This window comes from Vipera berus (assembly GCF_964194415.1).
Source record: "Vipera berus genome assembly, chromosome: 1".
In the NCBI taxonomy this organism is placed as follows: domain Eukaryota; kingdom Metazoa; phylum Chordata; class Lepidosauria; order Squamata; family Viperidae; genus Vipera; species Vipera berus.
The window spans coordinates 115010611-115082699 of NC_138202.1; the positions used below are offsets into that span (position 1 = coordinate 115010611).

Here is a 72089-nt window from a genome sequence, read left to right on the forward strand (position 1 = left end):
TGCGCGCGCACCTCTCCGAACGACCAGAGTTGCGCGCGCACCTCCCCAAACCTTTGGGAAGGTGCGCGCGTACCTCCGCGCGAAGGGGCAGCGGTGCCGCTCTTTGAGGAAGCTGCCGCGGCCCGTCTCTGAAGCTGCCGAAAGCGGCAGCTTAGCAGACGGGCCGCGGCAGCTTCCTCAAAGAGCGGCGCCCCTGCCCATTTCGAGAGGTGCGCGCGCACCTCTCCGAACGACCGGAGTTGCGCGCGCACCTCCCCAAACCTTTGGGGAGGTGCGCGCGTACCTCCGCGCGAAGGGGCAGCGGTGCCGCTCTTTCGGCAGCTTCCTCAAAGAGCGGCGCCGCTGCCCCTTCGCACGGAGGTACGCGCGCACCTCCCCAAAGGTTTGGGGAGGTGCGCGCGCAACTCCGGTCGTTCGGAGAGGTGCGCGCGCACCTCTCGGAATGGGCAGGGGCGCCTCTCTTTTTGAGGAAGCTGAGACGGGCCGCGGCAGCTTCCTCAAAGAGCGGCACCGCTGCCCATTCGCGCGGAGGTACGCGCGCACCTCCGGTCGTTCGGAGAGGTGCGCGCGCACCTCTCGGAATGGGCAGGGGCGCCGCTCTTTGAGGAAGCTGCCACGGCCCGTCTGCAAAGCTGCCGAAAGCGGCAGCTTTGCAGACGGGCCGTCGCCGTCGGGCAACCGGGAACCGGTTCCATCTCATTTTTAAAAAAATGGCAGCCGCGTGCGTCCGCGCATGCGCAAAAAACCTTTTTGCGCATGCGCGTGCATGGACACACGCACGCGGCTCCCTCTTTTTTTAATTTGTGATGGAACCGGTTCCCAGTGGCTCTTTTTCTTTTTTAGGTTGCCGACCCCTGGGCTAGACCTTCCCAAGTCCAGATGGGAGATTCTCCAGAATGTTTTAGAGATTAAGAAGGTAATAATACTGTGGAATTTTCAGATCCAGACAGATAGGCAAGCAGGTCCCTGGTAGAAGACCCAAGACTGAGGAAGACACATACCACTTATGCATGTGTGCATCTGTGTCTGTGTGTGTCCGTATATCTGTATATATGTGCATGTATGTATGTCTCTCTCTCTCTCTCTCTCTCTCTCTCTCTCTCTCTCTGTGTGTGTGTGTGTGTGTGTGTGTGTAAATTTTTTCTGGTCAGACCAGTTTGATCGATGCACCTTAGGTTGTTTTTTTTTGAACTTGCTATATTGCAGTTATATTATGTTAGAAATAGCTATTCTAGTCTCCCATTTAACTCTTTAACTCTTTGTCAGCAAAAAGAAATTTGAATGTATATATATATATATGTGTGTGTGTGTGTGTGTGTGTGTGTGTGTGTGTTTTAAGCTGTTGTACAAAAATGCTGTAAATTAAGAATGCTTTTAGAAATATGTGTTAATAGTTTATTTTTATCAATTAACAAAGTGGAAAGTAAATGCACACAAGACAAATACAAATCAAATCAAATTTGAGGTGATCATCCTTTGCCTTCAAAACAGCATCAATTCTTACACTTGCACAAAGTCAGGGATTTTGTAGGATTAGTGTCAGGTATATAATTAACCAGTTATACCAAGCAGAGGCTAATGATCATCAATTTCATATGTAGATTAAAACATAGTCATTAACTGAAACAAAAACAGGTGTGTAGGAGGCTTAAAACTGCATGAGGAACAGCTAATAACTTTGCTATTAAGGTGAGGTTGTAGAAGACAATTTCATGTCACAGATCATACACCATGGCAAAATTAAGCATAGAAACAACACAAAAGTTCTCTCCCAGACAAGGATTGCAAAGCAGATTGGTGTTTCAAGACGTGCTGTTCAAGCTCTTTTGAACAAGCACAAAGAAATGGGCAACATTGAGGACCATAGATACAGTGGTTAGCCAAGGAAACTTAATTCAGCAGTTGGAAGACACATCATACTTACTTTCCTTTGACAGTGGAAAATGTCCAGTGCCATCAGCACAGAACTGGCAGAAACCAGTGGGTCCCAGGTACACCCATCTACTGTCCAGAGAAGTCGTGAAAACAAGGCTAAGAGACTCAACTATGCATGAAAACATCAGAACTGGGATGTAGAAAAATGGCAGCAGGTGCTTTCGATTGATGATTCAAAATGTGAAATATTTGGCTGTATCAGGAGGCAGTTTGTTCACTGAAGGGCTGGAGAGCATATAATTATGACTGGCTGCAGGCAACAGTGAAGCCTCGTGGAGTGTTCCTGCAAGTTTGGGGCTGCATTTCCGCAAATGAAGTTGGAGATTTGGTCAGGATTAATATCATCAATCCTGAGAAATACAGGCAAATACTTACCCATCATGCCATATCATAAAGGAGGCGAGTGATTGGTCCCCATTTTTTTCTGCAGCAGGACAATGGCCCCAAACATACAGCCGATGTCATTCAGAACTATGTTCAGTGTAAAGGAGAATAATGGAAGTGATGGTTGGCCCCTACAGAGCCCTGATCTCCATCATCGATTCTGTTTGGGATTACATGAAGAGTTAGAAGGATTTGAGGCAACCTATATCCACAGAAGATCTATGGTTAGTTCTCCAAGATGTTTGGAATAACCTTGAAGGAACCTTGCCAAGTTCCTTCAAAAACGGTGTGCAAGTGTACCTAGAAGAATTGATAAGATAACCTTTATTGTCATTTTTTTACTGTTAGCACAATGGCACATATCAAAAATGAAATTTAGTTGCCCACTCTCAAAGTGAAACACATACATGACACATACCTAGCCATACTATATACAGCATATGTATAGACCCAGACCCCTACATTACATAACAAATAAATATTAAATACTCTCCATCTTGAATATATAACGGAAGGAGGAAGCTTGAGAGTTTATTTATTTTATTTATTTTATTGCATTTATATACCGCCCTTTCCCTGAGGACTCAGGGCGGTTTACAGGGAGTTAAAAATCAACATACAAAAGTTAAAAACCAAGTTAAAAAATATTAAATCAACCCTGTCCTATTAAAAACCCCAATTAAAATAATTTTCTCCTCAGCCTGGGCCCGAGAGCTCAAAGAGCCAGGTCTTCAGGCCCCGGCGGAAGTTCACAAGGTTAATGCTGTATGGAATGAAACTATGGCTGAATCTGGATGTTCTGCTACGGATACCACAAAGCCTCTTCCCAGAAGGTAACAAGAAAAACAGGTTGTGAAGAGGATGTGTAGTGTCCCAGATAATCTTACGGACCCTGCTCAAGCAACGCTTCTGTACTATGTCCTACCTAGATGGAGGAAAGAGAACTACCAATGATCTTTTCGGCCATCCTCACCACTCTCTGCACCGCAATGATACTTCCAAACCAGACTGTGATGCTGTATGACAGGATGCTCTTGATCATCCCCCTTTAGAAGGTGGTCAGGACAGGGGAAGGAAGATGTGCTTTTCTCATGCGATGCGGAAAATGCAGGCGCTGCTGCATTTGGTGCTATTTTGAAGGCAAAGTGTGGTCACTCCAAATATTGATTTGTTTTGGATTTCTCTTCTGTTTATTTATTTTCCATTTTGTTAATTGATAAAAATAAAGTATTAACTTCTATTTCTGAAAGCATATTTAATTTACAGCATTTTTGCACAATTGCCTAAAACCTTTGGGCAACAGTTTAACAAAGGATTTAAGTAAAATACTAGAAATAAAAGAGCAACACAAATTTATTATATCATAAGTCTTATGGTTAGCACTTTACTTGATTAGATGTATAAAATATGCTTGTGGGAGAAAACAGTATAAAGCTAGGGAGTAGAGACATCCACAAGGGTGATCAAACTGCAATATAAGCTTCACCCCTTTTGCTCATATTGCGTTTCCTTACATGCATATTGTTCAAAACACAAACTCTTCCTGAATCTCAGTATTAGAATTGGTCCTTCCTTAGTGAAAATATTAAGAAGGAATCTTCTCTCCATCACATTTTGTTCTTATAAGGACAAGAGCCAGTTTGTTGTAAGTGGTGAAGGTGCTGGCCTAAGAATCAGGAGACAGTGAGTTCTAGTCACATAATAGGTATGCAAGCCAACTGGGGGACTTTGGGATAGTCAGTCTCTGTCAACCTAACCCACCTCACAAAGTTGCTGTTGCGGGGAAAATAGGAGGCAAGGAGCATTAGTTATGTTCGCCACCTTGAGTTTTATATAAAAATATAGTAATAATATAAAATCTCATTAGAACTCATATCAGACCTCAAATGTTTAGAAATTCAGCTGTCCTGTGAGGTTCAGTCATTACTCATCTTTAAAAATGGAAGTTCTCATAGGATGTATCTTGTAAACCATGCTGACCATAGGAATCATCTTGTTCATTCCCAATATATACTGCATATGGCACGGTTTTTACCTCAGCTTTTTACATTATGGTTTAAATATTAATATATTTGTATTTTAAAACAGAAAAAGAGAGATAGTCCAGATAAATACTTTCAGTGGCCCAGAAAATACTTATTAATGTTGTCTATTTTAAACTGTGAGTGCTGTATTAAATTAGCCTTAAGCAGGGACTTTAGCAAACACACTACAGGCACTAATGTGCAAACAGACATCTCCTTCGTACCCACCCACCCCCCCCAATCTCTGTCATATTCTACATTTTTAACCGCCTCCAAAGTTATCTATTTTTCAGAGGCCTTGGATACCACATAGAGCAACTAAATAAGCGCTGAGAAAAGAAAAATGGAAACTGGGTATAAGCAAATGTTTTTGAAATACACTCATCAGTTCAGAGAAAAAAGCAAAAGGAAAGCTGGAGGAGGAGCAGGAGCGAGTAATCTCATCACTTACCATTCGGTATTGTAGAGTACACATTGGAGAGATGTTTGATGAAAGGCCACACCTTTTGTGACAGCCATTTTGCAAATGGGCAAGCCAGCAGTGGCAGCCATTTTCTCTAAGCAGTTACATGATCTCAAAATGTCAGTGTACTTGCTGACCCCAAAAGATTGAGTGTTCTTGGATTGAAAGTTTCCAAAGTATGCTTCAATAAATACTTATTTTTTGGAAATTAGTTTCCTGGAAAAACATAGAAATGGCAATGAGTTTAATGGCTGAGGTTTTTTAAAAAAGAGTTTACCCATATTAATCTTTGAGGCCTAATCAGTTTGAGTTATATTCTCCCTGTGAATTAGCACCTCTAGGACTATGCAACCATACTGGCAGATCTGCTAATACATGTATTTGGAAGGGGATAACTCTTCATTCTGTGGTTTAAAAACTGCTTTTTTTCTATTTCATTCAGTGAAACTTTTTAAGAGGAGGCACTTCAGGATAACACATATTTAAGTTATCTTAAATATTACTTCTTCCCCCGCATGAATAACATCATCTGGGCAGAGCCTCCTCATTCCCTACCTGCAGGCAAAAACACATCTCCGTCTGGGCACATCTATGGGACAATGAACTGGATTTATTACATCTAACTCTTGTTCCCAGAATCATGGAAGATAAATTGGGCATGGCAACCCTTAATGAATTCTTCACTTCTCAAAATAATGGTGGAGAAATCTCATCTTTTTTTTATTATAAACGACAGGGCTACGTTTCATCCAGTCTAAAGACAATAAATAGGGGCATTGGAGACTTATTAACCCTAAGCCTATTACCCTACGACATGTATTTTTCACACCAAAATATATTTGACCTAAGGTGCCAGCCTGATGAAATAAACCATTCAGAGAAGATTACTAGACAGTATTTAAAGACTGTTAATGAATCATGAAATAAATGCTGCACCATGCGGGGGGGGGGGGGAGAGATGATTCTTCCAAAGGTTCTGGAAAGGAAAAGAAGTGCTGAGTCTGATAGCTGAGGCGGAAGAAACCCAGGAGGACTCGCATGGTGGAACGCACGCCAGGGGCGGGAGTGTTAATCAAATGTACGGAGGCGGCTCGGTTACATTGTGGTATAAAGTAAGAAGCCAGCGCTAATTAAGAGTGGCGCCGGAGAGCCAACGGTGTATTCTCGCAGCTTGACGGACCAATCAAGTGGCGAAGAGAGAGTTCCAGAACGAGGGGGGGGGGCTTGATTGAGCGCGCTCTGTCTTTCTGTTGCTGAGCTGCTCGAGCTGCCTTGTCTGGGAATTGTGGTTTCGTCTAGGAGCTCCCCGTTGGAGAAGCACGGAATTTAACCCTCTGGGATAAATGGCTCCTCCGCTGCAGGATACCGGGGTGGAGGTTGGAGGGGGAGAGAAAAAGGCGAACGGGAGCGAAATCTGTTCCCGCCGTTTTTTCACGTGGGAAGAAATCGGTCTGCGCACGGGACGGATTCAGCCTCATCTTAAGGAGAAGTGGCTTGTGATTGACAGGAAGGTCTACGATATCAGCAGCTTCTACAATCGGCACCCGGGGGGCTCCAGGGTGATTTCCCACTACGCTGGGCAGGATGCCACGGTGAGTACAGCTACGTCTCAGAGTGCTAGTTGAGCAGGGGGAGATCTGAATTGCCAAAAGCGTCACCTATCCCGAAAGAATACAGAATAACAGAGTTGGAAAAGACCTTGGAGGTCTTGTAGTCCAACCCCTGCCCGAACAGGAAAGCCATTCTGGACAAATGGCTGGCCAGTCTCAGAAACCTCCGGTGATGGAGCATCCACAACTTCTGAAGGCAAGCTGTTCCGTTGCTTTTCACTGTCAGGAAATTTCTCATTGATTCTCGGTTAGATCTCTCATAAGTTTCCGTTTATTACTTCTTGTCTAGGCTGGTTCTCTCCTTGATTACTTTCCATCTATTGCTGCTGCTTCTGCCTTCACGTGCTTGGGAAAATAGGTTGTTTCCCCCCCCACACACACTTTCTGACAGCCTCTCAAATATTGGAAGACTGCTGTCGTGTCAACCCCTCATCCTTCTCTTTGTTAGATTAATTCCTGCAACTGTTCATCCTATGCTTTATCCTCCAGCCCCCTACTTATCTTCGTTGCTCTTCCCTGCACTTTTTAAAGCCTCAGCATTTTTTCTGTATGGTGGTGATCAGAACTGGATGCTGTATTCCAAGTGTGGTCTTACTAATAAAGCAGTATTATCACTTTGTGGGATCTCGATACAATCTTTTTGGACCTTGAGCCTATCTTCTAAAGAAATTTACAGATTTCTTTCAATTTCTAAATTAAACTTAAATTTGAAAGAGAAATTTTGATTATCTCCCTATCCTCCTTAAAACAGAGCTCATTGGGAAATTCAAGGATTCATAAGGTTGCTCCCTTTAGGAATGGTTCCTCACTGAGGAATAGTGCCCAGAAATATTCCTTGAAGATACAGATGGTTTTGCTTTCATAACCAGGACTTTTCATACCAGCATTCCCCCCTTGTTGCAAATTTGAGTGGTTTCTATACTATCTCTCCCTTCTCAGTATAATCTTTTTAAAGGTTTATTTAAATGGTCTCCCAGCCAGGATTAGTGTCATCTTGGCAAAATTTGTTTCATATAAACTAATTACTTTTGATACCATCGACCATGGTATCCTGCTGCGATGGCTCAAGGGGTTGGGAGTGGGAGGCATCTGGCTGCTCACAGTTTGTATTGGCAGGGGGACAGAGATCTACCCTGAGGCCCCTCACTTGTGGGGTGCCTCAGGGGTCGGTTCTCTCCCCCCTCCTGTTTAACATCTATATGAAGCTGCTGGGTGAGATCATCCTTGGGTCTATACCTATCGCCCTCGCTCACAGCCCAGCTGATGCCTTGGTGGATGCCTGGGAAAGGGCGGCCACTGAGGCACTCAACTGTGTTGTACCCTTGCGACCTCTGACCCAGCGCAGATCCTGTTGGGCTCCATGGTTCTCTGTGGAGCTCCGGGAGATGAAACGTCGGAGACGGGGTCTAGAGAGCGGTTGGAGGTCCAGCCGTTCCGAATCTGACCGATTGCAGTTAAGAACCTTTATAAGGTCTTATCTTGCTGCGATGAGGACGGCGAGGGCTAATTACTTCGCCGCCCTCATCGCGTCCACAGATAATCGCCCGGCTGCCCTGTATAGGGTGACTCGCTCCCTTCTTAACCAGGAGGTGAGGGAGGATCCCTTGCAGGGACGGGCCGAAGAGTTTAGTCATCATCTGACGGACAAAATCGCTCAGATCCGGGCCGGTTTGGACTCTGACTGGGCGGAGTCTGACGTGGAGGAATCGGACGGTCTTGAGCATGTTATCTGGACTGAGTTCGATCCTGTTTCCCCTGATGATGTGGACAGGATCATGGGGAGGCTGAGCTCCACCACTTGTTTGTTGGATCCGTGCCCCTCCTGGCTGGTTTATGCGGCTCGGGAGGGGACACGAGGCTGGTTCCAGGCAGTAATAACTGCTTCTTTGAAGGAGGGTGTCTTCCCCGCCGCCTTGAAGGAGGCGGTAGTGAGACCCCTCCTCAAAAAGCCTGCCCTGGACCCGGCTGTTTTAAATAACTATTGTCCAGTCTCCAACCTTCGCTTTCTGGCGAAGGTTGTTGAGAGTGTGGTGGCGCATCAGCTTCCTCTGTTCCTGGAGGAAACTGATTATCTGGACCAATACCAATCGGGTTTCAGGCCCGGGCACAGCACGGAGACGGCATTGGTCGCGCTGGTGAATGATCTCTGGCGGGCTCAGGACAGGGGTTGCTCCTCTGTCCTAGTCCTATTAGATCTCTCAGCGGCTTTCGATACCATCAACCATGGTATCCTACTGCGGCGTCTCAGGGGGCTGGGAGTGGGAGGCACCGTTTTACGGTGGTTCTCCTCCTATCTCCTGGGCCGCTCGCAGTCGGTGTTGACGGGAGGGCAGAGATCCACCCCGAGGCCTCTCGTTTGTGGAGTTCCTCAGGGGTCGGTTCTCTCGCCCCTCCTGTTCAACATCTATATGAAGCCGCTGGGCGAGGTCATTCGTGGTTTCTTGGTGGGGTATCATCAGTACGCTGATGATACCCAACTTTTTTTCTCCACCCCGAACCAACCCAGCGATGCCCTCGCCGTGATGTCCCGTTGCCTGGAGGCGGTCCAGGTCTGGATGGGGAGAAACAGGCTTCGTCTCAATCCTGCCAAGTCTGAGTGGCTGTGCATATCAGCATCTCGGGCTAACCAAACTATTCCACCTTTAACGATGGGGGGTGAGGTGTTACCCCCCCCCCGTTGATAGGGCTCGCAACTTGGGCGTCCTCCTGGACTCACGGCTCAATTTTGAAGATCATATAGGAGCCGTGACCAGGGGGGCTTTTGCCCAGGTTCACCTGGTGCTCCAGCTGTGACCCTACCTGGACCGAGATGCCCTACGCACAGTCACTCATGCGCTCGTGACCTCCCGTTTAGACTACTGCAACGCTGTCTACATGGGGCTGCCCTTGAGGACCACTCGGAGGCTTCAACTGGTGCAGAATGCAGCCACGCGAGTTGTGATGGGGGTTTCCTGATACTCCCATGTAACACCTCTACTCCGCGAGCTGCATTGGCTTCCGGTTGCCCTCCGGGTGAGATTCAAGGTGCTGGTGATGACCTATAAAGCCCTGAGTGGCTTGGGTCCGGGATATTTGAGGGAACACCTGCTGCCAGCATCAAGTTCCCTTCGTCCAGTGCACTCGCACAGGGAGGGTCTTCTCAGGGTGCCGCCGGTAAAAGATTGCCGGCGGATAACACCCTGGGGGAGGGCCTTCTCTGTGGCTGCGCCTGCCCTCTGGAACCAGCTACCCGTGGAGCTCAGGACTGCCCCTGACCTTCGTTCATTCCACTGGGACCTGAACACTTGGCTCTTTGAGCTCTCTGGCCCAGGCTGAGAATTTTTAACTGGGGTTTTTATTTTCAGGGATAATTTAATCTTTTTAATTGTCTTTTAACTTTTGTATTTTGTATTGGTGTGATTTTAAAATGCCCTGTAAACCGCCCTGAGTCCTTCGGGAAAGGGCGGTATATAAATCTAATAAAATAAAATTAAATTAAAAATTAAAATTAACCCCTCCAAGACCGAGTGGCTGTGGATACCGGCATCTCGTATTGTCCAACAAGTTCCATCTCTTTTGATGGGGGGGAGGTATTGCCCCCCTCAGAAAGGGCTTGCAACTTGGGTGTCCTCCTGGATTCACGGCTTAATTTAGAAGATCATCTAATGGCGATGACCAGGGGGGGCCTTCGCACAGGTTCGCCTAGTGCGCCAGTTGCGCCCTTTTTTGGACCAAGATGCCCTGTGCACAGTTACCCATGCCCTTGTCACTTCTCACCTGGATGACTGCAATGCTCTTTACATGGGGCTGCCCTTGAAGAGCACCCGGAGGCTTCAACTGGTGCAAAATTTTATTTTTTATTTTATTTTAATTCCATTTATATCCCGCCCTTCTCCAAAGACTCAGGGCGGCTTACAAGCTTAGCAGTAGCCTTCATTCTATGTACAGTATATGCCTGCTTATTAGGGCTTTCACACACACCCCAAGTGGCATTATTACAAAGTCAGCTTAATTGCCCCCAACAATCTGGGTCCTCATTTTACCTACCTCGGAAGGATGGAAGGCTGAGTCAACCTTGAGCCTGGTGGGATGCGAACCTACACTAATTGCAGGCAGCTGGTGTTACTTAAGGAGGCATTAGCCCACTGCTCCACCAATGCGGCCGCACGGGTGCTTATGGGAGTATCTCGATACTCCCATGTTACACCACTCCTGTGCGAGCTGCATTGGCTTCCGGTTACCCTCTGGGTGCGATTCAAGGTGCTGGTGATAACCTTTAAAGCACTACATGGCTTAGGCCCGGGGTACTTGCGAGACCACCTGCTGCCATTGTCAACCTCCCGTCGGCCAGGCAATGCTGGCTGGTGACCCCCAGGGGGAGAGCCTTCTCTGTGGGTGCACTGACCCTCTGGAATGAGTTGCCTCTGGAACTGCGGACAGCCCCTGACCTTCAGTCCTTCTGCCGTGACCTGAAGACCTGGTTGTTCCAACAAGCAGGCCTGGACTGACTACGATTTTTAATTAGGCTTTTACTGGGTTAAATTGTCTCGTAATTATTGCATCTATTGTTTAATTCTTTTTTTAAAAAATTACTTTATGTTTTTTAATTTTTATGGTTGTGAGCCACCCTGAGTTCTCAGGAAGAAGGGCGGCATATAAATTTAATCAAATCAAATCAAATTACTAACTGGTGTTTGACAAGTTTGACAAGTTATTTGAGTCAGCTCTCTTCATTAAAATGCTATTTTATAATTTTTGTTTTAATGTATAGTCTGTTTGCACTCTTTAAATAGCTTTGCTGTTTTAGAAAGTTAAGTCTAGCTTCACAGCACGTATGATGAATATAAAATTCATTGAAATCTAGGAGTAAGGTTTAATAAAAATGTTTATGATCACAATGTAAGATGTGCCATTATCACTTCTATTTTGCAAATGGTCTTGGATAAGCTGATGTCTTAGGTGTGGTGTTTGTAGGGAATATTTTTAAATTATTTAGCTCCAGAATGATGCCCAGTATTTGTAATGCCAAGACTGGTTTGACCATATTTGAAGATTTTACTGATAAAGTATTTTTGACTGCTTGATTAAAATTTACAGAGTACATATTTTAATTTCCTAATACATAACACATGAGGTAAAAGTATTGGCTATATGAAGAAACTTTGTAAAGTGCAATGTGATTTACTTCTAATAGAAAATACTTTATCAGCAAGATGTTCAGATGACAGTGCTGATGTTTGCCTATGTTGAAAGAGTAGAAGTTACACTGAAAATATTCTTTAGTTTTTTAAAAGCTTTCTTATTGGCTGTTTAGGAAAGGAGATAGAGCAATTTGCTTTTGAATCCAAGTGATACATAATCACATATGATTATAGGAAAGTATTTGACCAATAGAAGAATTTGGCTGAACTTCTTAAAATTAGCAAATTAGATATTCAAGTTACTAGTAATGATTAAGCTTGTGTGTGTACAGACACACATACATACATACTTATACACACACATACCAAGTAATGGAGCCAACAGTAACAAAGATGTGGTTGCAGAGCATTTTCTATCATTCATTAAAAGAGATTTATTATTTTCAGATTTCTGTGTAAGCTAAAAAAAGTTGTGGCTGCTTTAAAGAGGTGATTTATTAAATCAACATGACTCTTTAAACAGCTACTAGTACTTTTGTGAGTGGAAAAAATAAACTGGCTTAAATGAATGGTGGCAAGCTAAATGAGTTCTTCCAAATCCTTTTTCAAACATGTATGACCATAACAGCTAGGATTTCTTAACCGTGAATTTATGTATGCTTTCGCTGCAGGACATGTTTTAGAATGAGGTGCTCAAATTGAGATCCATGTGTCCACCAAAGCCTTGAATACAGTCTCTAAAGATCTCAGAAAATTTTAGCCAAAATTAATTAAAAATTATTAAATACCAGTGATTATATCATTTTAATTCAAATTAAATATGAATGAAACCAAAACTTTGTGTACTAATTTTTGAATAATGACTCCTAGCTTACCGCTCAAACTCTGGATGCAATCAGTGGACACTGATTGAAAAATGTATACCACTATTTTAAATTTAACCTCTTTGTGACTACGTTTCACATTTTCGTTTAAATCGGTGTTTCTCATTCTGCTTAATATTGTAACTTTTCTCTCACAGGATGCATTCACAGCATTTCACCTGAATAAGGCTCAACCAAGCAAGTATTTGAATTCATTGCTGATAGGGGAACTGGCACATGATCAACCAAGTTCTGAGCCCAGCAAAAATGTGAGTGTAAGACATCAGAATGAGGAGTGCAGATACATTTCTATACTTAAAAAAAATACTTTACAGTGCAGAGAAGATTAAAATCAGAATTCTGAGTGCATCTGTGTGAGGCCAGGGAAAGAGGATGTGTGGTACATGCAAGTGAAGGGCAAGAAGTGGGTGTGGTAAGTGAAAGCAAAGAAAGGCAGTGATTAGACGAGACTTGCCAATCTGCCTGCTTCCCCATTGACTTTGCTTATGGGAAGCCGGTAGGGAAGGTCACAAACAATGATCACATGACTGCAGAACATTGCAACTGGTCATAAATGCAAACTGATTTCCAAGTGCGTTGTCATGGCTAGAACTTTGAAAACTAGTCATATGCCTCTTCATTCAGTGCCTTTGTAACTTTGAATATCCTTGAATGAATGGTCGTAACTTGAGGACTACTTCTATGTAGTACTGATAAAACAAGGATTAGTGGATGGGAGACCATCAATCCTGTCCACATGAAACAAAATATGATAAAGCTAATATACCTCACCCTTTTTTCTTTGCCTGATTGTCCATCAGGCTGCCTTTGAAGAGTATCTGGACGCTGCAGCTAATCCAAAATGGGCAGGTTGTCTCCTTTCTTTAGTGTTATACTTATGAAACACAGCTTCTCTGAGAACTACATTAGTCCCCCTTAAGCTTTCAAGTACAGTTCAAGATATTGGTCATCATCTGTAAAGCTCTCCATTGCATAAGGCAGTATCCTTTCTCCTATTGTTTCTGCCCGAGATATAGTAAAAAGGGCATGCTCTGGGTGCTCTTCTATTAAGCAATGTCATCTTGTTGGATCCCAGACTTATGCCTTCTCAGTGACAGTACCTGTTCTGTGGAACACTATGCCCCTCCCCCCCAACATTTGGATGACCTGTTAGCCTTTACAACATACTGAAAACCTGGCTGTTTCCAAAGGTATTTAGATCAGGTGGAAGATGAGCTGAGCTGCTATTGATGGTTAACAGTTAACCATTCATCCTTGAGCAGGAGAAAGAGTTATGTTTGGGGATGTTGTTTGTTTTTAATCCTGTAAGCCCTCCAAAGTCATTTGTGTGAGATGGGTGGCTATATAAATAAACTCTGTCATTGAGAATTTTCTATGTGATGACCTGTTTTTAAAGATTAAGAGGAATCAGAACAGAGTAAGACTGTGCAGTCAAATTATTTGTCTTGGCCTTCTGCAACCAGGTACTATCCAGTATATCTTGGGTTGTGGCTCCGAATTCTGGGAGTAGTCATTATATACAATGCAGTATACCCGTATATACTTGAGTATAAGCCGACTCGAGTATAAGCCGAGACCCCTAATTTTACCCCTAAAAACTGGAAAAAGTTATTGACTCGAGTATAAGCCGAGTATAAGTATAAGCTTGGCCCCTTCTTAGCAACATACCTATCTATATTCTGTGCCACCACGAGCCGCTCGTTGACTCTGGCAGCATCCTGGAGCTGGCTCAGCCGCGGTTCGCAGGGTCCGCTCATCAGGCTGCCAGGCTTCCTGGCAGCACATCCCGCAGGGAAGGTCTGCTAGGGAGGCGGCAGTCAAGCGTTGTTTCCCTCCTCGTGCGTGTGTGTGTGTGTGTGTGTGTGTGAGACCTGCGGGAACGGCTGGTAGAGGTGGCGGCAGTCCGGCGTTTCCCCCCCTCATGCATGCATGCGTGCGTGTGTCAGACCTGCGGGAATGGCTGGTAAGGAAGCGGCGTCCCCCCCCCTCCTGTGTGTCGGGCCCACGGGGCTTGACACACAGAGAAACGCAAATGCCGGACTGCCACCACCTTTACTAGCCATTCCTGCGGGTCTGACACACACACACACACACACACGAGGGGGAGAAACAACGCTGGACTGCCGCCGCCTCTGCTTGCAGGGCTGGAAGAGGTGGCGGCAGTCCAGCGTTGTTTCTCCCCCTCGTGCGTGCGTGTGTGTGTCAGACCCACGGGAATGGCTGGTAGGGAAGCGGCATTCCGGCATTCCCCCCCTTCCTGTGTGTCGAGCCCACAGAGAAACGCAAATGCGGGACTGCCGCCACCTTTACTAGCCATTCCTGCGGGTCTGACACACACACACACACGCCGCCGGGCTCGGCTCCTCGGCAGGAGGGGCAGCCCCCGCCGCGCCTCCCGGCACTGCCGCTGCTTCCTCCGGGCAAGTCGGGGGGGGCTTGCGGGGCGAAGGCACCAGCCGGGGGGCAGGCAGGGCGGGAGGGTGGCCGCGCAGCTCAGCGCCGTCCCGAAGCCACAGCCAGCCGCCGCCGCCCGCGTCCCGGCGGAGAGAGCCTGCCTGCGGAGCGCGCTCGCTCGCTCGCCCGCTGCCTCGCCCGGGACCAGCGGCGCCGCCCCGAAGCCACAGCCAGCCGCCGCCCGCATCCCAGCGGAGAGAGCCTGCCCTGCGGAGCACGCTCGCTCGCTCGCCCGCTGCCTCGCCCGGGACCAGCGCCGCCGCCCCGAAGCCACAGCCAGCCAGCCGCCGCCCGCGTCCCGGCAGAGAGAGCCTGCCCTGCGGAGCACGCTCGCTCGCTCGCCCGCTGCCTCGCCTGGGACCAGCGGCGCCGCCCCGAAGCCACAGCCAGCCGCCGCCGCCCGCATCCCGGCGGAGAGAGCCTGCCCTGCGGAGCACGCTCGCCCGCTGCCTCGCCCGGGACCAGCGGCGCCGCCCCGAAGCCCGGGCGAGGCAGCGAGCGAGCGCGCTCCGCAGGGCAGACTCTCTCCGCCGGGATGCGGGCGGCGGCTGGCTGTGGCTTCGGGGCGGCGCCGCTGGTCCCGGGCGAGGCAGCGAGCGAGCGCGCGCGCTCCGCAGGGCAGGCTCTCTCCGCCGGGACGCGGGCGGCGGCGGCTGGCTGTGGCTTCGGGGCGGCGCCGCTGGTCCCGGGCGAGGCAGTGAGCGAGCGAGCGCGCTCCGCAGGGCAGGCTCTCTCCGCCAGGACGCGGCCGGCGGCGGCTGGCTGTGGCTTCGGGGCGGCGCTGAGCTGCGCGGCCGCCCTCCCGCCCTGCCTGCCCCCCGGCCGGTGCCTTCGCCCCGCAAGCCCCCCCGACTTGCCCGGAGGAAGCGGCGGCGGCGCGGCGCTGCGGGAGGGGAGGGGGGCGCGGCGGGGGCTGCCCCTCCTGCCGAGGAGCCGAGCCCGGCGGCGTGTGTGTGTGTCAGACCCGCAGGAATGGCTAGTAAAGGTGGCGGCAGTCCGGCATTTGCGTTTCTCTGTGTGTCAAGCCCCGTGGGCTCGACACACAGGAAGGGGAGGAATGCCGGAATGCCGCTTCCCTACCAGCCATTCCCGTGGGTCTGACACACACAGGCACGCATGAGGGGGAGAAACAACGCTGGACTGCCGCCACCTCTACCAGCTCTGCAAGGCTCTGCCGCTCCCTTATCTCAGCAGCCTGGCCCGAACGAAGAGACAGTTCTTTTTTTTTGTTCACTGGAGTATAAGCCGAAGTGGATTTTTTCAGCCCAAAATGTGGGCTGAAAAATTCGGCTTATACTCAAGTATATACGGTAATATAATACAATGCAAAATGAAATAAACACACCATACAAAGTAGGCAGCATCAAGGTGGTTGTCAAAATCTAAAACAATACAAATTAAAAGCCTGGGGAATCACATTTTGTAGCTGACATTTCATATTTGCAGCCATGTAATGTATGATTGTGGGATTAAGTAATTTTTAAACTGGAATGACTACTTGTTGGATTTTCCCACAGCAATTGCTTACCAAAGAATTCAGGGAATTGCGGTCCACTGTTGAAAAAATAGGACTTCTGACACCAAATCCCGTGTTTTTCACTCTGATTTTTCTTCATGTTATATTGCTTGATATCGGTGCTTGGTTGACAGTCTGGTATTTTGGCACATCTTCAATACCATTCTTCACGGGTGTTGCATTTTTTACTACTGCTCAGGTATGGTATGGACCTTGTCATATAATAAGAATTGGTATCTTTTTCTATATATGTCTTAAAGGATTTAAAGTATTTCACACATTTCCCTAAAGTGAGACACAAGACAAATAACTACAATAACACTAGATTTGGGAGGGGGTTTTCTGTACTGCAACAGCATTATTCTTTATGTCACATAACATAAAATCTTAGCATCTGGGATATTTCTACACAGCTTTGCAATTTAACGGCAGTATAGTTGGCACCTGGTTATTGTTTTGAAGTCACATATTACAAGTTGATTAACTTCGCTAATTGGGACCGGAATTTCCATTCCTAAAGTGATACGGTTGTAAAGTGCAATGTCATGTGACTGCATCCCTCAGTCACAGCAATCCTGGCCATTAAATAGACAGTCCATGATCCAAATGCAATTCCTAGACAGGGACCGATTACATTCCAAACCTCTCTTCAACAGATTAAAAGTTGCAGGTTTACAGAATCTTATTTTATTTAACATGAATAGCTCCCTGAAATGAAATGAAATGAAATAATGAAATGAACCTTTATTGTCAAAGTACAACTATGTGTACATTGAGATTAGCTGAGCCTCCCTTTGTTCTTTAAATGTGTTTAATGTATTGATTTAGTTCTGAATTGTACAGTATATGAAATTAACTTCATTTTTTAAAAAAGTTTTTCTTTTCAGGTCCAAATGTCCTGGCTCCAACATGATTTGGGTCATCTTTCAGTCTTTAAAACATCCAAGTTGAACCATCTTGCCCATAGGATCGTCTTAAGTCTACTGAAAGTAAGTGTCCTTGCTTTTAGGGAAGCTTTCCTTTTTGTTGTCATACAAGGTTAAAGTCTGCTTTGTTCTTCTATCTCCTTTCTTCTAGGGATTTCCAGCCAATTGGTGGAATACTTTGCATTTCCAGCATCATGCCAAACCGAACTGCTTTCGTAAAGACCCTGATCTCAACATGCATCCCATTGCATTTGCCCTAGGGAAGAAACTAGCTAGAGAGGTACATTTATGGAGTGCACATTTTTGAAAAGCAACTTTAGAAGAGCTAGAAGACACTGAAGGCAATAAATCTTCATTATCTGTGTTTTGTATTTGCTAAACCATTTTCTTGTTTTTACTTTTTCTTTTAAACCTAATGTGTTTGATTTACTTTTACTGGATCTTTTTATTTATTGTTACGGGTAGTCCTCATTTAGCAACCACAATAGTCCTTAGGATCTCACTATTGGAGCCAGCAACCTGCTTGTTAAACAGAGTGGCCACTAAATAAAACTGAAGCTGTGCTTACGATTTTGCTTCAGTTTTCCTTTGCTTTATAGACCTGCAAAAGTTGTAAATGCAAGGATTGGTCACAAAGATGGAGTTTGAGATATTACGTGAAGCGTGCGTAAGGCTGCAACTTTTAGTTACAAGTCTGTCTTTTTTTCTCTCTTCATGATGATCGTGATCATGATGTATTAAACGTTTATGCCACCTAATTCTCAAGGACTCTGGGCAGCTCACAATAATGAAACAAATTACAATAAAATAAATAAAACAATAAAATAAAGATAAAAATGTCAAGTGCAATGAAGTGAGAGGTCTCCCTTACCGAAGGCTTGGGATCACCAGTAACCCTTCTTAACAACAGCAGAGTAGGGGCCATCCATATCTTGAGGGGAAGCCTCGTTCCAGAAGGCAACCTCTGCTACAGAGAAGACAGACTTCCAGAGTTCTGAAAAGTGGCATTGTTTATTTGAAGGAACCTGGAACATGCCAAATTGACAGATCTTATAGGAGACAGATGGTCCCTCAGGTAGCCAGGCCTTATGCTATGTAGGGCTTTATAGGTAACAACCAGCATTTTGAATCATGCTCAGAAGCAAACTAGCAAGCAGTGCAGCTTGCAAGGCAGAGGTGTTACATGGGCATACCAAGGCAAGGCCATTACTGCTTATGCTGCCACATTCTGGATCAGTTAAAATTGCCAGCTGTGCAGCCTTAAAGTATTTATTTATTTAATTTATTTAATTTAATTTGTATACCGCCCTTCTCCCGAAGGACTCAGGGCGGTAGTATCTTCTCTATTCTTCAAGGGCAGCACCATGTAGATAGCTTTGGAGTAGTCAGGCTATGAGATGCTTAGGGCATGAGTGACTGTCTGAAGGTTCTTTTCCCCCCTCCCCCCCCCCGATTTAGGAAAGGGCACAATTGGTGCCTCGAATGTAGTTTTCCAAAGACCTTCCTAGTCACAGCTGGCACGTGCTGTTCAGTCAGGAGCTCGAAGTCCAGGTAGACCTCCAGATTGCATACTAACCTTGAAGGGTGAAATGATACCCCAAATAAGATAAAAGGTGGAATATTATTTCCAGATCTTGGCAGTGCAAACACCCACAGCCATTCAATTAAGGAGAGAACCAACCTAGAACTAAGAAATTTCCTGACAGAACAATTAATCAGTGGAACAACTTGCCTCCAGAAGTTGTCAGTCCTCCAACACTATAAGTTTTTAAGAAGAGACTGGACTAGAAGACCTCCAAGGTCCTTTCCAACTCTTTTATTCTGTTATTCAAAAACAATACAAAATAACAAACCAGTCTGCAAATTGTGCTTAGAGATCACAAAGGCAGGTTATAAAAAAACATCTAAGCGGTCTCCTTGAACAGGAGATATAGTAACAATAATATCTATGTATTACCTCAGTCTTAATTAAGATATTTATCTTTTCATCCTCTGTATTAAATTATTATTATTATTATTATTATTATTATTATTATTATTATTATTATTATTATTATTATTATTATTATTATTATTATTTTGACTTATATACCGCCCTATTCCCGTAGGACTCATGCACCGATAGATACAAACAGTAAAAAATTTTATCTTCCTGCCTGGCCTGAAGGCTTCAGGAGTCATAGCAGATGGCTCTGTTGTATCATTCCAAGAGACAAAACACGATATTGTGGACTTATGAAGATTTTTAGGAACAAAAATAATATTTTAGCTTTATTACGTAGAAAAAGGTTGTCTTAAAAGAGTGCAATAAACCTCTGCAAAATTTAAGGCATCTGTTTTACCCCTCCAAACACGCAACATCTGAACATTTTGGCCCTGCTCACATTAGACAGCTGACCACAGTCCATGGGTCACACATAAATTATGAAAGGAGCATGAGGAAATAAATCTCTGTTGCTTGAATGAACTGCTAATGTTCCTTTCTTCATAGCTTGGATTGCAGAAAAAGAAGTTCATGCCTTACAATTACCAACACAAGTACTTCTTCAGTAAGTACCTCTGTCACAGAAAAATACCATATATCCATTATTTACAGTAACTGCACTGCCTGTCCTGATTTGTAGAACGGAGCTATAGGTTACAGCATCTAAAATAGTGAATTTGCAAATCAAAAGCTATAAGATAACCAGAGAAGACTTATATGTTGGGATCCAAGATGAAAATGAGAATTGATCGTGTCGTGTCATAAGAATTTGGGAATAAAGACAAAAGATAACATCAGAAATGGAGAGTAAGAAGGTGACAAATTATATGCTGATTTATAAAGATTGATTTGATATGAGAAATTAAAGATGCTGAATTATCACAACAGGAAAAGATACAATAATAAGTACTTTATTGCCTGCTGAAACATTAGTTTTTGAATTCATTACATTGAACTATGAAAATAACATAGTTCTGACATACGAACAGAAGTATAAGCCAAATAAGGAGAAAGTATAGGATGCAATATAGTAATTATAAGTTGGTCAGAAGAAATAAGGCAGAAGGGTGATGAGTATGTGTGTTTTTAAAGTGTTTTTTTTTCCTTGTTTAACAGTAGTGGCACCGCTTTTAATAGTTCCCTTCTTCCAAATCTCCATATACCACTCTACCATCAAACGCAAACAATGGGTGGTAAGTATGCCTATCTAGGAAATGAGGAAAAAATGTTTTGTTTCAGACCTTCTACATGTCATCATGTTTTGGAAATTCTGTTCAGTTACTTTGGATCAGCTCCAGTTTGACAGAAGTGAAACCTAGAATACTTTAGTTACTCCCAGTCTCAGATGAAACAAAATCTGGATAGGACAAGCGTTTGGGGGGAGGGGGGCTGGTGTTGTTTATCCCATTGTTCTGCCTGCCCTCCCACTTCCATCATATTTTTCTCCCTTGGCTGATAGGCAGCTGATCTAGCATGGTATGTCCCACTAGCCAACTCTGCCCCAGTCAGCTGTATTTACATCTATGCTTGGAGTGAAATAGTTCGAGTGTGGACTATTGCCTACTCCCCATTCTCCAAAAGCCTATACTGCTAGTGGGAGCTTATTTTACACAAAGTATTGTAGCATAGGATTACTTATAGAAAATACTATCTTTTCTCTGTTTCTTCTGAAATAGGATCTAGCCTTGATTATCACTTACCAGATAAGAGTCATCCTTATCTACTTACCCATTATGGAATTTAAAACTTTTATGGCATTCTACTGGCTGAGCAGGTAACACCAACTTTAATTTTTTTATTAAATAATTATCAACTACTGACAATACCATCCGTGAACCAGAAGTGCCATATGACCACATTCTGTACCTTTGGAAACTTCCAAGTGGTTTTCAAGGACAGCTATGGCATAAATAACTGAGAAGGCCTTCCTGGTATACAAGATAAACCTGTGTAAAAGCTTTCCTAGTCTAACAACAAAGTATAACTAACAGCTTGTTCTTTGAGCAGGAGCTGAGCATACAGGATACCCACCAAATTGTGCACTAGTTACATCTGGAGAGGTTCAGCTCCATTCAGAACCTCAGGCAGAAAATCCCCAGAATTAGAAAGTCCATGTACCCACAACCATTTGGTCTTGTCAGGACTGAGGTTAAGTCTGCCCCCCCCCACCCGCCCTGAAACTTCCACAGCCTGTAGGCACTGGGAAAACATCTTGACAACATCATTCAGCCAGTCAAGGATTAATATATTTAGCGGAGTACTATCAATGTATGGATGACATCTGATTCCCTGGTGACAGATGACCACATTACTCCAAAGTGGCACATTGCTCAGTAGCTTTACTGAAAACTTTTGGAAAGTCAAACATACAATGTATGTTGCATTCATTATAACAAACTGTTTCATTCCATCTTTAATGTTCAAGTACTTCTGTGAAAGGGTGCTTAGCAAATAATTTGACACTATATTGGACTTTGCAGATTTCTGGAAGCAGCTTGGTTTATCTGGGTTACACAAATGATTCACATTCCACTGAATATTTTTTTTATTTAAAAAGTTTTACAGTACATTTTAACTTTATCAATCCCCCCTCCCCCACCCCTATCTAACCCTCCCTATCCCTCTCCCCCATTCCCCCCTCCCTCCCCCCCCCCCGACTTCCCAGAGCTAAATACAGGGTATAGAAGCAAAAAACAAACATAAGCATCCATATGCTATCTACAATAAACTATTAATTCTATCACCCTCTAGCTCATGTAAAATGATTACAAACAATATTAATATTACAGACAAAAAAAAAGAAGGAAACAGAAAAGGAGCTTTACTCAAATGCTAAATGAAATTTCTTAGTCCCAATCCTTATTCATATTAATTTTAAAAAAAAACACTTTCATCTAGTATTTACCTCTAATTTCTAAACAAATTCTCAATTACGCGCCAAGAGCGCCTATCTCTATTAACCTTATTAATCTCCAGCCAAACTGAACTATGATCAAAAATAGTTCTTGCATGTATCACACCAAATGTCTCACAATTCCAGGTCATCCTTGAGTTCAAATAAAAAAGAAATTTAGGCAATCTAGCATGACTCATGACACGCTTAAAAAAAAAAAAGAAAAAACCCCGCTTTTTCCATCTATACGTCTAAAACACCATTCCAATCTCCAATGAAAAAAAAAATTAAAATTTTTTATAATCCAATTAAGTACCCTTTATGTGTAGTAAGTTAAGAAAAATCAACTTGTTGTTAATTAGGAGCTTGCGTACCCAATCTTAAATTCAATAAATACTTTTGATCCATAACCCTAATATACATTTCTTACAACCAAATAACATCGGTCTTAAATTGTTTTGAATATTGAAAAACTTTCTTTCTCCTCTATGATGAATTTAATCCACTGACATTCTAAATTAGAAATTTAGTCACCAATCTTGACAACATCATTCAGCCAGTCAAGGATTAATATATTTAGCGGAGTACTATCAATGTATGGATGACATCTGATTCCCTGGTGACAGATGATCACCTTACTCCAAAGTGGCACATTGCTCAGTGGCTTTACTGAAAACTTTTGGAAAGTCAAACATACAATGTATGTTGCATTCATTATAACAAACTGTTTCATTCCATCTTTAATGTTCAAATACTTCTGTGAAAGGGTGCTTAGCAAAAAAAATAATTTGACACTATATTGGACTTTGCAGATTTCTGGAAGCAGCTTGGTTTATCTGGGTTTCACAAATGAATCACATTCCAATGAATATTGACTATGACACAAACATGGACTGGGTATCTACCCAGGTAAGTCTATTTCCTCTTGTTCAAAGCATTGATTTTTGAGACTGATCATAGAATAATTTGGAAAACTGATGCCAAATTGGAGGTAGGAGAAAGGTTTGAATCTTATATTTTCCCAATATGGCAGTCTTTCAATTCATGCAATTAATTCATTCCTTCCAAATGTATTTCTGCAGTCTCTCCATCTAAAAGAAACATCTGGGAGAAATGTAATTTAAAATTAACCACCAGCAGGTACAAAACAACACAACCACAGAAAACACAAGGAAAATACAAACTAACTGTGAAAGATTGAAATCCTGTGTTCCATGAAGTAGTTTTTTAAAAAGTGATCCAATTTAGGCAAATTTTTGATCATTCTAATATAGGTACCTCCTGGAGAGTTGGGATTAAAGATGGAAAGGCTTGGGAATAGCTGGAAAATGTCAGGGGGGAAATGGAAAAATTCAGGGATGAAAAGTTTTTCTTTTCCTATTTTTTTCCCTAGCCTCTTTTTGTCTTTAAAACTAGAGAAAACATTTGGAAAGAATAAAGGGGCTGTAGTGAATAATTCCCTTTTTGAATAAAGAATGCAATAACACAAGAAGCTCATATATTGCTATTCTTCATGCCCACCAAATGATTTTTATTAACTTGTAATGCTTGTAATCATCTTGGATATTATGCAGTTCCTGTCAATTGCAAGAGGAAAGAATTCAGGACTTGATCTCTCTCTCTCTCGATATCTCTCTCTCTCTCTCTCTCTCTCTCTCTCTCTCTCTCTCTCTCTCTCTCTCTCTCTCTCTCTCTCTCACACACACACACACACACACACACACACTCCTCTATAACATTTATACAGCCACCCATCTTACCTCTATGTTGGTCGCAGCCAATAATTAAAATTACGTCCATAATAAAAAATACATAATACATACATCTACTTAAACCATAAATATTAAAAACCTGGCACCTGCAGTCCATCATTAAATCTCATCCACCTCGCCCCCTCCCCATTCTTGGGGAAAAGCTGAGTCTGAAGTGCTTTTCAGAAAGCTAGGAGGGTAGAAGTCTGCTAAACTTCAAGGGGAAGGATGTTCCATATGGAAGGGGCTACCATGGAAAAGGCGTGCTTCCTAGATCCCATAAGATGGCAACATTTAAGGGAAGGAACTAGGAGCCTGCCCAACCTGACTAATCTGGCAGGATGGGTAGATATCGTTAGGGAGGGGCTGATCCTGCAGATAACCTAGCCCTGTGCCATATAGGGTTTTAAAGATAACCAGCACCTTGAATTGCACCCAGAAGGAAACCAGGAGGCAATGAAGCTTGCTTAACAAGAGACATTACATGGGTAAACCAAGGGGCAGCTATCACTGCAAATGCCAGTGCATTCTGGACCAGCTGTATCTTCCAGGTGGCCTTCATAGGGAACTCCTTATAGAAATGCATTGTCGTAATCTAAGCAGGAAGTGAGCAAGGCATCCCAGTCAAGGAAAGGGTACAACTGGCACACCAAACCAATCTGTGCAAGGGCCCCCAAAACCATGGTTGCCACTTGCTCCTTGAGCAAGAGCTGTAAATCTTAAGAGGTCCCCCAAATTGTGCACCCACTCAGTCCAGGGGGATTGCTAAAAACCCAGAGCCACTCTGTCTTGCCAGAGTTGAGTTGAAGCTGGTTGGTCCCCATCTACAACCTTTACTTGCTGACTTCTCTATTCTGACTTTTTATCTAGAGGTTGGTGGTTCTAGAGAACTCTATAGTATAGCGAGACAGGCAGGTTTCTGCTTTGCAATACGGGATTTTGTTTTGAACACGCAAATAGCAACTGCTCTCTAGATGCTAGGAGGTAGGTCCAGTGAGAGAACCAGGTTTGAACAATCCAGACTCACTGACTCTTTCAGAAAAGAGTAGCTCTAGGCAAAGGCCCCTAAAATCTTGGAAGAGAAGGAGCATTACTATCCTGTAGTAACCAGTACCGTACCTACTGGGCTGATTCAGCCCTCTATTATCATCAGATTGCACTGTTGGCGGCAAAACCCGGTCAGATTTTGTATATATTAAAACTGGGGTGAGTTGTTCTTGCCTTAAGGTGAATTCAATTTTCATATAAGGAAGAGGGAGGGAGGGATAGAGATTGCCAAAGCATGTTTTCTCTTGGGCAAATACAATAGTATGGCTTAAACACGGGAGTGGAGGTATTGCTTAAAATCAGATAAGTTCCACATGGGGTGTGTCCACTCTGCATAGTCTAACCAGAAGAGGAAGCAGCAGGTACCTATACAGACATAACCCAAAGATTGGGGAGGTAGAGGGTGGCTGCTTCAGGAACAACCCTTTCACTCTAGAACAGGGGTAGGCAACTTCGGCTCTTTTATGACTCATGGACTTCAACTCCCAAATTCCTGGGAGTTGAAGTCCATGAGTCATAAAAGAGCTGAGGTTGCCTACCCGTGCTCTAGAACATCCTTCCTCTGAACTAATGTTAGCTCTGATCTTTTTATCATTCTGAAGAGCTGTGAAAGCAGTTCTTTTTTATCAGGTTTAGGGGAGTGGGTGAGGTTGTTCTTTAATAGACACTGATTTGCTAGGGTCTTAAAATATTATGCTTATGTTGGGATATGTTTGAATGTTTTAGAATTGTGAGCCTCCTAGAATCTGGTAAGCTGGGGGAATAAAACATTTTTTAAGTAATAAATGCATATAATAGCAAATAATAAATGCAAATAATAGCAAAAAAAAATACAGACCTAGCTTCTGTGGAACCAAATAATGCTAGTGAGAGATAAAACAGATCCAGATCTCCAGGTAGTTATTTTGCTCAGATGTTCCATTGGAATAAAAATTAGTGTGGTTTCAGAATGGAAATATTGTATACGTTTGTGAAACAAGGAAAAATATTATTTCTTTGTTTTCCCACAGCTCAACGCAACGTGCAATGTGGAACAGTCATTTTTCAATGACTGGTTCACTGGTCATCTGAATTTCCAGATTGAACACCAGTAAGTAAAATCCTTAAGGTGACATTACTTTATAATTAATTATAAATGTCTCTGGCAAAGATAAAACTCCTTGCAGTGTGTTTAACCTCCATTTGAGATTATTAAAAAAACCAAGACAGATTTTTATTTAAATGTTCAAGAACTATTTGCAAGAAGCTTAATTAAGCAAAGATGTAGGAAAGTTTTTAAATGGACAAAAACAGTCTTTTAAAAAAAATTATTTTTGGTGAAAGTGCTTTAATACATTCTTCACTAAGTCAGTTAAGGAGAATAGCTCAGCACATGAATGTTTGCTCTCTAAAGAATGCATAGAGTTGGGGGATTCTACAGAAAAAAATATAAGGTAAAGACAGACTAGGAGATTTAGTTGCCAATATGATGTTTGTTGTGATTGAAATGAAAATGGCTGAAAGAAGGAAATGAAGGAAAAATAAAGGGGGAAAAGACAAAGTGGTTTGTCTCTTTATTTTATATGCTTGGGACATTTTCTGAAAAAATGGCTACTAGAAAAATGGCAACAAAGGGCAGAAGGGGTGCGCCAGAACAGCCAGCAACTACAGAAAATATACTTCATAATTTTTTTTCAACAATCAGAGAATACATTTTATCAGATGGGAAATAAAATGGATGCTTTTGAAAAAAAATGGATGAAATATTTCTAAAGTTAGGAGATGAAAGTTGGTGTTAAAATATATAGAGAGATGTAAAACAAATTAATCACTGAGTGGAAATTTTAGACAAAAATTCAACGCAAAAAAATGGATAATTTGTTTAATGGAATTGAGAGAGAAAGAATTCTGTTTGAGATTTAGAGCTGTCCAGACATTCCAGTGAAAATATTACAGAGTAACTTATTAAAGTTTTGACAATTTTTTTTGGATCTGGAAGAGGAAGACAGGGAGGCAGAAGTAAATAAAATTTATAGAATAAATTACAGATGTAGTATATGGAGGAATGTCCCTAGAGAGGTTTTAGTGCATTTTGTTAGATATTTGACAACTGCAATGAGATTATTATATACCCCCAAATGGAAAGGCTAGTCACTACCCACTGTGAAGGAATGGCTGGTGAAGATGATGAAACCTGTGGAGATAGGCTAAATTAACTTCATCGATTAGAAAAAAAACAAAAACCCAGCATCTACATTAATGGCTGACTGGAAACCTCTTATAGATCTTTTGCATAAAGTGGGAGAAATGCATTATGATTTCTGGTTTTGATGATTAGAAAAAAAATGGATAATAAAAAATGACTTTTGTAGCATAGAGTAAGAGTCAGAGATCAATGTGAAATTGGGAGCTCTTCTTTGTTTTCTTTCTTTTTTCTTTATTCATTTGTGTTTAGTTATTTTGTCTATAAATCTTTTAATCAACTTTATTTTTTAAAAAAAATAAACTTTTTTGTTTTTCTACAGCCTTTTCCCCACAATGCCTCGCCACAACTATAGTAAAGTGGCTCCTCTTGTGAAATCCCTCTGTGCCAAGTATGGTATTTCCTATCAGACCAAGTCCCTCCTTACAGCCTTTGGAGACATTCTGCGGTAAATATGGCAAGAATTTTATGACCACAAAAAAGAGTAATTGGCTTGGGTAAACAGTTAATCGGCTGAAGAAGCTAAAGGGACAACTAATCAAAGTTAAATTGATGTCTCCAGGACATGGTCTATATAGTGGGGACAGATCAAGTACACCTAGCCCAGGTTTCATTGTGAGGTGCATAATAAAGGCAACTCCTTGAAATGTGGACTTTTGCTAGGCAGTAGATACCTGATAATAAGAACTGCAGTAGCACGATAAATCAATCAGAAAGTAATGGCTCTATGATCTTGAAGTCTTACTGAAACAAATCATCTTTAGACTGTGATTTAAAACAGATGATTTACCAGAACAAGAAATTCCAGAATCTGAGATCTGGTCCTTTGCATCCTCCAGCTATGCTTCTGATGGGAATGAAAAACAACATATATTCTCACATTATCTTAGTGGTCAGGGCAAAACTAGAATTGTCCTTGAGAAGTGATGGTCAGAATGCCTGTTCCTTCACATTTGGGAAGCAATCATTGTGACACGAGTGGAAATTTTCCCTCACCCAATTGCAGTGGGAAAAGACTCTCCATGTATACAGATCACTGTGTACAGAGGTGGCGATCAAAGGAATGTAAGGGGGTAACAAAGATGTTGAAAGATTGTGATACATACTCTGTCTCCCCTCTGTATAATGAAAGAACTGTACACTGTCTTACAGATCTCTTAAGGTCTCTGGAGATGCCTGGCTTGAAGCATATCTGCACGGATAAACATTTTGAGAATGAACTCCATCCCCATGAAGATGCATCACACACTAGAGGGCAGCTGGTGGACTAAGGAAGAATGTGGGGTCTAGTGGGAGATAGGCTAAGTGATAGCTTTTCTGGGATGGGATAATTGTGGTACTTCATCCTCTGTACAGTGTTTCCTTGGATCTGTATTCTGTTTGTACTGTGGCACTTGGTGGATATGTGAAAGGTGAATTGGTGCCCTTGTATTTTCTTGCTTCTATGAGATTGAAACTTGGCTTTTTCCTTGTTTGGGGAAGGGAGAAGGTTGTCAGATGGGAGAGGTGAAGAGTTTAGAATAGAAGGATGAAGTAATGAGAAGAAAGAAGATAAAAATACAGTTTGTGAATAACATGTTACATGTTACTTGAAGAACAGCTTAAAGTTTTAGGATGGCTTGCAAGGTCCAGTGTCTCTTAAAAGGAAAGAGCAAAATTCTTAGAGCAGTTAAAACCCCACAGTTCAGTATTTGAAGTTTGAATCTTCAAAAATGTTGCAATAAAATAATAAATATTAGTTTGATTGGTTAGGTTTCTAATGTTCTTAAGAAGGAGAAAAAGCAAGTGAATGTGATCCAGACTATGAGTTTTGGGAGGATTGTTTTACACCCAAATGGATCCTTCCATATTTAATTCAGAAAAACGTGACTATCGGCAAGACCAAATAGCTTCCATTCTGTCAAAGTCCCATGTCATACCTTAACCAGAAACTGACCCATCTCCATGGCAATTTTTGAGCTTCATCAGAAATAGCAGAGTTGATACTCAGGTGAATGCAGATTCAAAGCAGACCCTTTAGCATACACACATTTTACAGTGTATCTTGGAAGGATGATTCTTGCACCATATTGTGGACCACAGCCTCTGGAAAGTTAAGACCTGAGGTCATGACATTTGTCTGGCACAGGATTGATTGAAATAATTTCTTTCTTAAAATACCTGTTTATTAATGTGTGATTGATGCTCTTTGATCCTTCAGCACAGTTCTCTAAGATGTACACCACTTCATGTGTACCTATTTTATTTATTTGAATCTTAATATATTTGATGAACTGATTTCACGATATGTGCATGATTGTTTTTTTATTCAATAGTATAAATTTGAGCAGGAATGGAAAGCTGAAACTTCTTTATAATTTTGGAGGATATTATAATTTCCTTGAAATATATTAAACACCAAAACATGGGGAACATAGAAAAATGAAGACATAGTTAACCCAATGTCTAAAAGCTTGCTCCCATACAACTGATTGCGCTGGAGCAGATTATTGGTGCACAACTGCTCTGGGAAAAGAGAATCTCAATTACTGTAGTGCAACAATAAATAGGCAAAGAAGCTGACACTATAGATAATGTAATTACTGTCTATAAATTATTTTTAAAGAGGGATTTGTCAAGAGTTTAAAATGGGTCTCATCTGCTGCAAAAGTAGAAGCAAACATAATACCACAGAAGTCTAATTTCTTTAGCTTCAAAATTCATAATGATATTATATAATAACTGCTTGAACAGATAATCCTTGTTTAGGGACTCAATTAGCGACTGTTTGCAGTTATCACAATAATGAAAAAGTAACTTTCTGACCAGTCCTCGCATTTTTTGGTCAGAAAAGCTGAAGTAAGATAATAAACTCAGTTGCAGTTTTACTTAGCAACTGCTTCACTTAACAACCAAGTCTTAATTCTAGCCACTAAAGGAAGACAACCTGTACTGATGAGGGCAGAAAGCTTCTCTGTCTTGGTAGCTGTTATGTCATCTGTCTGATCCATGGTCCCAAGAAGTACAGGTAGTCCTCGGCTTGCAGGTTTGTTTAGTGACTGTTTAAAGTTACAACAGCACTGAAAAAAGTGGCTTATGACCGTTTTTCACACTTACAACCATTGCAGCATCCCCATAGTCACGTGATCAGTGTCCCTCGGTCATGTGATCACCTTCTGCAACCATCTGAGTCAGTGGGGAAGCCAGATTCACTTAACAACCATGTTACTAACTGAACCAGTGCCTTCTTATATATGCCTGCCTTCATGTAACAGTTGTGGCAAGGAAGGTGGGACAAAACTCACTTAACAATTGTCTCACTTAGAACAGATTTTAGGCTCAGTTGTGGTTGCAAATTGAGAACGACCTATGGACATTTTACAAGCAGGTAGCACATACTAGTTTTGTGCTCTCTTAACTCTCCTTTTAATTGACAATCTGCATCAGAATACAGAGTCCTTGAATGATGACCATTCACTCAGTGACCCTTTAAGTTGATTACTATGATGAATAAATAGTAGTTATGCCCAGTCCCCAAAGTTGTAGCTATTGCAGTGCCCCTGCTGTCATGTGAGTAAAATGCAAGTGCTTGGCAGCTTGCCTGCACTTAAATATATCTCCTCATTTTTTCCCTTTTGGTCAACCTGTGCTATGCCCTGCAGGCCTTGTCATCCTGTGCCCACTGATCCTGTTGGCCTTGCTGCCCCCTGCTGATCTTCATCGTCTTCTTTTTGCCAAGTCATTCTTTCAACTGAGGCCTTCTTGCATATGCCTGCCTTCCAAAGCCTTGCAAGAAGGTTGCATGCAATTTGGAAAGCAAGCACAGTCTAGCATGGCCAATAGAGGCTGCAGAGTGCAAGGCAGCCCAAAGGGCAGAGAGAGAGAGATGTTAGGCAGGTATGGGGATTGGTAGGCAATCCCTTACTTTAACAATCCCCAATTTTTGCAGCTTGGTGATCCGGCTTGGGGCAGGGGGGAGAGGGGAACTGGGCCATGCAAGCGATGGGCTGGCACTCGTGCACGCACACCTCCTCTCTTGCAAGTGGCAGGCCAGTGCACATGCACACCAGCTGGCTGCTCGCACAAATGGAGCTGCACATGTGCATGTGTGCCAGCCTGGCTCTCGCGCGGCCTGGTTCCAAATAGGCCACAGCCCGGGGGTTGGGGACACCTTACTTGCCAAGAGTAACGTGGGGCTGGAAGGGATCAAGGTGGGAGTGGCTTGGATGGGAGTGGGACCTCAGCTAATGACCATTGGGATTCAATTAACAATGAGGCTGTCAGGATTTTTGTTGCTAAGCAATGAGATGACGTGTGCTTTATGACTATATTGTTTAACAGCAGAAATTCCAGTCCCAATTGCTGGTGTAACTCAAGGATGATCTGTAGACTAGAGGGGATTGTGAAGGGAGTTAATAGTTCCATATTTGGAAGTGGAGAATTTACTGTGAAAAACTGTACAGGACAAATCAGTGGATATTTAAGGTCTGGATATTAATTGAATATTAAGGTCTGCCACCCAGGGACTACCTAACTTCATGTCCCCAACATGATGCTTATGATTATTAATATACCTAAATAGGTGACTTTATATTTTGGAAAACATCTTCATTAAAAACTAAAGCTGGCATAAGATAAAGGTTCCCCCACACATGTGTGCTAGTCGTTTCCAACTCTAGGGGCCGGTGCTCATCTCCGTTTCAAAGCCGAAGAGCCAGCGCTTGTCTGAGGACGTCTCCGTGGTCATGTGGCTGGCATGACTAGACGCCAAAGGAGCACGGAACGCTGTTATCTTCCCACCGTAGTGGTCCCTATTTTTCTACTTGCATTTTTACGTGCTTTCGAACTGCTAGGTTGGCAGAAGCTGGGACGAGTAACAGGTGCTCACTCTGTTACGCGGCACTCGGGATTTGACCCGCCAAACTGCCGACCTTCTGATCGACAAGCTCAGCGTCCTACAAAATGTCACTATCCAACACCATCTTTTCCATATGGGCCAGAATGCCTCTGGCCCAAATGGAGTTAATCAGCTTAATGAGTAGATGCATTTCAGTACTTTGTAAGTATAGCGCCACACACACACACCCAGCCCAAAAAAAGAACAGTGGTAAATAGGGGTATGAGAAACAGGGAATTTTGATAAAGTCATACTTTGTAATGAATTATAACCCCTGGCAATGACCATTCACTCAGTGACCCTTTAACGTGTCAGAGTGAAAGAGCGAGCGAGAGGCTTCACAAGCAATGTGTGAGTGAGTGAAAGCGAGAGAGTGAGCAAGAGGCTTTGCGAGCAACGTGTGAGTGAAAGTGAGCGAGGGGCTTTTGTGAGCAATGTGTGAGTGAAAGTGAGCAAGAGGCTTTGAGAGCAATGTGAGTGAGTGAACGAGGGGGTTTTGTGAGCAACGTGTCAGTGAAAGAGCGAGCGGCTTCACGAGCAATGTGAGTGAGTGAAAGCGAGAGTGAGCAAGAGGCTTTGCGAACGTGTGAGAGTGAAAGTGAGCAAGGGGCTTTTGTGAGCAATGTGTGAGTGAGTGAAAGAGCGAGCAAGAGGCTTTGCGAGCAATGTAAGTGAAAGTGAAAGAGCGAGCGTGGCTTTGTGAGCAATGTGTGAGTGAGTGAAAGAGTGAACGAGGGGGTTTTGTGAGCAACGTGTCAGAGTGAAAGAGCGAGCGGCTTCACGAGCAATGTGTACTCGAATATTGTCCTGTCCTAAAAGTGGTACCATCTGTGAAAAGGTTGAAAAGCCCTGATCTATTACACGCACAAAACAAGTGAAGAAAAATAAATACAATAAAATAAAAAATAAAACTCTAGATTAAACTATCTAAAATGGCAACAAAAATGACTTTTTTAACTTAAGGTGGGGAAAAATCCTATACTAAACTACAAAAGCCAAGATAAAAGAGCAAAACATCTGAATAGCTAACAACCCTTTTTCTAAATATGTATGTGTACAGAAATCCGTTTACAGACAGATAGATAGAACCAAATTACTAAGATTATGTGCCTTTTTACTTTTTTTTCCAAATAATGATTCAGTTTTTATACATTGTATTGAACCTAAACCACCATAGTGAATCATACTGTTTAATCCTGTTAGCTGCATTGGTAGAAAACAAATTCAAAAATGATGGTTGATAAGTTTCATTAAGCCAATTTTGAAAGTTAGGTATACAGGTATTCTTCTATAAATACACAACCATTCTTTTTGCCACAATCAAGGCTTGATATATTCAAAATTCTTCCTAGATTGAAAAATTATAGATTGGGGGCTGGGGAGGAATATCATTTAACAACTATTGACATCTTTAACCCTCAAGTACATTTGAAGAACCTGATTCAGAATTTCAGGGATATCTAACCAACAGAGAATTACAAGCCCATTATGTACCAAAATTCCTTCAAAATTACTACTTCTCCCACATTAAAAAAAATGAGAGCCTGAGGGGTGTAATAGACTCTAAAGATAAGTGGTTTCCCCCCCCCCGCCCCTTCAACTGGCCAGTTTTTAAGTCTAAGAAACATACCTACAATTCTTTACAGCTTTGAGTCATTGATGGGTAGTTTATGAAAAGCATCTTCCCTTTCTCCTCCCCCTCTATTTTTTCTGTCTGAACATTAGTTTTCCAATAAAGAAGCAAAATGAAAAGATGCTCCATTTGTAACACAATATAAAATATTTTAAATTAAACGAGTATATTTACACATATTGTTTGAATAAAAATGTACTTTGCAATATTAAATGTCAGACATGCATTTAGAAGCAAACCAGGTCATATATCATGTTTTATAAAATAACAAATTGTTACTTTATGTGTAAAGTTTAAACATTGCATATACTGCAGGTGTTGCATATATTTCAGTTTTCAAATACACTTAAAATGCCTGCTCTATTGCTTCAGAATACATCTAAAATTACAATTAATAATCTTAATGTACACATACTTTCCCAGGGATACTTTAGTGAGTAGTGTTCTCAACAGCAACTTTTTCCAAATTCATGAATGAAATCAGTACAGCAGTTTTCAAATAGCCTGTAGCAATTGATGTGAAGCCACCTGACATCTATTAATCATAGTAATGTGTAAAATATGGTGTAATGGCAATACATTTTATTGAAAAACGTCTAACATACATTGTGCAACAGACCCTGTAAAATCAAAAAATTTCTCACCTTGCTCCATGCAAAAGGAAAATAAAATAAATGAGTTCACCACCCTCCCCTATGTCTAGCAGTGGAACAACCTACCTCCAGAAGTTCTGGATGCTCCAACACTGGGAAGTTTTTAAGAAGAGATTGGACAACCATTTGTCTGAAATGGTATAAGGTTTGTTGCCTGAGCAAGGGATTGGACTAGATAGAAGACCTCCAAGGTTCCTTCCAACTCTTATTCTGTCTTCATTTCATATTATATGCATTATGTGGAATGCAAAAAATGAAAACAAAACATTTCTACAAAGAGGAGCTGGAAAGGCATCAAGCTCGCCCCCTTTTTTTTTTTTGAAAGACCTGAAATCTAGGAGCTTAGAGAGATGAGAAGGTAAACATTCTGGCAATGGGGAAACAGACCATTCCCAAACCTCACAGATCTTAAGGAAAAGATCTGGTTTTACTGCAGTGGAAGCAGAGACAGAAATAAATGGGATAGTTCTTCGACATAGCCAGTCATTTGGGATCAGAAAGGTCTGGAGCTCCTTTTAAACTATTTTCAGAACATAGGAAACACAAACCTTTTGAGATAGGGATTAAATGGAGATTGAACCCAACTCAGACTCTGAACATGTCCAGGGATCAAGTCACCAGGTCTACTGGAAGACAAAATGTGTCCAACAGCCCCAAATCAAATTAGGACTACTAGACTATTGTTCTCTGTCTTGTTTGCTTGGAAGCAGCTTGAACAAAATATCAATTTAAATTGACCTACAAGTCTTGCTTTGATGGCCAATGTCCCAATGTTTGCTCTAAGAATTTGTATCTGGCCTCACTTTCTTAATTCAGCTGAATGATGCAGTACAGCAAATTGCCATATAATCAGATTAAGAAAAGACGAACAATTAATTGCAGGAGTTTCTACAGTGTGAAATCATCTCTTGAAGTCTGATGAAGTACAGATAATGCACTTGCATAGGGCAGAATAAAGTTGCTGCCTGGGCATGTTTGTACTGTGGTTAAGTACAACTTTAAAAAGATACAGGCCACTCTAATATTAAGCGCCTACATTACCTGTTTAAATATATTCAAAATTGTGCAATTCTTGTTAGCTCTTTTGCAATGTAGTACTGTGACACAGAGATACAAAGCTTATTTTAATTGTACATTAAGACACATATCTGGTTTGAGTTAGCTTTTCTTTTATTTCATTTGATTCTGTCTGACTTCAACAACTCTTGCTTCATAACTTTGAATATTAGCTTTAACTATGGTTTTATCAGGGGAAAATAAAGTACTTAACTGAAAGTAGTCTTTTATTTAGTTTATTTGAATAATTTCTCTACTGTTCCTCATTTCAAAAGTTTAAAATGATCCTCAAATGTTCTAAATAAAAATAAATAAATTGCTATAATACAATATATAATAAAATAGTTTTTAAGGTATTCAAGTTATTCCATTTCTAATTTTATTCATAAAATGAGGATTTCTGAGACTTAGCTAAAATCCTCAATCTGACCTAGGAAATATAATAGATTTTGGTATCAAAAAGAGAGCATTTGGGCAAATTTATGCATAGTTACCAATAGTCAGGCATGAGAAAGCCAATTCAAAGCATAGGAACAAGAAATGAATAAAGTTTTGGTAGAGACACAACACATGATGTGATGTCACTATGAACTACAGTTCACAAAAAGATTTTTTTAAAAAAATAACTTATTAAACATTTTACAGAGAACATAAAAACTAATGCAAACTAATAAAAGAGCAAAGAAAGAAAGAATAAAAAGAAATATAAAGAAGCTTCCAATTTCATTTGTAGGAAATATAAGTACAATTACAAAATTATCTTAGTCTTTGCAAAAAAAATTTTTCCTATTCTCTATTTTTTTTCTAATCATCAAAACCACAAATCATAAGTACATTTTTTCTATTTCATACAAAACGTCTATTAGGGGATTCCAGTCACCCATAAATATAAATACTATTTTTTCTCTTATCAAATAAGTTAGCCTGGCTATCTCCAGTTTGATTCTTCAGCCCCCATTTCCTCATGGACTAATAGTCAGTTCACAAGAGCCCTTGACTGTGCAAGTAGTCTCTCTCTAGATGCATGCTCTGACAAGGAGTTGATTAAGTGAATGATTCACGACTTGAAAACTTTTTAATTGATGCATATTTCACTGAAATAATATTGTAAATAGCAACATGACAACTCATATTCAGAGACATGATGATAGTGAACAGGTCTTAAGTGTAAAAACGTGATTGTTATGAAAATCAAAAAGTTGGAAAAAAACAGTGTAAAATACAGGTAGTCCTCAACATAATTCATTTAGTGGTTGTTTAAAGTTACAATGGCACTGAAAAAAATGACTTATCACCATTTTTTACACTTACAACTGTGCAGTATCCTTGTGGACACATGATCAAAATTTGGATGCTGAACAACCACCATGTATTTATGACAGTTGCAGTGTCCTGGAGTCATGTGACCTTTTGTGACCGTCTGACAAGCAAAGTCAATGGGGAAGCCAGACTCACTTAAGGACCATGTCACCAACTTAATAACTTCAGTGATTCAATTAACAACTGTGGCAAGAAAGGTCATAAAATGTAGCAAAACTCACTTAACAACTGTCTTGCTTAGCAACAGAAATTTTGGACTCAGTGTTAGCCGTAAGTCGAGGACTACCAAACTTTGGCTTGAGAGAAGAATATGTACATGTACAGTAGCAAGCAGGCCGAAGAGATAAAGAAGTCACCTTCAAAATCAATTGAGAATTGGAGGATGGTTACCAGAAATAAGAATTAAAGCCTTCAAATTGTGATGCTGGAGAAGCTCTTGAGAGTCCCTTGGACTGCAAGGAGATCAAATCAGTCAGTCCTGAAATCTGAAAGAACTCTGAGTGTTCTTTGGAAGGACAGATGCTGAAGCTGAAACTCAAATACTTTGGCCACTTAAAGAGAAGAGAAGACACATTTAAAGAGAAGAGAAGACACATAACCGCCCTGAGTCCCTACCAAGGAGAAGGGCGGTATACAAATTAAATAAAACTTAAACTTAAACTTAAACATTGGAAAAGACGCTGACATTGGGAAAGATTGAAGGCAAAAAGAGACAGAGATGGCAGAGAATGAGATGGTTAGATAATGTCATTGACGCAAAGAAAATGAGTTTGGGCAAACTCCAGGAGATGGTGGAGGAAAGAGGACCCTGGCATGGTGTGGTGGATGGGGTCGCGAAGAGTTGGATGCAATTTAATGACTAAACAACAGAGATAACAACATTAATTGCTGTGCAACAAAAGTTACATTTGATCCAGCAGCCTAATTGTCAACAAAAGAACAACTGAAGCAATGCAAAGACTTGTGTTGGAATACGGCCATCAAAGGGTAAAAGAAGACTGGTTGATATCTGGTTGATAGACCTCAATTTGTGCACACAATTATAACTTAATCAGTGGAACACCTCACCTCCAGAAATGGAGTTGTGGGTGATCCATCACTGGAGATTTTCAAGAAGACATTTGTCTGGAATGGTATAAGATCCCCTGCTTGAGCAGGGAGTTGAAGTAGAAGACTTCCAAGGTCTCTTCCAACACTCTTATTCTATGTTCTGTGCCCTAATCTGTGGAGTACTCTTATCTTCCCCAATCCCATGCATTACATGGCTAGTTTTGTGGCAAAGCAAGTGTACATAACTATATGTAGGGGTGTGAAATCTATAGGAAGTGCAATTTATAACATTTTAAGGGGCAGTACATTGTTTTCTTTTGAGTATTGCTTTATCACTTAGAAAAACCAAGATTGCAACAAACAAGCAGATCATGAAATAACCTCCCAATATGTAACTGGCCTCTCTGGCTCATTCCTAAAGACTAAACATGCCATCCAGAGGCAAGAAAGGAACCCAGGCCAGTCCCAATAACAACGGTAGGCATCATAAATCCAACAAGGGACATAAACAAGAAAGAACTCAACCTTTTCATTAGGTCTGCCTTTTTTATACAGAAACTCTCTATTACAACAGCTAAATGACATGTCAGTCAAGGTGGCAGCTTCCAAGAAGCCCTTTATCGCAAACTCTCCATGGCAATCAGGAGATTAAAACTGCAGCAAAAACTGGCCACATTGGCATTCTAGCAGCCTGTCCTGCAACAGCAACAGAGCATGCAGAAGCAGTTGGTGCAGGACTATTGCTGTCATATATTAGAGAAAAACTCCTTCTAGAAATCCATCAGAATGCCCATTCTACTTGTTAAATAGCGGGTTTTTTGGCACAGGAATGAAGACGCTGAACAAAGTACAGGGTAACTCATTGTTTATTTCATGCTGGAACTGTACTGGGGAAATGGCTGCAACTACTCCCAATATATAGTCTAGCCCCTAGGCGGCAGCCAATAGGTTTGAATCAATCATTGCCGCCTGGAGCTAGCCAATTGCACCACAGGAGACTTGTAGTCTGGGTTGCTGGAGAGCCGTTAGCTGCTCCAGCAACCCATGTGGTATTTCACAAGAGCCCAGTACATAACACCCCTCCCCTCTTAGATCAGACCACAATAACACCAATTAGTCTCAACAATTGTCAAGACTCATTATCCAACACACTAAAGTAAAAGTGATAATAATAATAAAAATAATAAAAAAACAATGTAGGTTACAATGAGATTAAACAACGTCTCAATGAACAGGCTTCACAATTTGCACTATTAGACAGTTACATTGTAGCACTAGTTTCTGTAGTCTAGTGGCAACAATATATAGCTCTTTATTTTACAACGTAATCTGCAAGATATGAAGGAGGCTTGTGTGCCCTAGAGGAACGTCTCAGAGTTCCCATCACTTTGTGGTCTACCAGCTTACCCAGTGGGCTGGGTAGACTTGTGTCCCTTTTGTGATCCTGAGTCAAGGGGATTTGAAGCACTCTGGCTGGCCTCTCCAGGTTGGCCCACCCCAGAGTCAGACTGTTCGGCAGAGTAGGCACAGTGGTTTCTGAAGTTCTGTTGGCTTGCTCCTTCAGGGGATCCATGTTGCACTCCAGAGCTCCCCAGTTCTCCCTCTGGTTACACCTCAGTTAAGAAGGAAAAGTTCTGGTAGTCCATGTGAGGGCTGACTTGGCTGCACGTTTGAGGACCTTGGGAGGGACTTATGATGCAGTCCTCACTTAGTGGCCATTCTGGAAACCGTTTCCTGAGCTGATCAATGTGTCATTTGACAACTTGCCCTCTCTCCAACCCCACTTCATAAGATAGGGGTCCAGATGCCTTGGTAATTTGACCAGGAACCCACAGATTTCCATGACCATAGTTCCTGGCCCAAAACCAATCACCCATGTGCATCCCCCTTGGGGGTTTTGGTCGAGAGGCTTCTGCTGCCACTCTGTCTGGATGCAACCTGTCCAGTTTAGTAATCAAACGCCTCCCCCAATGTAGTTCTGCAGGACTTTTGCCTGTAACAGTGCAGGGCATAGAATGCTGGCAGAGTAAAAAATCTGCCAATCTGTGATGCCAGTCACCTGTAACAATGCACTTGAGTGCTTCCTTCATTGTCCTCACCATGCGTTCAGCTTGGCCATTAGAAAATGGATGAAAAGGTGCAGATGTTGCATATCTGATGAGATTAGCTCTAAGAAAGGCCTGAAATTCAGCAGCAGTGAATTGGGCCCCATTGTCTGAAACTAAGACATCTGGCAACCCATGTGTGGCAAAAAGTTTTCTCAGCACCTGGATGGTCCTAGCAGTAGTCATGTTAGGAACTGGAATTACTTCCAGACATTTTGAGTGGCTATCCACTATTATAAGGAAGAGCTGTCCCGGAAAGGGCCCAGCATAGTCTATGTGAATCCTAGACCAGGGAGTGTGCTTTTCCTCCCACCTGTTAACTGGGGCCTGTGGCATTTCAGGCCTAGATTGCTGGCATGTATAACAACCATGGACTTGAGCCTCAATGTCCTTATCAAGGCCAGGCCACCAGAGGTAGCTTCTAGCTAAAGCTTTCATTCTGACAATGCCTGGATGGCCTTCATGTAATGATTGTAAGACCCTGTCTCTTAGGGAAGTGGGAATTATGACTCTGTTTCCCCATAAAATGCACCCTTTATGTGCAGATAACTCATGCCTCCTGACAAAATAGCTTTGAAATTCTGAGCCTGGACTTTTTTCCAACCAGCCCATGTATACCCATGACAACACTCTACTAAGTATTTTATCTGTGGCAGTTTCAGCAGCAATGTCCCCTACATGGAGGGGAAACTCAGGTATGTCCTGTATGGACAATATTCTAGCAGCAGGAGCCGGATCTGGATCCATTAGTGGCAGTGGTTGTCTGCTGAGGCCATCAGCATGGCCCATTACTTTGCCCGGTTTGTGAATTAATTTAAAATTATATGCAGATAGGAAAATAGACCATCTCAACATTCTTGGAGATAGTATATGGGGGGTTTGTTTGTCCATTGTAAAAAGTCCCAACAGAGCTTTGTGGTCAGTGCAGACCATGAAATCCCTGCCATATAAATAGTCATGGAATTTCTTTATTCCAGCAACGATGGCTAGGGCCTCTTTGTCAATCTGAGCATAGTTGCGCTCAGCATAAGACAATGTCATTGAGTAAAATGCTATAGGAACCTGTTTCCCATTTTTTTCTATGTGACTTAAAACTGCCCCCATGCCATAGGGAGATGCATCACATGCAAGACATACAGGTTTAGACTCTTTGTAGTGACTTACAGTGAACTTTTCTGAGAATATTTATTTATTTATTTAATTTCTATACCGCCCTTCTCCCGAAGGACTCAGGGTGGTGTACAGGGCAATAAAAATACAATAAAAATACAATATACAAAAGCTAAAAATAAGATTAAATAGAGCTAGCCCATTACAATAAATAATTACAAATTACAAATTAAAATACCCCAAACCCATTAGACCAGGCTGGCTTGTTCAAATAGGTGAGTTTTCAGATCACGGCGGAAAGAGTGAAGGTCAGGAGCTTTTAATAGTGCTTTTAATTCCTGGAAACATTTTTCATGTAAGTTAGTCCATTTCCATGGAGCTTTCTTATCAAGAAGCCTGTGGAGGGGCTCTGCTATTGCAGCCTTATGAGGTAGAAATGTGTGATAGAAGTTTAGGAGACCCAAGAATGCTTGTAGCTCTCCTTTTGATTTGGGCCTAGGAGCCATTTAATGGCCTTCACTTTAAAATCAGCGGGGTGAATGCCGTTAGCATCAATTTGGAAACCCAGGAATTCTGTTGAGGAAACCCCAATACTACACTTGTTCTTTTTCAATTTGAGGCCTGCTTCGCAAAGCCTCTGCAAAACAGCCCTGAGCCTACTGGCCAACACTTCCCCTGCAATAAGAACATCATCAAAATAAGGGCAGACACCCTGAATACCCTTGAGTGTACGCTCCATGATTCCCTGAAAAATACCCGGTGCAGCACTGACTCCAAACTGTAAGCGTTTAACTTTGAAAGCCCCCCTGTGAGTCACGATCATTTGAGCCATGGCTGTGGCCTCATCAACCGGCAATTGCTGATAGGCCTGTGCTAAATCAAGTTTAGCAATAATAGTACCCCATTGCAAGGAGGCTAAAATATGATTGACCACTGGGACCGGGCTTGAGGGCTTTATTTAGAGCGCACAAATGTGAATTTCCCCGTTGGCTTTAAGTGGAGTGACTATAGGAGTTTCCCACTCCCCACCATCAACAGGCTGTAACACGCCCTGTTCTACAAGCTTATCAATTTTGGAATCAATTTTATGTTTTAAGGCAAAGGGGACCCTACGGGGCTTAACCCTGATTGGAACTACATTGGGATCAAGCTTAAATGAGATAGGTGGGCCTGTGTATGTTCCAAGGGTTGAATGAAAAACATCCATGTATTCCTCGCAAACTGACGTGAGGTCTGCAGTTTGTGTCCGGTTTATGCCAGTAATCTGAATACCTAAGGCATCAAACCAATTGAGTCCAATGAGACTTGATCTCTGGCCCCCTACTACTATTACATCCAGGTGCCCTAAAAACCCTTTAAACTTTACCAACAAGGTGGCTTCTCCCTTAACTTTAACGTGAGCATTTTGAAAATCCATTAGGATTATATCTGAGGGTCTTAGTTTGGCCCAATTGTTACTACGCCTACACATGAAGTTAAAAGTGTCTTGAGAAATTATTGAGACTGAAGAGCCAGAGTCCAATTCCATCTTACATGGAACTCCTTGTAGCTCTACCATGAGCTTAAGTTTGGGTTTGAGGGGGCGTTGAGCCCCGGTGTGGCATACGCTTCTATGGCTTCTGAAAAATCCCACACTAACTGGACCCTGGGCCCTAGTACCTCTCCTAGTTGGTTCTTCTGACTGGTGTTTGGGTGGCCAGTCTCTCTGGCAGGCTCTGCAAACCACCGTGATGTGGCCTGTCCTTCCACAAGCTCTACACGTGGTTGAACGAAATCTGCAGTTGGTGTGAAAATGGTTGCCGCCACACCCCTTACATCTCGGTAAGAGAACTGCCTTGTAACTGTCCTCTCGCGGCTGGCCATTGCGGTGTAGCGCGTTGGGTTGCTTTTGGAGTCGGTTGATTTCAGTTTCTTCTTCCTTGGAGAGTTCTTCGGTGCGTTTGACATCCTCACGGTGGACCGTTTCTTCGAACTTTGTCGATTTGGCGGGCTGTACTGTTTGAAGGCACCCCCGGCAGCTTCATCAGCCATCACCTCATCTTGTGCTTTAGAAAACATTAAATTTGGCATAGCAAATAGTCTCTGCTGAAGCATTCTGTCCCGTGGGACACAGACGAGCCAGTCTCATAGTAGCTCTTCTAAATTTGAAAATTTGCATAGGCGTGCAGCCTGCCTTAGGCCCGCTATGAACTCCGAAGCTGACTCCCTGGGAAGCTGCACTCTTTGGTTGAACTTGAACCGCCAAGCCATTTCAGATATCTTGGGCTGGAAGTGCCCGGTTAGCTTCTTTTTGAGATCTGTGTAGGAGACCGCTTCGATTGGTGTCAGTGCGAAAAGGTTCTCAGCTAAATCAAAGGTTGCTGGGCCGCACACGCAGAGTAGCGTTGCGGCCTTCAGTCCTTCTTCCGTGATCTGATTGGCTCTGAGGTAGTTTTCTACTTCTGATAGATATGATGGCCATTCCTCCAGGTGTTTCATGTCGAATTCTCGCAGTTTGCCAACCTTAGGCATTCTTTCTTGCTGGTTCCTGCGTTCTTCTGGATCCTGCTTCAGGCTCAGGGAATGAGTCCACTGAGTTTGAGGTCGCTAGCGTAGTTGCTAGCCAACCTTGAGAGAGGGGGGGAAATGCCTCTTCCGTCCAGCGTGTGCTACCTTTCTCTCAAAGACTTCAGCTCTTTATTCAGTGAAGCAGGATCCCATCCTCGTTGCCACTGTTAAATAGTGGGTTCTTTGGTGCAGGAATGAAGACGCTGAACAGAGTACAGGGTAACTCATTGTTTATTTTGTGCTGGAACTGTACTGGGGAAATGGCTGCAACTAGCCGCAATATATAGTCTAGCCCCTAGGTGGCAGCCAATAGGTTTGAATTAACCATTGCCACCTGGAGCTAGCCAATTGCAGCACAGGAGACTTGTAGTCTGGGTTGCTGGAGAGCCATTAGATGCTCTAGCAACCCACGTGGTATTTCACAAGAGCCCAGTACATAACACTACTTGTGGTGATACAACATGTGCGTTGCTGGAGCAGCCAATGGCTCTCCAGCATCCCAGACTGGCTGTCTCCGGTCCTGCAATTGGCTAGCCCTAGGCAGCAAGAGTGGGTTGAAACCCATTGGCTGCCGCCTAGGGGCTAGGCTATATATTGTGGCTGGTTGCAGCCCAAGTTTCAGTACAGATCTAACAAGAATAAAGTATGAGTTATCCTGTACTCAGCCTCGTGTCATCATTCCTGCACCCAAGAACTCTTGGGAGTTGGGAGTGGGAGGCACTGTTTTGCGGTGGTTCTCCTCCTACCTCCTGGGCCGCTCGCAGTCGGTGTTGACGGGAGGGCAGAGGTCTGCCTCGAGGCCTCTCGTTTGTGGAGTTCCTCAGGGGTCGGTCCTCTCTCCCCTCTTGTTCAACATCTATATGAAGCCGCTGGGTGAGATCATTCGTGGTTTCAGGGTGGGGTATCATCAGTATGCTGATGATACCCAGCTTTTTCTTTCCACCCCGAACCAACCCAGTGATGCCCTCGACGTGATGTCCCGTTGCCTGGAAGCGGTCCGGGTTTGGATGGGGAGAAACAGGCTTCGTCTCAATCCTGCCAAGACTGAGTGGCTGTGCATACCGGCATCTCAGACTAACCAATCTTTTCCATCGTTAATTATGGGGGGTGAGGTGTTACCCCGTTGATAGGGCCCGCAACTTGGGTGTCCTCCTGGATTCACGGCTCAGTTTGGAAGATCATATAGGAGCCGTGGCCAGGGGGGCTTTTGCCCAGGTTCGCCTGGTACGCCAGTTACGGCCCTATCTGGACCGAGATGTGCTACGCACAGTCACCCATGCGCTCGTGACCTCCCGGCTAGACTACTGCAATGCTCTCTACATGGGGCTGCCCCTGAGGACCACTCGGAGGCTTCAGCTGGTGCAGAATGCAGCCGCGCGAGTTGTGATGGGAGTCTCCCGATACTCCCATGTAACACCTCTTCTCCGCAAGCTGCATTGGCTTCCGGTTGCCCTCCGGGTGAGATTCAAGGTGCTGGTGATGACCTATAAAGCCCTAAATGGCATGGGCCCAGATTATCTAAGGGAACACCTGCTGCCAGCGTCAATTTCCCATCGTCCTGTGCGCTCCCACAGGGAGGGCCTCCTCAGGGTACCGCCGGTCAAGAATTGCTGACGGACGATCCACAGGGGGAGGGCGTTCTCTGTGTGCCCAATGGAATCAACTGCCAACGGAACTCCGGACTGCCCCCGACCTTTGTTCTTTTCGCCAGGACCTAAAAACCTGGCTCTTTGAGCTATCTGGTCTGGACTGAGGAGTTTAATGTTTTTAAATTGTGATTTAATTTTTGCGGCTAGACTTAATTTAATTTTATTTTAATTTTATATTGTTTTTAAATTTTGCCTTGTAAACCGCCCTGAGTCCTTTGGGAATAGGGCAGTATATAAACCGAATAAATAAAATAAATAAACTCACGACTTAACACTACTGTACACCAATTAGCCTCCTCAACACATTCAAATGAAAGCGCATTAGGTTGGAAAGCTACTGGCCCTTAGCCTATTATTACACAAAGGTTTCAACTGAAGGATGTATGCTTGGCCAGCAAGTTTTTACTGAGAGTTAATATTATGGCATAACATACATATAATGCAAGGGGATAAATTTGAATCTCTTTTGTATAATATTTAGCTTTAAAAGGCCTATCCAGATATAACCATCATTATAATCTTCTCCTTCTTCTTCAAAAAAATGTGAACTCCTATGCTCTTAAAGTCAAAAACAGTAAGAAATATGTTTAAAGGAATTCTCCCTGCATTTTCTGAATGTTTATTTAGTGGTCCAGGATGACAGAAGAGTTGAGAAATGACCCTGGATACTACACTGACAGTCTTGTTAACTTCTTCTAATTCTAGGTCTTGAGCCTCTCACCTACTGTACAATGGACAATCCAGCCATTCTATTTTTAAAAAATATTCTTTATGTGTCAGGAAAGGTTTTTCAGAATTTCTTTGTCTTTTTTTAATATCCATCGCTTTTCCTACGCTCTTGGCATTTTCATCTAAACCTGAAAAATCTATCCCAAAGTAGTATGTTGACTACCTCCAAACTGAGGTAATACCTCAACAATCACTTTGCCTTCTCTATTCATACAATAAAATACAGGAAAGGTTTACTACTGACTTCTTCTACACTATATGAAATGATGCCTTTGTCAGCACTAAAGGATTGTTCACCTCCAGCACGTTTCTATACAGCTTGCACGCACCGAGAGGCACCTGCTTGCCTTAGCTGGGTCACTGGGATGACCTTTGTGTCTTGGGTGACTCTGCTGGGTTTGCTCAATCTGGGCATATGCTCCTGGCAAGTTTGGCTCATCCCTCTCAGGATTAACACTTTCCCAACATCACCAACACCATTAACATCATGAGGAGGCAGCATAGCAGGATTTGGGGTGGGGAGATAAGCCCAGAAAGAGAAAAACCAAAACCAAAACCAGAACTGGAACCTCTAGTAAATGAAGTGGCTTTCCCCCATCCCTGGAGTATTGCTGGGTGAGATGAAAGAAGAAAGGAAGCCAGCTTTGGAATAGAAAATTTACTTAATAGAAAAAAGCAGGTATTGTCTGATATTCAGAAAGGTGTGACTAGGATGGTTGTTTTCATCCTCACACCATCAGAATGAAGATAATAATAGTTTACCACTTCAAACCTGAGAAGAAAAACACTGGCGGGCATTTCCCTCTCAAGGCTCAGTTCTAACCTAGCTAGTGGTATCCCCACTGCCTTTTCTCTTCAGTGTGGGCCTTTTCCTTTCCACTGTTTGTAATCTTGATGGATTTCCACAGGGCTGAGGAATACCCATCAGCTGCCAGGTTATTTAGCTGTGTTCCATTTCTTTTACTCAGCCAGGCTTCCTTTTTCCTTCTTTTCTACATTTTCTATCTCTAACCTCCTCCCCACTCCTCACTTTCCCATTGGAGCACTGCCGACTTCCTGCCCTTGGGAGGTTTGTTTGTTTGTTTATTTATTTATTTATTTATTTATTTATTTATTTATTATATTTTTATACCGCCCTTCTCCCGAAGGACTCAGGGTGGTGCACAGGGCAATAAATACAAAACAGGATACACAAGGGCTTACCATTAGCCTAGTAGTTTCTCCTATAGAAAAGTTTCTCTAACCCTTGTCCCAATGCACACGTTGCCTGTATCTCATACAAATTGAGTTCGGTGTACAAACTGCCCAAAGTCACCTTATAGGAGAGATGGGTGGCATAAAATTTTAATAAATAAATAAACAGTGGATAATTAAAAAGGTAAAGGTTCCCCCGCACATGCGTGCTAGTCGTTTCCAACTCTAGGGGCAAGTGCTCATCTCTGTTTCAAAGCCGAAGAGCCAGCGCTTGTCTGAGGATGTCTCCGTGGTCATGTGGCTGGCATGACTAGACACCAAAGGCGCACGGAATGCTGTTACCTTCCCACCGTAGTGGTCCCTATTTTTCTACTTGCATTTTTATGTGCTTTCGAACTGCTAGGTTGGCAGAAGCTGGGACGAGTAACAGGCGCTCACTCTGCTACACAGCACTCAGGATTCGACCCGCCAAACTGCCGACCTTCTGATCGACAAGCTCAGTGTCCTAACCCACTGAGCCACCGCGTCCCTTAGTGGATAATTAGTACCCTAAAAAAAAAGAGGTGGATATGCAGTACAAGTGTTGAAAGAAAATGGAAACCTAAATTTTCTACATTGGTGGCAGTTCCTAGTTAAGCTTAGTCGATCTCAGAAAAAGTCTACATAGGGTTGTGCATTACAGGGGATGGGAGATCACCCAGAAACCCCAGGTCTGTAAGATAAGCTGGAAAGTTGAACAAGCATTTCAGAAGAAAGGAATAGAAAATTATTTCTGTATTGTTGTCAAGAATGTGTCACCAGGTAGTTATCACCAGGGATTGAATGGTAAATATTCGGTTTGAATTATCGACTTGAATATTTACCATTTTAAAATACTATCAGGGGTTAAAATACTAGGTTAAATAAAGGTTAAATGCAGTTTTTTGGATGGTTTCTAAATGGGAGTGAATATCTTGTTTTCCTATATTTTCCCTCTTCTGCTCATATTTTAACATTTCCCAGGGCTTTTTTTCTCATAGAACGCTCAGAACGGAGTTCCGGCACCTTGTTTGGATGGAACCTTGTAGGGTAGGCAAGGCGGGTTGTATGACATGTGTGAGTTCCGGCACCTTTTTCTTTTACAAAAAAAGCACTGACATTTTCATTATTTTATCCTAGTACACTAGTAGATTTTGAATCATTTCTCTTAGTTGATCTACCCCTCAACTAAAAAAAAATCCTTGTAATTTGGAAGAGTGGAATTTCTCTGAAAAAGCAAGCTCATATTTTTCATCCGGACCGGAGGTTATTCTAATGGCCTCTGGATTTTCTTTCCAAGATAATCTCCCTGGCTTTCCCCATTCATACTGTTTACAGTATCTATCAGCTCAGGTTGAGTAATCATGTTCTCACTAAACCATATCTTATTCTTTGAACTCTATCAGTTTTAATCTAACCACTTTGTAATTATATTTGTGCTAGATTTAAATTCTGAAAAAGAATAAGTAACGCAACAGGTAGATCCAAATTACACACATGCTCTATTTGTGAAATCTCTGATGAATCAGAAATTAAAAGGACCTCAAGAAAAATGAATTAAATGGCTGGCACTGAATGGCTGGCACTGAAATTCTTCCATAATTTCAATCAGAACACCCATGGTCATGTCAACAACTTTTGTAACCGGCTGATTATTTTCCCTTGCCCAAGAAGGCACAGGATTTTTTTTCCTCTTATGTCCTTTCCTGGGGGGAGTCATAATTTATTTAAAAACAATCGTTAATGAGAGAGAAGAGAAAAATAAAGTGTTCTGCTTACCAATTAACTTGTGAAGGCAACTGACTTCCTAATTGATGGAGAAATTGAAATTGCAAATATATTTTTATACTGATAAACTAGGATTGTTTTATTACTATGCACGTGCAGAACTTCAAATCAACACAGTGGTTCATATATCACATTAAGTCATATGCTGCTTTGACTTCTGTGAAGCCAACCAATAGTGGCGTCTTCAACAAAGGGTAGAGTAAAAATCATTCAACAATTTATTTACTCTCTGTTCTTAGCCAGGAAAGGAAATTTTAGTTGCTTCCTTTTCCTGATTGATTACAGTTGAAATAATCATTCCAGATAGACCAATTGCCTTGTTTAATGACCATTTCTAGTTGCAATTGTGATGAAAATTAACTTTGCAACCAATCCTTGTGTTTATGATCTTCTGAGGTCTACAAAGGAAAGCTACAGTAAAATTATATTTCACTTAGCAATTGCTTCATTTAACAGCCAAGCTGCCAATCCCACTTGTTCTTGCTAAACAAGGACTACCGTACCTGTAAACAATTGGAAATATATGGTCTGTTGCTGTCTGAATGAGCTAACATGAACTTGTAAGTCTCCCTACTCTTACAGAGTTGGAAAGGCAATTTAAGCTTCTACTGTAGGACATGGTGGACCATTGAAATTTAATTCATTAATAGGCCAAAATAATATATTGTAATTTATCAGTGGTGGGATTCAAATATGTGAACAACCGGTTCTCTGGACTGGAGGCTAAAACATAGAAGGAACGGTTGCTGGAATTGGGTATGTCTAGTTTAATGAAGAGAAGGACTAGGGGGGACATGATAGCAGTATTCCAATATCTCAGGGGCTGCCACAAAGAGGAGGGAGTCATGCTATTTTCCAAAGCGTCTGAAGGCAGGAGAAGAAGCAATGGATGAAACTAATCAAGGAGAGAAGCAACCTAGAACTAAGGAGAAACTTCCTGACAGTTAGAACAATTAACTAGCGGAACAATCTGCCTCCAGAAGCGGTGAATGCTCCAACACTGGAAGTTTTTAAGAAGTGACTGGACAGCCATTTGTCCAAAATGGTATAGGGTCTCCTGCCTGAGCAGGGGATTGGACTAGATGACCTCCAAGGTCCCTTCCAACTTTATTATTGTTGTTATTAAGATAGACCAGGATGCCACTTCCGGAAGTCTATTCAGGGCCTGGGCAACAAAAAATTAGCTCCTGAAGTGGTGCGAACTGGCTGAATCCCACCACTGTAATTTATTTGCGCTTCCTTACCAATTGAGAAAGGAAAATTACAAGGAAGCCTTTAATCTCTCCTCTCACATGGAAATGGGAAATAGGGATTCATGAAAGTGAGACTTCTGTTGATTCATTCATGTAATAATCCATAATTCTCCTTATATTCCAGATTATATTTTTCTTTTTTATGGGCAGCTGAGCACATTTCTACAACAAGGCACTGGAAGATACTCACTTTTTTTTTTAGTTTCCAAGGAAAATAACAGGGTAGAAGAAGCTATACCTGGGTAGGGATCAGTCATATTCATCTAATATTTCTTCTTTTCTTCTTCTTAAATTTGTAGCATGTCTTTGAAGAACTCAGTGTCAACCAATCATTTATGACAAAGATGTTAAATTCTCTGCTGATTGGAGAATTGATGCCTGATCAGTCTAGTTTTGAACCTAACAACATGAAGGGTTTTTTTATTTAAACTTCTACAGTTCATGGTATAGATTAGCTCTGAATTATTTTGAACTATAAGGTGATTTGACCCCTTTCTTCCAAAAGGGTGCCTCAGGCAACTGGCAGAACCTCTGGAACTCAACATCATATTAAGCCTAACTGCTTTACCAAAGACCCAGATATTAATATTTGCCCTTTCCTATTTAGTTTGAGGAAAGCCTCTTTGATCTCAGTATGAGAACTGATGCCTCACTGTACCATGTTCACCTTAAATGTAGGATTAGTTTTAAGTTGGATATGCACTGATGGAGATTTGAGCCTTGCCTGAAAAAAAAAAGAAACAGACAGTTCAGAATTGTCTTGTCAGTCTCCCATTTTAGAATAATGGTGATGGTTTTATAGCTGCAATCTTTTTTTCACATCACCATGTATGAAAATGTCCAACCTGTGTTCTAAACATATTATCATGGTTTTTGTTATGTATTGAGCTTTTGGGAATACCTTACAACGTGTACGCTGGAAAGCTAATGGTTCTCCAGCAACACAGATAGGACTTTCCAGTCCTGGCTGCAGTCAACTTGGCGGGAATGATGGGTTCAATCTGATTGGTTGTTGAGACTGTGGAAGACTATATAAACACTGCATGGTTACCCTTAATCCTCAGTACAGTTATAGTTATGAATAAAGCAACTATTCTTCTGTACTCAGCTGCCTGGCGTCTTTCCTGCTCATCCGAACCCGAAACATAACAGTGGCGACAAAGATGGGATCCTGCTTCGCATAGAGCTGAAGTCATGAGGGGTCGGCTTATATGCTGGTAGAAAGAGGCATCCTTCCCCCCCCCTCTCTTTCAGCCGGCTAGTATTAATATGCTAGTGGCCACACGCTCAGAATTACCCGTCTGAGCTCGTAAAGCAGGATCGAAGACACAGGAATTCAGAAGATGCCAAAGGTCAGCAAGCTCCGTGAGCTCGACATTCGCCACCCCGAAGAGTGGCCGTTGTACCTTGGGCAGATCGAAAATTACCTACAGGCCAATCAAATCGCTGAAGAAGGTCTCAAGGCAGCAACTCTCCTCTGCATATGCGGACCTGCCACACATTTGATTTAGCAGAGAGCCTATTTGCCCCCACGCCAATAGAGTCAGTATCATTTGCCAACCTCAAGCAGAAGTTGAATGGGCATTTTAAACCAAGAATGTCCAAAATGGCATGGAGATTTAAATTTGATCAGAGTGCAATGCCCAGGAGAAACGGCATCGGAGTTCATCGTAGGCACGTCTGTGCAAATTCTCCAACCTGGAAGAATGCCTAAGGCACAGGTCTGCAACCCGCGGCTCCAGAGCCGCATGCGGCTCTTTCAGCCGTCTCCTGCGGCTCCCAGTCCTCTGCCATGTGCAGTCCAAAAAAAAAAAGTGGGACTAAAAAAGTTCAACCAATCAATTCAAATATGCAGGGTAGGTGCGTATCTCGCCTTGGCTCCACTCTTCAGTCAAACCCTGTTCTGCGCATGCGCACATGTACCTGCATGCGCACACATTTTTTTGCGGCTCCCAGTTTTTCCTTTTCTGAGGGAACCGGTTCCGAGTGGCTCTTTCACTGTTTCAGGTTGCTGACCCCTGGCCTAAGGGATCGGTTAGTATGCAGCCTTCACGATAAAGGCCTCCAACAGAGACTATTTGCAAAACCAAATTTAACACTGTTGGAGGCACAAGATGAGATAATGGCTGACGAAGCAGCCAGCGGTGCAGTACAAGTAGTGCAAACCACCAAACCTCTCAAAACAGAAGAATCAATCCACCACGAGGTCGCAAAATATGGCGGCAAAACCACAGTAGAGGAAGAGTCAGAAGTAGACAAGCTACAGAAGCAAGCAGGAACACACGAACGATGACTTCAACAAAAAGAGAACAATTATAAGGCAGTTCTCTTCCCTAGATGCATGGGTTGTGGCGGCAACCATGCCCGCGCGAACTGCAGGTTCTGGATGGCCATGTGTCGGGCCTGTGGAAGGACTGAACACATCGCGGTCGTTTGCTGAGCCTGTCAAAGAGACAGTCAACACAAACAGCAGTCGGGGGAGCCGACAAGTAGAGGTACCGGGGCCCAGTGTCCAACCAGTGTGGGGTTTTTTAAAAGCTGGAGGAGCATCTGCTGCACAGAGGCTCATCGTCCCCTTAAATCCAAGCTTAAACTTTCAATTGAATTACAAGGCATTCCATGTAAAATGGAATTAGACTCTGGCTCAGCAGTCTCGATCATTTCACACGAGACATTTAACTATGTTTGCAGCCATAGCAATCACTGGGTAAAATTGAGGCCCTCAAGCATTATTCTGACCAACTTTTAGAACGCCCATGTTAAAATCAAGGGGGAGGCCACCCTGCCAGTAAAATTTAAAAAGTTTCTAGGGCACCTGGATGTCGTAGTGGTAGAGGGCCAACAAACAAGTCTCATAGGACTTGACTGGTTTGAGTCATTGGGAATCCAGATAATAGGTATAAATCGAACACAAAGTGTTGACCTCAAAACTGTGTGTGAGGAATTTGCAGATGTATTTGATTCTAAGTTGGGAACGTACACAGGGACACCTATTTCGTTCAAATTAGACCCTAATGTAATGCCAATCAGAATAAAACCAAGAAGAGTTCCGTTTGCATTAAAACACAAAATTGAAGCAGAAATAGATAAATTAGTGGAACAAGGAGTGTTGCAACCTGTTGAAGGGGGGGATTGGGAAACCCCTATCATTACCCCACTTACGCCAAATGGAGAAGTTTGTATTTGTGCAGACTATAAGTGCACCCTAAATAGAGCTTTAAACCAGCATGCTTACCCAGTTCCAATAGTCAGCCATATTCTCGCCTCTTTACAGGGAGGCACCATTTTCGCTAAGCTTGATTTGGCGCAGGCATACCAGCAGCTGCCTATAGATGAAGCCAGAGCAGCAGCTCAGACTATAGTCACACACAAAGGAGCTTTTAGGGTCAATCAGTTGCAGTTTGGCGTAAGTGTAGCACCTGGCATATTTCAAGAAATTATGGAATGCACACTTAAGGGCATTCAGGGTGTTTGCCCATACTTTGATGATGTTCTCATCACAGGAGAATCTGAAAAGGTTTTGGCTAGTAGGCTCAGGGCTGTATTACACAAGCTACGCAACGTGGGCCTTAAATTGAAAAGAAACAAATGCAGTATAGGGGTCACTTCAACTGAGTTTTTGGGATTCCGTATAGATGCCAGTGGAATCCACCCTGCAGAATCAAAGGTAAGGGCCATCAAATCGGCTCCTACTCCCAAGAATAAGGCAGAATTACAAGCATTTTGGGGGTTATTGAATTTTTATCATACATTTCTGCCTCACAAGGCAGCCATTGCAGAGCCACTACACAGGCTGCTTGATAAGAAGGCTGTCTGGAAGTGGACTAATGTACATGAGAGGAGTTTTCAGGACCTTAAGGGCCTGTTGTCAGACAAATCTACTGTCACACATTATATAGAATCTAAACCTGTTTGCATTGCTTGTGATGCATCTCCCTATGGAGTGAGAGCTGTTCTAAGCCACTTAGGAAAAAATGGGAAGCAAGTCCCCATAGCATATTATTCTAGAACCTTATCTGTTGCTGAAAGAAATTATGCACAATTTGACAAGGAAGCCTTAGCCATAGTGGCTGGGGTTAAAAAAATTCCATGATTATTTATATGGAAGGAAATTTACTGTATTTACTGATTACAAACCTCTTTTGGGCTTATTCAAAACAGATAAGCAAACCCCCCACATATTATCACCTAGAATGCTCAGGTGGTCCATATTAAAAAAATTCCATGATTATTTATATGGAAGGAAATTTACTGTATTTACTGATTACAAACCTCTTTTGGGCTTATTCAAAACAGATAAGCAAACCCCCCACATATTATCACCTAGAATGCTCAGGTGGTCCATATTTTTGTCTGCTTATAATTTCAAGATGGTTCACAAACCTGGAAAAGAAATGGGCCATGCAGATGGCCTCAGTAGGCTACCCTTACCCCTTGTGGAACCTGATCCAGCCCCTGCTGCACAAATACTGTCCATGCATGAGTTACCTGAATTTCCCCTCCATGCTGGGGACATAGCTGCTGAAACTGCTACAGATAGAATCCTAAGCAGAATATTGCCATGGGTATTCACGGGATGGCAAGACAGAAGTCCAGGCCCTGAATTCCAGAGTTATTTTATCAGAAGGCATGAGTTATCTGCACACAAGGGATGTTTGTTATGGGGTAATAGAGTGATTATTCCCTCAGTTTTAAGGGATAGAGTACTACAGTCCTTGCATGAGGGACACCCTGGCATAGTGCGCATGAAAGCATTAGCTAGAAGCTACCTGTGGTGGCCTGGTTTAGATAAGGCTGTTGAGGAGCAGGTACACGGTTGCTATATCTGCCAAAGATCAAGACCTGAAATGCCTCAGGCACCTGTCCATAGATGGGAGGCAACTCACACGCCCTGGTCCAGGATTCATATTGATTACACTGGGCCTTTTTATGGACAGCTATTCTTAGTTGTAGTGGATAGCCACTCAAAATGGCTGGAAGTAGTTCCAGTCCCCAATATGACTACTGTTAGGACCATCCAGGTGCTGAGGAAACTTTTTGCTACACATGGGCTACCTGATGTCATGGTTTCAGATAATGAAGCTCAATTTACCGCTGCTGAGTTTCAGGCTTTCCTCAGAGCAAACATAATCAGACATGCCACATCTGCACCATGCCACCCATCGCTGAACGGACAAGCAGAATGAATGGTGAGAACGACCAAAGACGCACTCAAGCGCATCATTGCAGGTGACTGGCACCACAGACTGGCAGACTTTCTACTTTGTCAACACTCCACACCTTGCACAGCCACAGGAAAAAGTCCTGTGGAGCTTTGCTGGGGCAAACGCCTCATCACTAAGCTGGACAGATTCCATCCAGACAGAGTGGCGTCAGATGCTGCTCAACCCAAACCCCCAAGGGGGCTACAACCTGGTGACTTGGTCTGGGCTAGAAATTATGGGCCGGGACACTTGTGGGTTCAGGGAAAGGTGGTTGACAAAACAGGGCCCCTATCTTACACAGTAGGGGTGGAGGGAGGGTGTCTAGTAAGACGGAATGTGGACCAACTGAGGAAGAGATTTCCAGAATGGCCACTAAGTGAGTATGGGGGTACTAGTCCCTCTCGTAGTTATCAAGCTGACACACAGGCTAGCTCTTATCCTCCCTATCAGCGTTTCCAGCACACAGCAGGTTTCGAGTCTGAAGAGGACCAAGACAGCATGGAGTTACAACAAGGAACCCCTGATCAGTCGGATCAGCCAAACTACAGCGACCACTGTGCTCACTCTGCTTCAAGTTTTGACTCTGGGGTGGGTCTACCGGGTGAGACCAGCCAAAGCAATCCTCCATCCTCAGATTCTCTAACACAGGAGAGCAGAAACACACCTGGGGTGCCAGATAAGTTGGTAGACCAGAAAGTGGGTGGAACTCAAAGACGTTCCTCACGGTCTCACAGGCCACCAGCATACCTTGCTGACTATGTTGCTAAATAAGACAAAGTATTGTAAATGGTTACCAGCTTGTGAGCATGCCCATTGTTTTTTGGATTTTGTTTAATAATAATAATAATAATAATAATAATAATAATAATAATAATAATAATAATAATAATAATAATAATAATAATAATAATAATAATAATAATAATAATAATAATAATTTAATTTGTATACCGCCCTTCTCCCGAAGGACTCAGGGCGGTGAACAGGGCAATAAATACTAAAATACAAAGATACAAAAATTAAGAAAAGATTAAACATAATGCCCTATGCAATACAACAATAAATTACAATACATTAAAAGCAATAATAAAAACCCAAACCCATCAGACCAGGCCGGCTTGTTCAAACAAATAGGTCTTTAGATCACGTTGGAAGGAGCGGAGGTCGGGAGCCATCCGGAGCTCAACCGGTAAACGGTTCCACAAATCCGGCGCACCCACAGAGAAGGCCCTCCCCCTGGGGGTCACCAGTCGGCATTCTCTGACCGGTGGCACCCTGAGGAGGCCCTCTCTGTGGGAGCGCTCTGGGCGGAGGGAAGTTGATGCCGGCCGCAGGTGCTCCCTAAGGTACTCCGGACCCATGCCATGTAGGGCTTTAAAGGTCATTACCAGCACCTTGAATCTCACCCGGAAGACAACTGGGAGCCAATGCAGTTCACGGAGCAAAGGTGTAATATGGGAGTATCGGGAGACTCCCAACAAGCCTCTCGTGGCTGCATTGTAATAGGTTGCATTGCATACTGAAAAGGGATTAACAGAGAGAACTTCTCTCAGAAATCGTTTTTTTAATCTCATTGTAGTCCACTTGTACTTAAGGTGGTGTAATACTACTGGCAGAACAGCAAAGCTGTCTTTAGTCTCATTGCATGCAACCTTTACACTACACATCCAAGAAGGTTGCGTTATAATTATTCTACCTTGAGTGGGATCAAACATTCAATTGGAGGTTGGGAGTGATCATAATCCTTAATTGTCAAGGGTTATAATGTCTGTTCCTTAAAAGGGGAAGGGGTGTTATGTATTGAACTTTTGGGAATACCTTACAACGTTTTTTTAGTACCCTAAAAAAAAAAGAGGTGGATATGCAGTACAAGTGTTGAAAGAAAATGGAAACCTAAATTTTCTACATTGGTGGCAGTTCCTAGTTAAGCTTAGTCGATCTCAGAAAAAGTCTACATAGGGTTGTGCATTACAGGGGATGGGAGATCACCCAGAAACCCCAGGTCTGTAAGATAAGCTGGAAAGTTGAACAAGCATTTCAGAAGAAAGGAATAGAAAATTATTTCTGTATTGTTGTCAAGAATGCGTCACCAGGTAGTTATCACCAGGGATTGAATGGTAAATATTCGGTTTGAATTATCGACTTGAATATTTACCATTTTAAAATACTATCAGGGGTTAAAATACTAGGTAAAATAAAGGTTAAATGCAGTTTTTTGGATGGTTTCTAAATGGGAGTGAATATCTTGTTTTCCTATATTTTCCCTCTTCTGCTCATATTTTAACATTTCCCAGGGCTTTTTTTCTCATAGAACGCTCAGAACGGAGTTCCGGCACCTTGTTTGGATGGAACCTTGTAGGGTAGGCAAGGCGGGTTGTATGACATGTGTGAGTTCCGGCACCTTTTTCTTTTACAAAAAAAGCACTGACATTTTCATTATTTTATCCTAGTACACTAGTAGATTTTGAATCATTTCTCTTAGTTGATCTACCCCTCAACTAAAAAAAAATCCTTGTAATTTGGAAGAGTGGAGTTTCTCTGAAAAAGCAAGCTCATATTTTTCATCCGGACCGGAGGTTATTCTAATGGCCGCTGGATTTTCTTTCCAAGATAATCTCCCTGGCTTTCCCCATTCATACTGTTTACAGTATCTATCAGCTCAGGTTGAGTAATCATGTTCTCACTAAACCATATCTTATTCTTTGAACTCTATCAGTTTTAATCTAACCACTTTGTAATTATATTTGTGCTAGATTTAAATTCTGAAAAAGAATAAGTAACGCAACAGGTAGATCCAAATTACACACATGCTCTATTTGGCTGATAACATCATATTAAGCCTAACTGCTTTACCAAAGACCCAGATATTAATATTTGCCCTTTCCTATTTAGTTTGAAGAAAGCCTCTTTGATCTCAGTATGAGAACTGATGCCTCACTGTACCATGTTCACCTTAAATGTAGGATTAGTTTTAAGTTGGATATGCACTGATGGAGATTTGAGCCTTGCCTGAAAAAAAAAAGAAACAGACAGTTCAGAATTGTCTTGTCAGTCTCCCATTTTAGAATAATGGTGATGGTTTTATAGCTGCGATCTTTTTTTCACATCACCATGTATGAAAATGTCCAACCTGTGTTCTAAACATATTATCATGGTTTTTGTTATGTATTGAGTTTTTGGGAATACCTTACAACGTGTACGCTGGAAAGCTAATGGTTCTCCAGCAACACAGAGGACTTTCCAGTCCTGGCTGCAGTCAACTTGGCGGGAATGATGGGTTCAATCTGATTGTTTGTTGAGACCATGGAAGACTATATAAACACTGCATGGTTACCCTTAATCCTCAGTACAGTTATAGTTATGAATAAAGCAACTATTCTTCTGTACTCAGCTGCCTGGTGTCTTTCCTGCTCGTCCGAACCCAAAACATAACAGTTTTATTACAAGGGAAGGGCAGACTTAGTAGAACAACCTTTATTTTTATCTAAATGCAACAAAATTACTAAATCAAATAACAGTTCCAGCAAAACTGTCGCTCTTGTAATTACCGTATTTTCCGGCGTATAAGACGACTGGGCGTATAAGACGACCCCCTACATTTCCTGTTAAATTATAGGGTTTGGGCTATACTCACCGTATAAGACTACCCCTCTTCCAATGCACACCAAATAAAAATTAAAAAACATCAGATTTTATTTTAATATGGTAATTTTAATTCAAATGCTTATGACATGCAGGTACTTAGTAGGAAAACTGTCACTTATAAACATAAGGCTGTTTATCATCAAACATGTAAACATAAAACAGTGCAAGTGGATTAAACTTTTCCTAATTCACTCTAAAGCTTTCCCTGCGCAGCCCCTTAAGTAACACCAGCTGCCTGCAATTAGTGCAGGTTCGCATCCCCAGGCTAAAAGTTGACTCAGCCTTCCATCCTTCCGAGGTAGGTAAAATGAGGACCCAGATTGTTGGGGGCAATAAGCTGACTTTGTAATAATGCTGCTTGGGGGGGGGGCAAAAGCCCTAATAAGCAGGCATATACATAGAATGAAGGCTATTGCTAAGCACATTGATTTGTGCTTTAAATTGTAAGCCGCCCTGAGTCTTCGGAGAAGGGTGGGATATAAATGGGAATAAAAAAAGACCAAATGGGAGATCCACTCCAGGTGGATCCAGCCCGCCCAGTTCCTGAGTTAAATGTGTCCTTAGAGCTAAGCAGCTGCTCTGACTGCTGCATTCCCCACCTGCCTTTCAAGTTGGGATAGACTGCAGCTGCTCTTCAACTTTAGAAGGAAAGACACCCAGACCCCAGCCTGTAAAAAATCACAGACTGCAGTTTCTTCTGCAATTGGTCCCACTTTCCCTGCGCAGACAAAATGGGAGATCCGCTCCAGGTTTTCCAGCCAGCCCTGTCCCTAAAGTTTCAGCACCCGGCGTATAAGACAACCCCTGACTTTTGAGAAGATTTTCATGGGTTAAAAAGTCGTCTTATACGCCAGAAAATATGGTATCTTCTGATTTAATCCCATTCCCACCCCAAATCCTTTATGTGGTCAGTACTGTCAGACCTCCATTGCAAAAGTTTAGGGATTACTACCAGATATGATATCGATTTCTAAGTTCAGTTAATACTATACAGTAGTGGCCAAAATTGTGGAAACCTTTTAGGAAAAGTGTATTTTTGAGGCTTGATGGCTAATAACAGCACTATAAAATTATATATCAATGGAAAGATAATTTAATCAAGAATGTAATGCAACATAAGTTTGTTCAGTTATCTGTACTGTATTCTATGAAAAGTTATAGCCAAATAATCAGAAAAAGGAAGCACAACTTGCTTAGGTTGATATCAGGTAGCTTTCCTTATTGTAGCCAATGAGCATGAGTGTTTAGAGAGCCAATCAGGTGTCATCTTGTTTTGGTAATGAGCCAATCAGATCACAGTAGGATTCAGTTATTGATGTCATGTATTTAAGCTGAGAGGAGGACATTTGTCAGTGTGTTATGTGATCGCTATCAAGTTGGTTGGGGTTTTCTTCCCTTTCATTTAGTGAACTTGTAAAATGTAATAAAATTAAAGTAATTTAAATTAATAAAAGTAATAAAGTAATAAAATTAAAGTAAAGAGTTGACTGGTCGTCCAGAAAGCGATGTAAAACAGTATTATTAAGTGAACAAGGCTACAGTTATAAAGAAATTAGAAGAAAAATTGGTGGAAACTTAACCAAAGGTGGCATTTCTACTGTACACTTTTCCCAAAAGGTTTCCACAATTTTGGCCACTACTGTAATGGCAGACCATTCATTGTTTGTGTTGCAATGCTACATGCAACTGCAGAATAATCCCATGGATTTGCTGCCTCATTTCTTTCAATCCACAATAATTTCATCTATCTTCAAGGTAAACTATATGTGTGTAATGAACTAACGTAACAGGATAACTAACAAACCTCAACATTCCTCTAGTCTAAGGCCTTAAAAAAGTAGTAAAGCTGCTCCTCCTGTACTTTTGGTAGGTGAAGTTGCTTTATTTATATTTAATTTTTCACTGACCTTGATTTTCATTTTTCTGGCCAGAAATAGGTCTGGATATTAGACATTTCTTAATACCATCACAATGGAAGTTGAGTCATAGATGCACTTTGTCTGAGGAAATTACAATATTCACCATCTGAGAGGTCAAACAATTGGGAGAATGGAGCACCATCTACCACAGTCAACATCATGCAGAATTAAATGTTCAAAAAACCTGATTATTTCGTCGGTTTGTTAAAGACTGGCATTCAATAATTACATTCTGACCTCATTATGCCATAAAAGAGCCTTGGTGGAGCAGTGGGCTAATGCCTCCTTAAGTAACACCAGCTGCCTGCAATTCGTGCAGGTTCGCATCCTACCAGGCTCAAGGTTGACTCAGCCTTCCATCCTTCCGAGGTAGGTAAAATGAGGACCCAGATTGTTGGGGGCAATTAAGCTGACTTTGTAATAATGCCGCTGGGGTGTGTGTGAAAGCCCTAATAAGCAGGCATATACATAGAATGAAGGCTACTGCTAAGCTTGTAAGCCGCCCTGAGTCTTCAGAGAAGGGCGGGATATAAATGGAATTAAAATAAAATTAAAAAAAAATAAATAAATCTGAGTAATGCTTAGTTCAGGAGGATGAAGCGTCTATCTGAGACTTCTGCTTAGATAAAATTAGGTTTTCAACAAGATAAAACAATTTTTACTTCTAAGGGGCTGTTCAGCTTGGTGTAGGACAAGAGTGTCAAACTACTGGCCTGTGGGCCAGATGCGTCATGCCGAAACCGCACCCACCCCATTGCCAGCAATAGAAAAAAAGTCACGATATGTCGTGACACGCCACGTGACATTGCGAGTTTGACACCCCTGCTGTAGGAAAATCATTAATGTTCCACACAAACAAGTATTGTACTTCTTAGCAATTTATACATACTGCAATAGTTAATACTTATTATCAATAGCTCCTTCTTTCCGAAGAAACCAAGCTAAAAACTGGCTTAGTCTTAGAATGATATTTTTACTTTTGAATCAGTGGTTTATTTTTTAAGGATTTTCTTGGAGGGGGATTATAATATTGTAAGCTAGATTTTTCTGGAAGGGAGAAACACATAGAAATATTAGATGTCTAGTGTATTTTGAAGAAATGGAAAGAGCTCCAGGCTCATGATTTGCTCCATCAATGGAAGCTGGATGGAAAGAAGCCCATTTTTGAAGTTCTTGCATTTACAGCTCTTTGAGAGCAATGGAGGATTGCAGCATGCAGAACACAATGCACTATAACAGGCTTCAATGTGAGCATCAGAAGAGATTGAATGTTTTATCCAGTTCATCTCAATCTAAGAGCTATGAGAAGCAAAGAAAGATCTATCACAGGTAGACTGAAATCTCCTCAGAAGTAGTAAACCTGTGGTAGAGCTTAGACTTCTTCTAAGGCAGATCAGATCATTGGAAAAAGTTCTGTGGGGACATCAGCATTGGTGGATGGTGGGAAGGTAAACTGGTGGGATATATTCTGTGAACTGTTGAGAGGAGAAAAAGGTCCTCTTCACTCCATAAAATAATTCTAGGGCCTCTCCAGATTTTGTTTTTTCTGAAATCCAGGACATCTAAGAGTCCAAATTTTATCCTGAATCATAAGTAATCCAAAATGAAACCACATCTGAAGTATGTGGTTTTCGTTGGATTTGCAACAAAACATTTTCCATTTCATGCATTCTATTAATACAGAATTTCTTTTGCCTCATTGTGCTTTAACGCCTGCATATAACCATGCAAACAATTCTTTTGGTGGCAAGATTCAGTTTAAAACTATGTCTTGACAATGTACAATAAATCTTAATTTATTTTAACTAATATCTAATCCTGAGATCCTTATTTCTAATTTTTATCTGAATTCAACCCAAGCTCCTTTTCCATCCAAAGAAATGTAAACTCACAATTTTGTTCTTGAATCGTAAGTAGGTATCTCTCATGAATGTTTAAAAAGACTTGTTAAAGCACGCATGTCAAGCTGCCGGCCCACAGGCTGGATGCGTCACACTGAAACCGTGCCCACCCCATTGTTGGCAATGGGGAAAAAGTTGTGATACGTCACGAGTTTGACATGCCTGTGTTAAAGTGACAGAGCCATTAAATTTACATTTTAAGCATAAAACAAGATGTAGTAATGAATATGGAGATTTATTATATATGTTTGAAAAAATTAAAATGGCTTATTTTTAACCCATGCAGGGTTACATGTTATAAATCAAATGCCAAGACCAGTATGAAAATTTCAATTGTACTGTAAAGTATACTCTCATTCTGACTTCCTTTGAAGTTTTTTTACCCACTGCCAAGTTATCATTACTGCCAGTTTTCAACTACTATTACTTTCTAATCCTCAGATATGGTCAACTTTCTAAGCAATTGTTGTCATTGAAGACAAAAGTCTTTTTTTGGCCAAAGATACCGGTAAGTTATAAACAAGGCTGAATGAGAAGCTAATGTTATCACCTCTACAGCTATCCCATCTGACAAGTATTTTAGTGAACAGATTATTGAATAGTAGTAATAGTAGTAAAAGTTCATTTCTGAACACCACAGATATTTCTATTAAACACTGTACTGCAATCTTATAAAATTTATTTTAGTATCTATGCACATTTAGCAGGTTGCCAATATTTATTGAAATCTGCAACTCAAAATTAAGCCATTTCATCACATTGAGATTTCATAATACTCAAGGTGACAATAGCTCTCAACAAGAAAGTTTGGGGACCAAAGGTTCGAAACATCTTTTGAATGCAGCAGTATTGTTTGTTAATGGGCAACCAACAATTCTTTCGAGTATCGTAAGTCAATTGTATGTCACAGAAGAGAGCCTGGATTTGCTGCTTAATATATTTTGTCCAAGGTAAAGTGGAGTGTTGAAGAATTAGCACTGGTTTAGAACTTTATTTCCCTTTCTTAAACTTTGATGTTGCTGAACCAGTACTCTTGGCCTTCTTTTTGGCCGATCCCTTAGGCTCTGACTCCTTACGTTTAGCTGAGGTAATAGAGCCGGTCACTTTGAAAAAATCATCCAGGCGGCCCTGAGTGCTTCCCTGTCGGCTCTTGTTCAGTCTCTTGATCCCATTACGAATTCTTTCTTCATTGAATTGCTTCTCCCCACACATAAAGCTAACCAGTCCTTCTTCATCAGGCTCATTCCACTTCAGCTCCACCTCTTCTGGGTTTACAACTTCAGGCTCCAAGAAGAGTTTTTGGGCCTCCTTGTGTAGCCAATTCTCAGGCAGGGGATACTTCTTAGCATCTAGTTGCTGAATAATCTTCTCTATGTTTTTGTGCTGCCTGATGAGTTCCACTGCACGTTTTGGTCCAATTCCACGGATGCTTTCGCAGTAATCACAACCTAGTAATATACACAAGTCCACAAATTCTTTCTGGCTCAAACTCATATCCTGGAGAATACGGTTTAGATGAAATTCCTGAATGGGCAGTTTCTTTGCCTCACTCGCTGTAAGATGCCGCATTAGCACAGGGCTGCCAAAGGTCAAGCAATCCATATCCTCAGTGGCAGCTGCGTAGACCTTGTTTCCTTTCACCAGCGCAGCACAGCTAGCTTCAGCTTCACCAGGGGCATCTACGTATGGGATGCCCATCAAAGTCAGCAGTTTTTTACATTCATCATTGTGCTGTTTAGTCACTTTAACTAGTCTCTTGCTAAACTTTTCTACATTTTCCTCCTCACCCATCTCTTTGGCCTCTTGTAACTGCTTTTCTGCTTCAGTCCGGCGCTCAGTACGCTTAGCCAATTCACCCAATTTCAGCTGGGGGGGTTTGCCATCAAAGACATAGACAGGCTTGATTCCATTTTCCACCATGCGGATAGTGCGGTAGAACATACCCATCAGGTGGCTTGTAGTCTCACCTTCTTCATTCTGCAGCATGTCAGCTCCCTGTCGTACAGCAATTAGGAACTGGTAAATACTCATAGAGGCATCAATGGCCACTTTCCGCCCAAAGTAACTCTTGATGTCATTTTCTCGAATGGCAGCAGGAGCCATATCTGCAATCAGCTTGGCCAAACCATGGATTCCCATCTTGACTGGTCAGTCTATGAATCTGAGGTAATATAATAGAGGAGAAACCTAGGAAATAAAGTAATAGGTAAAGCAAGTCTCATAGTGGAACAAGACATATTCTTAGTGTATTGATAATCTTTTATCAATATGACAAAGATCAATTATCTTAAGTGACATTTCAAAGGACTTTAGGAAGAAATTACATTTCCCTTATGGACTCTGTGGGCTTGTTTCTTTTTGTTCCCATTCTTGTTTTCATCACTCTTCTCATTTTCATCCTTTGTTTTTATCTATTGCTATATGTTTTCTTGTTTTTAATGCTTTTATTTGTAATCTCCCAGAGTTGTTGGGAGTCAAAAGCAGCATATTGATAACTTTACTCCCAAGAAAAATGTAATTATTTGTAATGGGGTGCATTAAGAAAACTTTAATTGCAATCAGTTCATGCCAAATGAATGGCTATAGATAGCATAGCCACATTTTAAGATAATTTATTTCTAATAACGGCTATAAGGAATCCTCTTCCAAAGGATAAGATCATCACTGGGCACGAAAAATTACTGACGACTGTTCATAATCAGCCACAACTCAAAAGACTGTAGAAACTGAAGAAAGCAGTGGAGAGAGACCTCGCTTTTCTACTAGCGTAGGGTACCACACTGGGAAACAAAACCTAGATTGTTGTCGTTAAGACTTGTGCTCGTCTGAAGGCCAATGCCTGCAGGGCGAATCGGCCTCCACGAATTCAGAGTTCACACACGTGAAACCAGATGGGAGAACCACCCAGGTGGATCCAAGCTTGCCATACTGATCCCAAGTACTTAGCCGCCCGCTCAGCGCTAAGCCTCTTGCTAAATTATTGGCTCTTCAAACATTCAGTTTTGCAATTCCACCATCCCGCGCCACATTTGATGCGTCCAGAATTAGAAAACCCAATTGGAATGATAGCAATAATAAACGTGGCAACACCCACCACGTTACCTGGCCAAGAGCTCTCCTTTTTCGATTTTGTGCACAGCCGCAAAAGCAACTTCGCCCCACACCCTTCTTCTACCCCCGAGCGGGCCAGCAGGCTCCCACCGCCTTTGATTGACGCGCCCCTCCGTCCGCCGCGCGGGAACTAAATTGCGTCTCTCTCCCCAAGCCGGCGCTCCCCCACTCTTCGCGCCTTCTAAATCCCGCGTTCAGGGCTGCAAGGGACGAGACCGCGCAATGATTTCTGGGAGATGTAGTTCTGACGACAACTTTGTGCGCTCCCCTACTACAAGAGAGCCAAGCGGACCACAACTCCCAGCAAGCTTTAGGCTGGAGATACTGATGACAGACTGCGCTCCGGAGACGGAAGGGCGGAGCGAGGATGGCAGGAAAGAACGGACGTGTCCTTCTGTAACGGGAACCGCCGCCGACGCAGCCATGGTAAGTGGCAGAGAGAGGGAAAGTCGGCGGCTGTTTTTGCATGGAGGCTTTTTCCGGCTGCGGCCGTTGGTGATTGTCGGACCCAGTTCCGGCGCATCTGTAACCCAAGAAAAAGCTTTTCAGGGGCCTCTTTAGATGGAGGTTGATGGCCGGTGGCTCTTTTTGCAAAAGACAGAAAGAGGCTCACACACAGAAGCTGGACCTCTCATGGACCTTACTTTACATTCCTCTGGAGGGAGGGTTGGGGGTGGAGGGAGGCCAAGAGGCTCAAGCTGAGGCTTGCAGGCCTCAGGGGGAGGGTCGTTGTAGGGGCATCAACAGATAAGGGGCTGTTCTGGTTCTCTCCCTCCCTCCCCTCTCTCTCTCTTTCTTTCTTTTTTTCTTTCTTTCTCCTTTTATATTAAAGGTAAATGTTCCCCCGCACATGCGTGCTAGTCGTTTCCAACTCTAGGGGCCAGTACTCATCTCCGTTTCAAAGCCAAAGATAAAGCGCTTCTCCGAGGACGTCTCTGTGGTCATGTGGCCGGCATGACTAGATGCCAAAGGCGCACGGAGCGCTGTTATCTTCCCACCATAGTGGTCCCTATTTTTCTACTTGCATTGTTACATGCTTTCAAACTGCTAGGTTGGCAGAAGCTGGGACAAGTAACAGGAGCTCACTCTGCTACGCGGCACCCGGGATTCAACCCGCCAAACTGCCGATCTTCTCATCGACAAGCTCAGCGTCCTAACCCACTGAGCCACCGCGTCCCTGGGTCCCTTTTATATTAAAACCTACCTAATGCTCCCACCTCCTATTTTCTCCACAACAACAACCCTATGAGGTAGATTGGGCTGAGAATGACTGGCCCAAAGCCTCCTAGCCAGCTAGAAGAGGGAAGCCCAACTCTCACAGTCTCCTGGTTTCTAGGCCTACAGCCTCACTAGCTCTCACTGTTGTGTCCATCTTTCTCAACATCCATGAGGGGCAGGGGAAAATAGTTCCTTTGCCTCATGCTGCAGTTCTCTTAATAAGATATATATAAAAAATAGTACTTAAATCTTCATAGTCTCATATTCTTGTCTCACCACCCACCCATCCCTTTTTTTTTCTTTATTTCAGGAGCTTGAAACAATGAGCAGATATACCAGTCCGGTGAATCCGGCTGTGTTTCCACATCTCACTGTGGTACTCCTGGCCATTGGCATGTTCTTCACAGCTTGGTTCTTTGTGTATCCTTACTATTGCAGTGATATATTTTGGTTACTTGCAAATATATAAGGTGGTCAGCAGTGCTATGGAGAGCACTATATATAGTATAACTGCTTACTGTATAAATCTGAATACCGTAGATTTTTCTTCTGACAGGTCTCCAAACTTGGCAACTTTAAGACATGGTTTTCAACTCCCAAAATTCTCCAGCCAGCATGGAAGTTGAAGTCCACAAGTCTTAAAGTTGCCAACTTTGAAGACCTCTGTTCTTGACAAATGCAATAAAGTCTTAACAAAGTTATCAGGGTTTTACTCTTCCTATTGTAAATTTTGCTACTGAGTATTAAGATTAGTGGTATATAGAGTCTGAACAAACAAAAGAAATTTAGCACTTTTTTAACATATTTCATTAGTTATCAAACAAGCAGTATATCAATTGAAATCCCTATCACCTCCTTGTTCGGTCAATTCAGTTAAAAGATAATTAAAGTATATTGTTTAAATACTTTATTAAACAGTAAGTGCTGATTCAGGAATCTACTCTATTATTACATTCTTTAGCTTCCATTATTATAATGGTAGATTCTAGAAATATGTCATGTTCCACTCAAAGTAAGTTCCTAACACTGGATTTCCATCAACTGATGGTGATACAATCCTTAAATAAAGAACATTTTAGATAATTTTCAGAAGGCAGAGTGTCAGTATAATTTCAAGGTACAGCATAACATCACTTGGGAAGTCACTACTCTTAACTATAATATATACCAGAGTTCAGGGGACTCTCTCCTCTTGGCTAAAATTGGTGGTCAAAGTTCCATCATTACCAAAGCACTGGCCAGCTCTACATCGTTCGCATCAAGGGTGCCTGTGAGGGCCTGGGCAGGAGTGGGACAGATCTGAGGGTCTCTGGCAGAAGGAGGGTCTCTGGGCCAGGGCCAAGGCAGTGGGGACCGTTCCCTCACTGTTTCCAGGGTGGCTTCGCGGGCCACATGAAACCACTTCGCGGGCTGGATTTGGCCCCCGGGCCTTGTGTTTGACATGTCTGTTTTAAGCAGCAGACATGATTATTACTACTTTTGTTGAACATAAATATTTTATAGCATCATAACATGCTTTTATGTCAGGAGTGGAGATACTCAATTGCCATAACTCAAAAGAGAAAATATTATTTCATATAGTTTGAAAGAAGAAACATTACATTCAGGATTTGTGCCACATGCTTAGTTTAAAATTATGTTACAAGCATTATTATGAGTCTGTCATTAGAAATATGATTGTTTCTCAAGGGTGGGAAACCATTCTAAGTAATCAAAAGAGTTTTAATTAAAAAAGAAACATTTAAACTTGGATGATGAGAATTGTGAAATTTTGATAAAGAAACTTGATTTTATAAATACATGAGAGACAGCATGGGTGTGACAATATTTTGTAACAGCTCTGTTACTTAATGGCTACCATTATAATTGAAGCTGACGGTAGTTGCTAATTTGCTCCTGTTCAATTCATTCCATTCTGTTTAACTTAACTGAAGAAAGTGATCAATTAGTCTCTCCTCTATTTTTGGCAAGGAAAGGATTGCTTAATTTCTGTATTATGAGCTAGGTTAAAGATCGGTGATCAGTACAGTCAGTTGTCATTCTATTATATATAGAAAACAAGGGTGTGTTTTTTCCAATTTACATTGACAGGTTTTCTGTAAACCTGTCTGGTTATACCTTTAATTACCATCTCAGTTATGAAGTGACATCCACCAAGTATACCCGGGACATTTACAAAGAATTACTCATCTCTCTAGTAGCATCACTCTTCATGGGCTTTGGAGTTCTCTTCTTATTGCTGTGGGTCGGAATCTATGTGTGACAGTGGTTAGGATTATTTCAGGTGAGACATGTTAAATGCTATGCTGGGGCCTTCTAACAATAAGGATCTGATTAATAAGTGTGTAGAACAAACTCAGATGAAACTTTTTAAAAGCATATTTAGAGATGCGATGTAAATACAAATAGTCCTTGACTTACAACCGTTCATTTAACGACCTTTTGAAATTACAACAACACTGACAAAGTGATTTACAACTGGTCCTCATATTTATGACTGTCATGTCATATCAAAATTGGCAAGCAGCATGTATTTATGACAATTGCAGCATCCCGGGGTTATATGATCACAATTTGTGACCTTCCCAGCCAGATTTCAACAAGCAAATTGAAAGTGAAGCTGGATTCGCTTAACAACCGTATAATTCACTTAACAACTGCACTGATTCACTTAACAACTCTGATGTAAAACCATGCACGACACTCTTAACCACCTTGCTTAGCAATGGAAATTGTGGTTCCCAGCTGTGGTGGTAAAGTGATAAGGACTGCCTGTAACGCTAAGCATGTTCCAGCAGACTAAGATGGACTGAAATACAGGGACAAACTGTTCAGCATCCAAAACCTAAGTGTCAAGAACAGCCCTTTACTTTTTATCTAGCCATAGTCTCATGAGTTTTCAAAAAGATTTAATTTTGAATAATTGTTTTTAGGCTTACACTGTTAATATTAATATTAAATTAATATTAAATTTCAAATTAACTTTATAAAAAAGCTTGAAATATTCAAAAGCAACCTAATAATATACATTATTTTCATTTTAAAATGAAATAAAAGCTATTCATATTAATAAAGTTTTAACATAAGAGCTGGTATGTATACATTTTAGAGGTAGCCATTAGAAACAACATAACAGCTCTTTAGAAATATCACTTATTCTACATATAGTGCAAAAGCAAGTTTTAAAATGCTAAACATTTTGGAGAAGATATCAGCATATTATAAACAAATTCACTTCACTGAAAAGTATGTACAGTCAATTGATATTTCATAGAATCAGAGTTTGAATCAGGATCTGCTAAACCATTGGGAAGATTGCTACTGGGACTCTCAGTGAAGCATACCTCTTCCAGAGACAGCCTATTGATAGTTTTTAGCGTCAGGAACTTCCTCCAAATATCTAACTTAAGCTTACTTCCTTGCAGTATCAAACCATCGGTTATGTTTCTATGGTAACTGCTATTTTGCTTCGTAGATTTCTCTGAAGATGAACAGTTGCCAGGCATATATGCTATTAAATACACAGAAGCTTCTTCAGGTGGAAATTGTGACCTCACCTGCCATTGGAGGCACCACATGTTATAGCTAAACAAGACTGCATACATGACTGGTAGTTTTTTAGTCAAACAGTGGCTTTCAGTTGTTGATTACTATGGAACTGAGCATTCACATTTTCCACGAGCAAGTTTCAACCAATTGCTGGTTTCCCATGCCTGATGGGAACAGGAAACTAATCAAATAAGACTGGATTGTCGAAAAAGAAGAAGGAAGATGTTGCTAATTTTTTTCTTTCACAACATCCACCTCAACAGCATACATTTTGTTATGTGTCCTTTTCCAAGCTCTGGGTTGCTGGAATTGAAGTTCCCTTCACCTGTACATTTCCAAACTTTAGTTTCCTACAACCTACACAAGCTTGTCCAGATTCTGACAAGACAAGCCCATATCATTTGCAGTCATAGCTACCATACGCTTTTACCAATTATGCTGAGATGTAGTAGGTCCATTGAATGTATTTCAAATAGAGACTAGATAATGCTTTGGATGCCTTAGATTCCTGCACAGCAGAGGGTGGCTTAGGAGTTCAGTGGCCAGTCAAACTTGAAGACAGTAACTTTATTATTTTAAACAAAGAATTTATATGGTATGAAAAATGTAAGTTACGAGATTCAGTCATTCACAATAGAAACACCATATATTGGTATGTGGGTATTTATTAATGTACTACCTGAGACTTGAGGTTTTGATCCCATGTTATTTGTCTTGTTTTGGATAGTGACGTGGAAAGCAGTAAGGGAAAGCTTTAAAGAAATGGTATGATCCAATTTTGTTCTTTTTTTTCTTTTCTCCATTTCAGGTTCCAGAAGCCTTTCTGCACCTCCTTTTTACTTTTTTATTGAACAGTGTGGCTTATCACAATTCTGGACTATAATTCTAACATGTGAGAGTTCTAACGTCAGATCAATAAAGTTGAATCTGTGATAAGCTGAATGTTGTGCTATATACTCTGAGGTGTTGTTTTTGCTATCCATGTAGATCCATTAATTGCTGACTGGGTGGTCTCGACCATAGTTAGCCTTGGGTTCGTATATATTCTCAGTAGTAGAAAAAGATGGAGCTCCCTAGAAGCGGATGGTAGTCAAATGGCACGCTGTTGAAATCCAATCTCAATGCAAAATGCCAAGAATGAGAAATTGAGATGACCATTTCAGTTTATTGATGCATCCAATTCACTGTGTTTTTTGGATATATGAAATAAATGTGTAACATTTATGTGCATCCTGCTTTAGGAAGATAAATGAGCTTTAAAACATTTAGGGGTACAAATGTAGCCTGTGTCTTCAGTTCTTTTGAAATACCTGGATCTTTCCTATACATGATCTCAGGAAAAGCTACTACTGCTGTTTTAACCAGTTACAAATGTAGCTGCATGACCC

At 42.0% G+C, this 72089-nt stretch overlaps 3 protein-coding genes across 3 annotated transcripts; 2 read left to right on the forward strand and 1 right to left on the reverse strand.

Moving 5' to 3' along the window:
* Window positions 1–6149: 6149 nt before the first annotated feature.
* On the forward strand, window positions 6150–28377 carry LOC308661052 (acyl-CoA (8-3)-desaturase-like; the record flags this gene model as incomplete). The annotated part of the gene is made up of 12 exons (XM_081315762.1): window positions 6150–6398; window positions 12558–12668; window positions 16392–16589; window positions 17278–17379; window positions 17468–17596; window positions 19808–19865; window positions 20417–20493; window positions 20977–21074; window positions 23006–23102; window positions 26002–26081; window positions 27496–27621; window positions 28326–28377. 12 exons carry the CDS (start codon window positions 6150–6152, stop codon window positions 28375–28377), a joined length of 1377 nt encoding a protein of 458 aa, XP_081171888.1.
* Window positions 28378–63048: 34671 nt separating this feature from the next.
* FEN1 (flap structure-specific endonuclease 1) lies at window positions 63049–66137 on the reverse strand. Its single transcript, XM_081320285.1, has 2 exons — window positions 65926–66137; window positions 63049–65010 (listed from the first exon to the last, which is right to left on the reverse strand). Exon 2 carries the CDS (start codon window positions 64960–64962, stop codon window positions 63814–63816), a length of 1149 nt encoding a protein of 382 aa, XP_081176411.1. The 5' UTR covers window positions 64963–65010; window positions 65926–66137; the 3' UTR covers window positions 63049–63813.
* A 133-nt stretch (window positions 66138–66270) lies between these two features.
* TMEM258 (transmembrane protein 258) lies at window positions 66271–71643 on the forward strand. The gene is made up of 4 exons (XM_081315325.1): window positions 66271–66360; window positions 67463–67572; window positions 69289–69436; window positions 71510–71643. Exons 1-3 carry the CDS (start codon window positions 66358–66360, stop codon window positions 69413–69415), a joined length of 240 nt encoding a protein of 79 aa, XP_081171451.1. The 5' UTR covers window positions 66271–66357; the 3' UTR covers window positions 69416–69436; window positions 71510–71643.
* The last annotated feature ends 446 nt before the right edge of the window (window positions 71644–72089 follow it).

What these genes read in the sequence shown, in the direction of transcription:
- FEN1 (XM_081320285.1), bottom strand. Translation starts at nt 64,962, where the DNA reads ATGGGAATCCATGGTTTGGCCAAGCTGATTGCAGATATGGCTCCTGCT.
- TMEM258 (XM_081315325.1), top strand. An exon ending in TTCACAGCTTGGTTCTTTGT is followed by an intron (nt 67,573 to 69,288) that starts GTATCCTTACTA and finishes TTACCATCTCAG; the next exon opens with TTATGAAGTGACATCCACCA.